This window comes from Zingiber officinale, chromosome 3A, assembly GCF_018446385.1.
Source record: "Zingiber officinale cultivar Zhangliang chromosome 3A, Zo_v1.1, whole genome shotgun sequence".
Lineage (NCBI taxonomy): Eukaryota > Viridiplantae > Streptophyta > Magnoliopsida > Zingiberales > Zingiberaceae > Zingiber > Zingiber officinale.
The window spans coordinates 119,237,808-119,309,896 of NC_055990.1; the positions used below are offsets into that span (position 1 = coordinate 119,237,808).

Below are 72,089 nucleotides of genomic sequence, written 5' to 3' on the forward strand. Positions count from 1 at the left end.
GGAGCCCAAGGAGAAGGGCTCATTGGTCCAAGAGGAGAAGAACCAATCAGATGTTAATACGTGTTCAACATCCGAGGAGGAGAAGGAAGATGAGGAGGTATCATCCACATCTTCAAGCGAGGAAGAAATGGAACCATCCACATCTTCAAGTGAAGAGGAAGAAGAGCAATCGAAGGAAGAGGAGATCTTGGAAGCTCAACCCTCCACCTCAACTACCAAGAAGAGCACAAAGAACCACATCAAATGCTTTGAGTGTGGTAAGATGGGGCACTACAAGAGTAGGTGTCCAATGCTCCAAAAGGTAAGAGAGGTAAAGCCAAAACTCAACAAGGTTGATTTAACTAATGTGAGTTGTAGGGAGGAGAAGAAGCACATTAGATGTTTCACGTGTGGTGAGTGGGGATACTATCACACAAAGTGCCCAAGGAGAGGAGAGCTCAAGAAATTGGAGCACTTGAAGAAGTGGGAGAAAAAGAGAGCTTCAAGGGTAAGGGAGGTAAACCCTAATTTGAATTCATGTTCAAATTTAAATTCTTCCATGCATTCTAGAAATAATTTTTATTATTTACCCAAGGATAATCATGGATTTAGATATAATGATAGAAATAGGGTTAATGTAGGAGATAACCCTAGGAGACCTATTCATGCTAAATCTAGTAAGAGTAGATCTAATAAGACCCAAACCACTTTGCCAAAGGGAAGGAAAGTAGGTGAAAACCTAAGCATTACTCCCAAGAAAGGGAGACATATGCCTAGAAAGGTAGGTAGGTCTAGGGATGTCCAAGGTGGACATGTTGACTTTAAGGTTAAAACCCTAGAATTGGAAAATCAAGCCTTGAAGGCAAAGCTTGAGGATATGGAGAAAGTCCTAGAGAGGTTCATTATTGGACCTAAAGGACTTGACATGTATTTGGGTGATCAAAGATTCAAAAATGTCAAATTGGATCCTTCCAAGACGAAAAGGAGGTCAAGTGCTAAGGTGACACATGACATTGGTAAGGGAGAAGTGACCAAGGATAAGGGAAAGTCATCCAAGGCCAATAAGAAGGAATATGCTAGGGTGACATATAATTATGGCAAGGATGAGGTGTCCAAGGTGAAGGACAAGAAGAAACTAACCGAAGACAAGGTGTCTAAGGTTAAGAAGGTAAGTTTTGTTGGTCAAGTGTCACCCGAGGCGCACCGAAGTGGCCTAGCCATAGTAAATGAGTCACCTAGGGAGGTGGCTAAGATTAAGAGCTCAAGGGGGAGCTCAAAGAGTCTTTGGGACATATGGTAAATGATCTCAAGTGAACCAAGATGTGCCAAAGGGATTAGAGATGGATTTGAGTCTCTATTGTAGTTGGTTGGCATAATTGGGTTAAGTTTCATGCATGAAAATATGACATTGGGGTCATATTACATGAAAATTAGTTTTTGATGTATAGATGTCATATAAACCAATGCTAGAGATGCATTATGGTTTAGTATGGGTAGATACATCAAGAGGAAGCCAAAACTTGAACTTTAGGTCAAGGTTCAATTGAACCATTTAGTTAGTTTTGAATTTTATATCAATCTTGGGATCTGTGATAAATATATTTTTTCCAAGTAGACATAGATAAAATAGACCTCTCCACAAAATTTGAGATTTTTTGGAGGTCTGTGAAATTTTTGGCGCATTTCTGAAAGTGGGTCAAAAAGGTTGATTTTTGCCAACATAGAGTACTAGTCGACTGGTAACAGTAATTTTGAGCACAGAAGACCTCTATAAGCTCATTTTGACAATGGTAGTCGACTGGGGTTTATACCAGTCGATTGGTAATAATGTTTATGAGCACAAAATGTCTCTGTAAGCTCATTTTGACGATGGCAGTCGACTGAGACTTATAACAGTCGACTGATACAGTCTGAAAATATTTTTTTAGCATTAGAAAATGACCAAAAAGAGTGGTGAACATGTATGTAATCTTATGGGTGATTAATACATGATGTTTATGGTCATTAAATGTCAAAGAGTCCAATAATTGGGATATTATTGGAGCTCTTTTTGATGTATGGCAAAGGGGGAGAAATCTAGGTTTAAGTGGAAAACCTACACACCTTTGAAAGAAATCCTAGCTCAAGGGGGAGCTTAGGTGAAGGGGGAGCGATTTCTCACTTATTAGCAAAGGGGGAGAAGTTTACTTTTATAAGAAATCCTAGCTCAAAGGAGAGCTTAGGTGAAGGGGGAGCATAGGATTAGGTCCCATGATTTATGCATATGTAGATTGCATGTTTATTTACATTATTATTGCTATATTGTTTCCCTAACTTAAACGGGTTGCCAAACATCAAAAAGGAGGAGATTGTTGGAGCAATTTGGGTACCCTAGGTTTTGATGTTTGGGCAAAGGTTTAAGTTAGGTTTATTGTTGTATTTGATATGCATTGTGAGTGTGCAGGATACAGGTACAATAAGGAAATTCCAAGCGTGATATTGGTAAAGGAGGAAAGTCCAAGGATGAGTCTTGGCGGTGTAAGTCCAAGCATGTAGTCTTGGCAACGTAAGTCCAAGTGTGACTTGACAATGGATGAAGTCCCGGAGGCGCGATCTCTTGGCAAAGAAGACCCGACAATAATGACAAGGCTGATGGAAGCTCCAGAAGGCAAGACGTGAAGGATGGGCAGACATCTGAGGGATGTAAGGTTGATGGAGGAGGCTAGAAGGCTAGGTCTAGGTTGATCGGGTGAGGACGAGTGCTGAGTGAATGTACTCAGGGGCTAAATCTTAGGATCAGGGTTTATTGTAGCAGAAATGTAGTATTACTGTAGCGTTACTATAACAGTCAACTGATGGTTTCATAAGTCGACTGGTGCAGTCAACTGGGAGCGAACAGAGGGCTGGTATCGAGCCGTTGAGCTGCAACGGTCGAATTTCCACAGAGGGCAGTCGACTGATGGTTTTGGCAGTCGATTGGCAGGCGGGATTTTCCAACCCGTGGCCTATATAACCAAGACTTGGGAGCTTGGTTGAGGTTGACGAAATAGAGGTGGTTAACCCCTATTAGTAGTCTACCTGTGCCCTAACGTCTCAAGTGTTCTTGTGAGAGTTGTGGTGAGGTTTCTCCACCAGCAAGGAGCTACGTGAGCTAGCCGGAGTTTGCTGGGGAGTCATCCACCGATGGATCGGGATCGTCCAACTTACGGACAGCCGTGGAGTAGGAGCCCTAATCTCCGAAACACGTTACATAAACGTGTTAGAGGTTTGATTGTCTTGGATATTGCCTCTAGGTTTAGCTTTCTATTTGTTAGATTTGTTTTGTATTTCCGTTGTGCACTAACAAGCGTAGGAAGCGACGATTTGGGTGAAACGCTATTCACCCCCCTCTAGCGGACGTCAAGATCCCAACACTAGCTACGATTAGGCAAGTGGAAAACCCTAGGGGGCGGTAACCCTAGGTCATAGGGGCGGTAACCCTATGCGGAAAGCCTTGGCGGGTCAAGATCTTCGGGCAAAAATCCTAGGGGACGGTAACCCTAGGTTAAAATCCTGGTGTCGCGAACCGGGTAGAAAACTGGACGGGTCGTGGACCGGACGTCCAGCATGAAAATCGGAAGACTCAAGCGTCGAACAAAAGTCTAGTCGGTCTGGAGGACCGAACTGGCATCAGGTATGATCTCTTGAGTGGAGTAGGTGAGGATGCGTTCCCCGGAAGAGGGAACAGTAGGCGTCGGTTCGACCTAGGGTTTTCGATAGGAAATCCGAAGTCAGAATTGGACAATCTGGAGACTGTCGAACAATTCATTTAATAAATTTATATGTGCTAACTTTGTTTTGCAGGACATGTTTGTGTTTTGGGACTAACATGTCTTGCAAGTACAAAAGAACAAGGTTTTCCCTCGGATGAACAGTATCCGAGGCGCCTCCATAGAGCTTGGAGGCGCCTCGAGTGCAAAGGGGTAAGTAGGCTGCGAAGTGGAGCTGGAGGCGCCTCAAGGGAGTCTGAGGCGCCTTGGACACTGCCTTTGAGGTGCCTCAGATGATTGATTGAGGCGCCTCCAGGCTGGATAAGCAGCAGGCAGTGAAGGTTTTGTTGGACCCCGTGGTAGTTTTGATGTGATCAACCAAGTTAGTTAGGTCCTGCTGTGTTTGATCCCTGTGTCTGAGTGTGCAGGAGCTTAGGAACATAGGAAGTCGAGCGGAAGACGCAGCTAACGAGAAGGACAGCACGGGAAGGGAGCCGACGGGCTCGGTGCGTCCGAAGGACCAGAGAGCTGCGGAAGAGTACTCCGGTGGGCGTGAAGAGCGTGCGCGGTGTTCGAGGGACGTTAAGCCGGGACGGAAGGCTGCTTGAGGAGAAGGCCGGGAATTGGGTTCGGGTGAGCCCTATTCCGGTTGGCCGCAATCACCCAAAACAATGGAGCGTCGGAAGCTGAAGAAACCAAGCTGGAAACTGTGCTGCCAGCTTGAAGGCGCCTCCAGCTTGAAGGCGCCTTCAACCCTGTTGAAGGCGCCTTCAACAGGTCAATGTGACCGTTTCATGCCGTGGATAAAGTTTTATCCACTCATCTCTTGGAGGCGCCTTAGACCCCTATTGGAGGCGCCTTGGACCCTCGAGATAGACTTTCCAGGAGCTATAAAAAGGCCCCTGGAGCTAGGAATTCAACAACTTCGACATTCAACTCTGTACTTAATTCCTAGCAATAGTTCTGAGTCGTTAGTGTGTAAAAGACTTCTCCGCCTTCAGCAAAGGAGATTCTTCTAGTGCGCTTTTTCATCGCCCTGGATTAACAACCTCCTTGGTTGTAACCAGGTTAATTGCTGAGTCTCTTTTTATTTCTGTTGATTTAATTGTTATTATTTTACTATTGCTTTTCTGAGTTGAAATCCGAGGAGGGTATAGTTTATTTTTTATTTCAGCAATTCACCCCCCTCTTGCCGGCCTCCGCTGCACCAACAAGTGGTATCAGAGCCAGACCGCTCAGAAGGACTAACCGCCGACTGACGCACAACGATCAAAACGATGGCCGGAGATAGTGACTACCCACCTACATTCGAGGGGGAGTTTACTTCATGGAAGCAAAAGATGGAGGTATACCTTAACTCTGATTTTTCTATTTATTTAATAATGAAATCTGGTTATGAAGCACCAAAGAAAGCAAACGGAGAAGAGCTCGAGAAATACCTCTGGAACGAGAAGCAACGTGACGAGTTTATGGCAAATGCGCGGGCTGAATTTCATCTTCTGACCACAATACCAATTGAAGATCTCGACAAAGTCGGAGAGTACGATAGCGCAAAAGAACTTTGGGAAAAGTTCTTAAAACTCCACGAAGAACAAATTGAAGTTGAATCCGACTCCTCGATGGACACTGATCCGACGTCAGAAGAGTCCGAAATTGAGGTAAGTGCTGAGAAAGAACCAGTAACCGAACTCCAACTTGAAGACCTAGAATTCTCATCACAAATGAGCATCGATGAAGGGGGAGAAACATCAGAAGACGAAAACAACTCAATAGGGGGAGAATCAACCGCCGACAAGGTAAGTCAGGTATGGTTTCCACCTCTTGACAAATTAATTGCTTCAATTGAAATATTGCCGAAAGGTTTTCGTGAATTACAAATTATTTCGTCGAAAGAATATTTTAAATTAAAAACTAAAAAACGATTAAAGAATATTGAGTTAAAAGACACAATTTGTCAAGTAAAAGATTTTGACAAACTAACAATAGACAATGTACAATTTTTTGCATGCTCAATATTTTTTACGATAATTCTAAAATTTTGTGAATTAAGAACTTATGATAAATTAAAATGAAAATTTAAAAATCATAATATTTGATCTTAGTTGAAATATTAGATTTAGCGCTTTCAGAGAAGAAAATTAAACAGTAAATTTCTTTATAAAGCTTTGTCAAGGAAGTGGTTGTTGCTCTAATAACCAAGAAGGTCTAGTGCCTCGCCACGACCTGGAAGCTGAAATATTGAAATGAAAAGTTTAATTAACTTTCTGAAAAAACATTTAAAAATTAGAATTAAATAATGCTTTGAAAGTTTAATCAAACATTTTTGAAAATTTTGTTTATAAATTCATTGGTAGGAATATTTTTTTCTGAAAAGTTCTGTTTGAAAATTCATTTACTTAGAATTTTTTTTTTTAGTTCCCTCTATTTATGACCCCATTTTGCTGTGATCAAAGGGGGAGAGAAAAGTACAAGTTTAGGGGGAGTTAGAAAAATTGAAATTTAATATTTTTTTTCTAAAATGTGTTGCAATTTTTATTTATTGCAAATCTATGCTTACAAATGTTAGTTTAGTAATTTCCTTTAAAATTACTATTTATGTCTATTTTAACCCTAACTTGAACTTGGGTTGATGCACATCAAAAAGGGAGAGATTGTTGGACCCCGTGGTAGTTTTGATGTGATCAACCAAGTTGATTAGGTCCTGCTGTGTTTGATCCCAGTGTCTGAGTGTGCAGGAGCTTAGGAACACAGGAAGTCGAGCAGAAGACGCAGCTAGCGAGAAGGACGGCACGGGAAGGGAGCCGACGGGCTCGGTGTGTCCGAAGGACGAGAGAGCTGCAGAAGAGTACTCCGGTGGGCGTGAAGAGCGTGTGTGGCGTTCGAGAGGGACGTTAAGCTGGGACAGAAGGTTGCTCGAGGAGAAGACCGGGAATTGAGTTCGGGTGAGCCCTATTCTGGTTGGCCGCAATCATCCAAAAGAACGGAGCATCGGAAGCTGAAGAAACCAAGCTGGAAACTGTGCTGCCAACTTGGAGGCGCCTTCAACCCTGTTGAAGGCGCCTTCAACAGGTCAATGTGACCGTTTCATGCCGTGAATAAAGTTTTATCCACTCATCTCTTGGATGCGCCTTGGACCCCTATTGGAGGCGCCTTGGACCCTCGAGATAGACTTTCTAGGAGCTATAAAAAGGCCCCTGGAGCTAGGAATTCAACAACTTCTACATTCAACTCTGTACTTAATTCCTAGCAATAGTTCTGAGTCGTTTGTGTGTAAAAGGCTTCTCCGCCTTCAGCAAAGGAGATTCTTCTAGTGCGCTTTTTCATCGCCCTGGATTAACAACCTTCTTGGTTGTAACCAGGTTAATTGCTGAGTCTCTTTTTATTTCTGTTGATTTAATTGTTATTATTTTACTATTGCTTTTCTGAGTTGAAATCCGAGGAGGGTATAGTTTATTTTTTATTTCAGCAATTCACCCCCGTCTTGCCGGCCTCCGCTGCACCAACAGGTTTTTCGCAGCGCAGGAAGAGGGATAGACTTTTGTGTTTGAGGCGCCTCCATGGGGCATTGGAGGCGCCTCCAACAGCCTATTTAAGGCTTCTTCGACCAGCAGCTAGGATCATTACCTGAACAAGCAATCCTTCTGCATCCAGCTGCTAACGAGAAAATTCCGACAAAGCTACAGCAAGTTCCCGACAACCTGGCACTCCGATTTTGTCAAATTTCTTATCGTTAGTATATTTTATTACAGTTAATTATGCACTTAATTGTAATCCTCTATTGTATCAAATTTGTGATATTATAGTTGTTGCCCACCGAAAGCGATCAACGATCGCGGACCTTGGAATAGGAGTTGCCCTAGGCTCCGAACCAAGTAACTCCTTGTGTCTTTCTGTATTGCATTTATTTTTCCGCTGTGTTACTCGTTGTTTTACGAATCCGAAACACATGAAAGCCACGAGCGCTATTCACCTCCCCCTTTAGTGCGGTCTCGATCCAACACCGCCGACACCGGACATGGATAGCCAGAATATCGTACGACCGAAACTTCCACTGTCAGTTCAGAGATATGCTCGGCCCATTAAGATACTGTGTCAGGGACACTTTACTGACAAGTCTTTTCAAGGAAAACTTTGAGAAACGTGCTTACCTTGGGAAGCGTGCGCATGCGCTACCGGAGCTCTATATAAAGGGGGGTTCAAGCATCGGCGGAAGTATGTGAGTTGTTGCTATTCATTGTTCTTGTTGCTCTACCTTCTACTTCATCATCGGTGACTGACTTGAGCGTCAGAGGGCCAACGCCGAGGATCCCTTCCCTGGTTCAGCATTGACGTAGTTTGTGTTGTAGATCGGAGTGAAGTTCACAAGAGGTCAGTGAGAGCACCACATCTCTAGCTTACCATCTCATCAACTTTCGGATAGAATCATATGCTATCAACTCAACCCACTTTGATACCAATTTGTAGAATTTGTTTTACGCTAAGGGGTTGAATGGCGTATATGAATTTTAAGAGTTGATAGATAAAAATTCTAATCCAATACATAGAGTATGCATCGAAAAAATTCAAGTAAAATAAATTCTAACTGGATTAAATAGAATCAATACACAAAACTAATTAAGTTATAAAGTAAGCATGAAATAGCTAGCAGAACACGTAACAAGATTATTATGCAAATTTAATGACACTTAACACAATTGTCATATGTAAGGTCTAAAACGAGACTAAGAACGATTAATATGCACAGTCTAATTAAATAAAAATTAGGATTCTTATTAATTAAATCTCTCCTTTCTAGAAAGATTTTGAAGATGGAGAAAACCTTTAACAAATATCACAACGTAAAGTACAAAAATAAATAATGTGCAACAACAAAAAGAGAAAGAAGTTACAAGCCCTAGTCGTCAGCGTGCCACCAGGAGCAGGATTTCTTTAGAAGAGAATGATAGAGTTTTGAGTATGGAAACAAGCATCCTTTTTATAGAACCCAAGTCGAACGTTGAATTGACATTATTCTGGTTGATTAAAACCCTTTCGGTCATCTAGAGCATGTTGATGTGGTTGGAAGCTCTATCTGTGTCGATAATGATTCAACGGACTTCAGTTGCCCAGACCCCTTTCGATGCCTGGAGCTTGGTCAAATGTCTATCTTGACTATCTCATCCGAATCATTGGATCATGCCTACCTTGGTCACTTGGAAGTTGCTTTAGTTGCTCAGACCATCGAGGTCGCCCGTACCTCACTCTGGTTGCCTGAAAGTTCTTGACTCTGTCAGTCAAAACTTATCTCCAACCAATTGCCCTGATCTCATCCAGTCGCCTGGAATCGTCAAGTAGCTCCCTGCAACATAGAGATAATAAGAAATAGTAGTAGTATTCTAAGTAAATTTTGAACAATGCTCATTGCTCGAAACCTTACTTAGACTTCTACCTAATTTCTAACTATATGTTTGTCTAGTTCTCAACTAGATTTTTCATCACCTGGTCTCCAACCAGGTCTTCCACTACTTCCTAGTCCCACTAGGACTTTGTCATTTCCTAGTTCCCAATCAAGTCTTTGCATCCGGTCAAGTTACTTACACCTATAAATTAATTTGACAATTTTGTTAGATCATAACTAAATATAATTTTAAATTTAATCATACATCAAAATATATGTTTAATATGGTGCTCCCAATACCAACAATTGTAAGACTATTGAACTCATCGATCATGGATACCCTTTAAGAGGTTTCTCCACCTAATGTCTAATCCTGAATAAAGTATAAAGGTCGGCTGCAACTTATTTTCTTCTTCAGGAACTGACGACCTGGGGTTTACCCCACCATGCGTCTATGGCCTGTGTACCTGCATGAACCTCCCTCCATATCCATGAGGCCGGCACTAGGGGGGCCGCTAAGGTAGCGGATCTGCCCTGAATAAAGTATAAAGGATTATGGAAGTGATCCACCAAAACAATCATTGGGTATATGTAATAGGAACCTAATGGCTATTGAATCACATAAACTCTTGTGTTTGCATCATGGTATATTTGTGTTTGATTCATAAATTATTTTTAATTTGCTACTAACATTGTTTGTGATTTTGTTAGAATTGGAGCAAGAATAGTAGTTTTACATTCACATGCATGAATGTTATTCACTCCACTCCCTCCTCTACCGCTCATCCTTTTGAACCATGTTCTCCAACTCAAAATTTATCTAGACATAACTTGCTATTGAAATTGCATGAAATAAGTTATTGTATGTCATTATTGTCTGTATTATGAGTTAAATTTTTCTATATGAGTTTCTAATAAAATTGCATTTCGTATTTGCTGTAAAACCCTTGGTACAAATTAGAAACCTCGGTGTAGCATGAATATGATATATGTGATTGTTAACCGATGGAATAATATTGAGCCTTTTCACTTTTCTAACATTTTTGAAAATTATAATGATTTTCTATAAAAAATAATTTTATCCATTGATTTTGATTTTAAAAATATATGTTTGTAAATTTTGATAATTTTTAAACTTTCTATGTTTTTCTATATAAATTTTCATGCCTAGACAACTAAAATTACGACATTTAATTCACTATAATAGTTCAATCAAGTAGTGATCGAGTCAACTAGAATCAAAATAGAAACTAAAAAATCTTTCTTTGCGCCATCTTTGTTAATATACTTCTTTTCAAATTTAAATGATTTCATTCAAATTATTATGATGCAGAACATGCTTAGACTTATTCTCATGATTGCATAGCATGATTAACTTGACTATCTAGATGTTTGCTTGAAATGCATACTTTGTGGATACGTGTTTTATGGCCATGCCTACTTTTCTATTTATGTAGTAATTACATGTGTTTACTACTTTTAAACCAAATCGTTTTTTATGTGTGTTAGAGGGGAAGAAAGGGCAGATTTAAGTTAGTAAACTTCATCCTCTAAGAATGAGTGAAATCTTAGCTCAAAGGTGAGCTTAGTAGAAGGGGAGGGGAGCCACATAATTTCAATATTTATTTATTTTATCCTAACATAAATGGATTATCAAGTATCATAAGAGAAAGACTCTTGCTGCAAAAATGCTCCCAAGTTATTTGGAGGAGATTGTTGGCACAACAATACTCATAACTAGTTGGGTTCAATAGTATTGTTGCTCTATAGATATTTGGATGTGTTTAGAAGGATTTAAGTCAGGTTTTTCTTTGTTATTGATATGTGTGCATCAAATTTGCAGGGCCTTAATAGGTTTCACATGGAGTTTGTGTCTTAATGAGATCGATATGAGATGGTTAATTTTCCACATCCAAATTGTTGTGGTTTGGCTCAATGACTAAAGTTGACAAAAGATGACTACGCTTGTCCCCAGTGCCCCCGTCAATCTATTCCAGAGCAAACACGGAGGAGGTAAATCACGAATAACTGTTAACCCTTGGAATAGTGACTAACGCATGAGAGAGACATTTACATTGGTTATTCCGAGATTCAATGATTCAAGTTGACAAAAGACGAATGTGCTTGCTGTTGGGACCGAAAAGTAGCTAGAGGGGGGTGAATAGCTCTTCGCGTTCTTCGTGCTTGACGTTACTTGTTTCTTCAAAGATGTGCAACGGAAAATACAAAGAAACAAACTACAACGCTAACAAATGGATTTTACTTGGTATCGACCTCACAAGAGGTGACTAATCCAAGGATCCACACACTCACGCACCCTCCACTATGAAAACCCTCCTTTATGGTAACTACCAAAGGCGGAGAAGCCCTACAAGTTCACACTACAAGAAGAAAAGGAAAGGGAAACAAAATACAGCACAAGCTTACAATAAAACCCTAACCCTAGCTTTCTTCTTCCGCTGTAGATTCGCCTCTTGACTTGGAAAACCTCCAAGAACCTTCAAGAACTGGCGATCTGAACTTTTTGGAGAAGTTGTGGGAGCACTGTGATGATCGGAGATGAATCGGTAAAGTTCTGCCGAAGGAAATGAACGCCTGCGGCTTAAATCGACGCCAACGGTCAGATCCCGATCGATTCGAAAGCTCCCGATCGATTGGGGAGACTTTGGATCGATCCACGGATCGATCCAGAGCGCCTTTGTGCTCTGGGAAAACACTTGGATCGATCCACGGATCGATCCAGCGCTTATCGCGCGAACCAGCAGCGTCCCAATCGATCGGTTGATTGATTGGGACCTCTGGATCGATCCACTAATCGATCCAGAGGCTCTCTGTTCGCTGGGAAAGGCCTGGATCGATCTACTGATCGATCCAGAGGCTTTCTATTCGCTGGGGAAAAGTCTGGATCGATCCACTGATCGATCCAGCTCTTGGTTTTTGCCCAAAACCAAGTCCTAAGCCTCTCAAACCAACATTCGGTCAACCTTGACCTGTTGGTACATCATGCCTAGCATCTGGTCACTCCCTTGATCTGCTAGGACTCCCTCACCAAGTGTCCGGTCAATCTCTTTGACCCACTTGGACTTTTCTCCTCTTGCCAAGTATCCTATCAAATCCTTTGACCTACTTGGACTTTCCTTCATCATGCCAAGTATCCGGTCACTCCCTTGACCTACTTGGACTTTCACCAGATGTCTGGTCAATCTTGACCCATCTGGATTTCCCCGTGACTGGCTTCACTCACCAGGACTTCCAATATGCCTAACTTCACTCACTAGGACTTCTCTTCTGCCTGGCTTCACTCACCAGGTCTTTCACCTGGCTTCACTCACCAGGATTTTCTTCTGCCTGGCTTCACTCACCAGGTCTTTCACCTGGCTTCACTCACCAGGATTTTCTTCTGCCTGGCTTCACTCACCAGGACTTTCACCTAGCTTCACTCACTAGGATTTTCACCTGGTTTCACTCACCAGGATTTTCTTCTGCCTGGCTTCACTCACCAGGACTTTCACCTAGCTTCACTTACTAGGATTTTCCTCACTGCCTAGCTTCACTCACTAGGTCTTTCCTTCTGCCTAACATCACAGTTAGGACTTCCCAGTCAAGTATCCGGTCATCCTTGACCTACTTGACTCTTCTTCAATCAACCTTGCATTGTCAAACATCGAAACCCAAACCAAGACTCAAACTTGGTCAACCAGGTCAACCTTGACCTGAGGCATGTTGCACCAACAATCTCCCCCTTTTTGATGTTTGACAATACCAACACTATCACTTACAATACCACATGTAAGTTAGGCTAATCCCATAGTCTAAACCTTCTTCATGTCACTAGGTAATGAATACATAAGTTAAGCCCTTCATTCTCCCCCTAAGAGGGCAAACTCCCTCTAGGTAATAAAAGCCTAACTTACTCCCTTTCATTCTCCCCCTATTGGCACACATCAAACCATGCCCCATTTTTGGGCACACATCAACAAATTCCCTTGTTAAAAACTCTCCCCCTGAAAAGTTGCTCATCGTTGTTCACAACTTCACTCGTTGTGATCAACACGATAAGGAAGGTCCCATACCCTTCATTATCCTTAACCCTACATTCTCCCCCAATGTAGGCAAATGCTCATCCTTGAGCATTATCCACTTGAAACCACTTGAACAATGAGGATATCCACTCCCCATTAAAGTTCAAACGCTCAACCTTGAGCATGTTCTTAACGGAAGGTTAACCACCTTCCAAGGTTCATGAAAAATAATTTTTATGTCTTTAAAGAGTCCCTCCCCCTAAAGACATTGTGGTAACTTCTGTCATTGCACCAACAATGACTTGGAATCCCTAAAACTTTAGGAAACCCAATTTTAGAAGTTTTGAGGTTCAAATATTCAAAATTTGAAACAAACCTCAACCTAAACTTCAACTTAGCCTTCCATAACCAATCCATCCTTGTTTTCCACACGAAAATACCCGTTTTATGTATACAAATGTATTTTCAGGGGTTTGGAATGGTTACCTAGACTAAAATAGGTTCAAAATGCTGAAAATAAACTTTCCCAGCCAAAATCAGCATCTTCAATCGATTGGAGTTGGGTTCCAATCGATTGAACCCTGCTGAATCGATCCACCGATCGATTCAGTCTTCTTGGATCGATCGGCTGATCGATCCAGCGAGCTTCTGCTCGCGAGAAATGCCTTCTCAATCGATCGGCTGATCGATTGAGACACTCCAATCGATCCACTGATCGATTGAAGGCCTGAAATTGCTGAAATTCAATTTCAGCCAATTTCAGAAACCCCTAGAAAATTCTACAAAATTCCAAAAATCGTAAAAATTTGTGTAGACATTATTTAGGGTATTATTTATCATGGAAAAATAGTTTTCTATGAAAATACATCATATTTTCAAAGATTGACACAAACTTGAGAACTTACAAAAACTTTAGTGTTTTCTTCAAGTTTGTGTCTAACTATTCAATGGTGATTACTATCAAAAGATAGCCTTCACCAAGGTTTTCCAAAATCATTTTAAACAACATTTTCAAAACCAATATCCCACCATGTTCCTCGGGCTTAATGCACATGACTTGTACATTAGCTTTCCCAATGATGGGAAAACACATAACTATGTGTTTTGATGAACTTAAAACTCAAAGAAATGCACTAAATCAAAATGCTGAGTTTTGTTCATCATCTCACTTGTATCTATTATGGACAAAACACATACAAGTCATCTTATAGGTCTTTGTGAGATGTAAAATTTGGTTTTGCCCTATTCTAGGGATCGTGCATATCTATCTAGGCATTTTTATAGATATTAGACATCCACCTAGGATGACACTTGTTAATAAGTGTTGTTAAATGTCATTTGTCCTTAATTACAAGGAATTAAATTTAATGCATGATTATGTTATGGCATACATCAAAAGGAAATATTTTTCAAAAGAAAATATCCTATAATTACATGATGTATAAATGTCATGACATGGTATTTTTGAATTTTTCATAATAAAACATGAATGCAAAAATAGACATGATGTCATGACATATGATGGGCAAACAATCATGGCAAGCTTTAGCATTAATAAAATACCTAGATTTCCTATCTAAGTATCCTTAACCACTTAGCTAAACTCAAAGTATGCAACTTGTTTTATCTTAAAACGTTAAACCTAGATTGCCCTAAATGCTTCAAAGAAATGCCAAAACCTAAATTGACATTTCTATTTCTCTTGATTTATTTATGCCAATTAAAAATTTAGCATACCCTCAAATGTTGGCATATTCCATTTTTCCTCAAGAGTAATCACATAAATCAAGGCCCGGATTGCCTTAAATTTCTAAGAGAATACTAAAGTCCCAACTTGGTATTTTCTTATGTTTCCTAAATTGTGCCAATTAAGATTAAAATCAATACTTCTCAAATTTGGCACATTTCACTCTTCCAAAGAGTAAACAATAATCCTTCTCATTCTCAAAGATTAATAATAACCTTGAAAATGCTCCTTGAGTGTCAATTTCTTCAAAGTTGGGTTAACTACCCTTCTTCTTAGAGTTGACACTCTTTAACCCATCTATGGGGTAGAGAAGATGCTCCTAGGAACCCAACACCTATTGGTGCTCCTTGGATGCTCTAGGTATTCCTTAGGGATAACTTCCCTAGATACCTTCCTAGAGACCTTGTTTGGCTTCTTGGAAGCCTTGGTCACTTTTTCTAGGTCAACTCTAGGGATAGCCTCCCTTGTGACCTTGTTTGTGACTTTCTTAGACTTCTTAGAAGCCTTAGTCACATTTATTGCAAAAATGCTCTTAGAGATGACTTCCCTAGTATTCTTGACTTGACCACTAGACCTAGAGTTAGTTCCATAACTATATGGAACCCTATGGTGCGAAATTTCATCCTTCTTAGCCTTAGGTTTATATCCCAAACCTCTATGGCCATTGGATGACTTTGATACTCCTAGACCTATATTTTTACCCTTAGACCCTTGTGTCATATTTGTGATTTTTCTAAGGGTCTTTTCTAATTTATCAAGTCTTGACCTTAAGACTTGATTTTCCTTCCATAATCCCTCAACCATAGATTTTTCACTAAAATCATGATTTTTCTTCTTCTTAGGTACATACCTAGAATCCTTAGGGTTCTTACCTAAGTTTCTATCTACCTTTCTAACCCTAGATTGAGAGGTTTTGGCATGATAAGCTACATGATTTTCCTTAATGCTATCATGCTTCATATTTTCATGGTAAATAGCATTAAAATTATATAAATTTGACCTAGCATGCTTTTTACCATTTTGCAAGGGAATAGACTCAATAAAAGATACCTTCTTTTTTACCTTGGAGGCTCCCCCTTGAGTTGAGCTTCCTTCATGAGCCTTGGCCACCTTCTTCCCATTAGGGCATTGACTTCGGTAATGCCCCTTTTGATTGCAAGAGAAGCACACAATGTGCTCCTTGCTCTTCTTTGTTCCGGGAATGGTCTCCTTGAGCTTCTCCTTGCCCTTTTGTGCCACTTGGCCCTTCTTCTTAGCCAATTTAGGGCATTTACTTTTGTAATGCCCATGTTCCCTACATTCAAAGCATATGATATGATTTTTATCATTAATTGAAATGTTTATACCTTTGCTTGTAGGGGTGGCATCTTCTCCTTTTGATCCGGAGGTAGAAGCTTCCTCTTCCTCATCTTCTCTTGACTCGGATGTGGAGGATTCTTCTTGCTCTTGATCCGGTGTCAATGAAGATTGCTCCCCCTCAATCCTAGAGGTGGAGGCTTCACCTTCTTCTTCATCCTCTTGTACATGAAACAAGGAATATGCTCCTTCTTTGCTCTTTTGATTGCACTCCTTTGAGGATGAAGCTTCTTCGACTTCCTCTTCTTCGGAAGTTGAGCATCTCTCAACTTCGGAGTCCTCCTCTTGATCTTGCTCCAATGAGTCGCCCTCTTTGGATTCCTCTTGATTCGGTACAGTGGAGGGTTCTTCATGGATTGTTGCCAATTTGCTCCAAAGCTCCTTGGCATCGTTGAATTCTCCGATTTGAACCAAAATGTGGCTAGGCAATAAGTTGACCAAAAGCTTGGTCACTTTATCATTTGCCTCACTCCTTTGAATTTGCTCCAAGCTCCATTTGCTTTTCTTGAGAAGTTTGCCCTTGGAGTTTGTTGGAGCTCTGAAGCCTTCCATTAGAGCAAACCATTGCTCTATTTCCATCATAAGAAAATTTTCGATTCTTGATTTTCAAGAATCGAAGCTTGTGGATGTGTACGGTGGAGCCACCCTTGTGTCAAATCCAAGTCCATCTTGGAATTGCATCTTGAAGTTGAGCTTCTTGAATCTTTGACTTTGATGAATTTGCTCCAACTTCTTCACCCTCTAGCTTTGCTTGTTTTGTTTGCCCCTTCCGGTGATGATTCCGGTGAAGAGCAACCTTGCTCTGATACCACTTGTTGGGACCGAAAAGTAGCTAGAGGGGAGGGTGAATAGCTCTTCGCGTTCTTCGTGCTTGACGTTACTTGTTTCTTCAAAGATGTGCAACGGAAAATACAAAGAAACAAACTACAACGCTAACAAATGGATTTTACTTGGTATCCACCTCACAAGAGGTGACTAATCCAAGGATCCACACACTCACACACCCTCTACTATAAAAACTCTCCTTTATGGTAACTACCAAAGGCGGAGAAGCCATACAAGTTCACACTATAAGAAGAAAAGGAAAGGGAAACAAAATATAGCACAAGCTTACAATAAAACCCTAACCCTAGCTTTCTTCTTCCGCTGTAGATTCGCCTTTTGACTTGGAAAACCTCTAAGAACCTTCAAGAACTGGCGATCTGAACTTTTTGGAGAAGCTGTGAGAGCACTGTGATGATCGGAGATGAATCGGTAAAGTTTTGCCGAAGGAAATGAACGCCTGCGGCTTAAATCGACGCCAACGGTCGGATCCCGATCGATTCGAAAGCTCCCAATCGATCGGGGAGACTTTGGATCGATCCACGGATCGATCCAGAGCGCCTCTGTGCTCTGGGAAAACGTCTGGATCGATCCACGGATCGATCCAGCGCTTATCGCCCGAACCAGCAGCGCCCCAATCGATCGGTTGATCGATTGGGACCTCTGGATCGATCCACTGATCGATCCAGAGGCTCTCTGTTCGCTGGGAAAGGCCTGGATCGATCCACTGATCGATCCAGAGGCTTTCTGTTCACTACGGAAAAGCCTGGATCGATCCAGCTCCTGGTTTTTGCCCAAAACCAAGTCCTAAGCCTCTCAAACCAACATTCGGTCAACCTTGACCTATTGGTACATCATGCCTAGCATCTGGTCACTCCCTTGATCTGCTAGGACTCCCTCACCAAGTGTCCGGTCAATCCCTTTGACCCACTTGGACTTTTCTCCTCTTGCCAAGTATCCTGTCAAATCCTTTGACCTACTTGGACTTTCCTTCATCATGCCAAGTATCCGGTCACTCCCTTGACCTACTTGGACTTTCACCAGATGTCTGGTCAATCTTGACCCATCTGGATTTCCCCGTGCCTGGCTTCACTCACCAGGACTTCCAATATGCCTAACTTCACTCACTAGGACTTCTCTTCTGCCTGGCTTTACTCACCAGGTCTTTCACCTGGCTTCACTCACCAGGATTTTCTTCTGCCTGGCTTCACTCACCAGGTCTTTCACCTGGCTTCACTCACCAGGATTTTCTTCTGCCTGGCTTCACTTACCAGGACTTTCACCTAGCTTCACTCACTAGGATTTTCACCTGGCTTCACTCACCAGGATTTTCTTCTGCCTGGCTTCACTCACCAGGACTTTCACCTAGCTTCACTTACTAGGATTTTCCTCACTGCCTAGCTTCACTCACTAGGTCTTTCCTTCTACCTAACATCCCAGTTAGGACTTCCCAGTCAAATATCCGGTCATCCTTGACCTACTTGACTCTTCTTCAATCAACCTTGCATTGTCAAACATCGAAACCCAAATCAAGACTCAAACTTGGTCAACCAGGTCAACCTTGACCTGAGGGATGTTGCACCAACACTTGCCCCCAACACCTCTCATCAATTTGTTCCAGAGTCAACAAGGAGAAGATAAATCACAAGTGACTACAAGCTCTTGGAATAATGACTGACATAAGAAGGAGATATTTATCTCTGCTGTGCCGATATTCAATAACTCAATTAGCTTAGTACAAGGTGGACTCAAAGGTGATCAATGAAAGATGGTGTGAGGCATACGAGAGATTGAGAAAATCCTAGTGAGGTGGACTTTGGATGAGGAGAATGAAGCGATTGATGGTTTGATTGATTTGAAAACCTAGAACAAGAGAGCCCCATAGGTGACTTAGAGAAGGATGGCATGTGGGAGATCTTGATGCATCCAAGGATTAGGTTTTGACAGAGTAGACTATACAGGGGCTTTAGTGAAGGATGGTGGGTGGAGCAAACTTGTAATGCTTAACGCATTCAAAGGATTAAAGACCTAGTGATAGGTGGATTTGTAATTGTGACCAACATAAAGTTGCGACAAATGAAGATCTATAAGATGACGAGATGTAAGTGTTGGTCGAGTTACAAATCTCTATTTGTGAACAACATATTTTATATTGGGATTGATTTGACTAGACTACCGTGCCAATAGGTAGAATGAAAAGGAATTTAGTCGACTATAGATTTTTTTTTTTTTTGAGTCAATTGACTTGTTGACCATTGGTTCACAAAAGATAGTTGATTAATGTACGATTTCAGTCAAGTGAATCTATTTGAAAACTAGCCAATGACTAACCATTGGAAGCCACTATGTAAATATCAAGTTTGTCAATTTTATGGCATAACATTGATTCTGTCAATTTTATGGCATAAGATCTTTTCTGATTTTATTAGAAAATAACATATATATATTCCTTTCGACTGTATAAAATCAATTTTCAAACAAAATATTATATTCTATACAAAATTGATCAATCAATACAAATATTTCCCATCAATATTTTACAGGAATCTTTGTCACCTAAAAAATTTATAACTTGCATGATAGAATGTAAAGGTTCCTTTGTGTTTAGTTGCAGCAACTTCTTACTACTATATTACAGAAAATGAGAGAGGGATATTTACATAAACTTTCCTTATATATATATATAATCGCAACACATATGTATAAAACGTTGGCATGTATAATAGGGGCACACTGTATATATATATATATCATGACTTTCATACATATGTGGGCAAGGGACATGCATCATATACACGATGAAGCCTCATCCATTATTCCATTATATGTAAGCATATATAAAGTAGTTAATAAAGTTTCACCTTGGCCATTTTATATAGATTTGGTGTTCACGGTTTGCAGATATTCCTGGCGTCGCATTTAGGTCCGACGCGGAACGAATCTATTGGAGCTGGATAAATTAACCCGGAGTTCTCTAAGTTTTGCATCGTCCCATGGCCCAGAGGATTGGCCGCTTCATCCTGGTGGGCAGCCATGACTACTTCCTCATATGGACCCTCTCTTGCAGCTGCCATCACAATTACTGATGAGCTCGTCATTAGAAGCATGGCTACTATCAGAGAGGAGGTGATCACCATCAACTTCATTCCTACTCATGTAACACACCACACTGGTTTAATTAATTAAGCAATAAGACGATAATATAATCGACTATATATGTTAAGTATCTCTAGATAACCAACCTTCAGTTAATCTAAAGAAGCTCCGAGTATATGATATATCAACTCAAGCGAAATATAAAGGGGTATATATAGCTAGTCAGCTTCAGAAGAGTGGTGGAAGAACATGACCGTTTATTCTTAGCTAATTAACAAGTGATTAATGGACGAAGAAGGATGTGATGCACACTTATTGATTTCCTTTCTTGTTATTATTGAGTTGAATTAAGTCAATTCTAATTAGTGCCGTAAAACAAGCCTAAGGACAATATTTATCCGGCCACTTCCGGAATGGTGACAGTGGTGTTCATTCAGGTGGCAGTACTATTTAGATGTGATTCTCTGGAAGTAGAGGATAATGGAATAAATATTATTATAATATCCTGTGGATAATATGCGTATTTAGAATGAATGAATGAATTTATAACGATTGTATTATTAGTTACAGTACGATGCTTTCCATGGATAATCACAATATGGAGCATGCACTTGGATTCAATCCTTGAATTATTGAGCTTAAGGAATAAGGATGCACTTACAACAGAAAAGAAGCGTGCAAAGAGTTTGAAGTGATCACTGGCTACGTCTAGGAATTGTAGTTAGAGCTAATAATGTGCTTTTTGAATTCAAAAAGAAAATTGGAAAGTTGATGTCTAATCATCCAAATACATGGTGATACTGTTATAGCAATGCTTGTCATATATTTCTAAGCGTACATTTTTGTAGGGATGCATAGCTAGGGTTTCCAAATTATCTTGATTACCCCTAACTAAAAACAAATATAGTTACTAATCATATGCAATATGTAAACAACAAATCCTACCTATAATTAATCAATATATGTTGCTTCCAGGGTAATGATGCAACAATGGATGTTTTCTCAATTTCTTAGGCATCTAATTACAATTGAATCTCAGTTTTAGTGAATTAACGGATGAACCATATTAAATAACATATCTTCTAATATGTTTTATTCTATTTTCTTGTTATTCCCATGAAGGCATGTATACAATTTTTGTGATTAAAAAACTCATGCATGTGTAGAGATTTTTTCTCCGAATTAAATGGGACTCGTAATTCCAAGAGATGTTGGGCTTCGGGCCGTCCACCGTGAGCACTTTCTAATTTGCCCTTGACAGTTAGTGAGAAATTTTTATAAGGCTAGATCAATAATCTCAAGTTCAATGTTAGCTGACTTGATTAATTATTTTTTTAATTGTTGAAAATAATTAAAAGTCAAAGTAAAAAAAGAAACGTATTGTAAGGGATTTTTTTAAAAAAAAAACTAATGAAGAAACATTGCTAAATGGAGTAATTGAAGCAATTTTTTTATATTTGAAAAAGAAAATCTAAAAAAAGAAGTTGGCAAATTCGAGTCAAGTTTTTGTTAGTGGGATAATAATACAAATAAGGAAAAGAATAATGCAATAAGGAAATAGTATTGTGGGGAAGAAAATAATTCTGAAGGAAATAAATTAAAAATAAAATTTAAATTGGTTCATCTACATTAAAGAAAGAAAATAAAAAATATTCTTGGCACAAAATATTTAAAATTGATGCATCTATAATAAATTAGAGATTTAGTTTTTATTAATTGATATATTTTTTAATTTTTTATATTTACTATTAAATGAATCCTATAAACTTAGAATTCTATATTTTAATTATCTTTGAATTAATTTTAATCTTTAATTTTATTTCGTTTTTCTATGTATAAAATTATTTTCTTTCACTTTATCTTAGGAATCCTAAGTGATTTAATTAATGGTTTGGTTTTCATGTTGCGTGGGGCGTTCGTCTATCATTAATTTACAATTAGAATTTACATCGTTAAGCATTTTAATTTTATAATGTAATTGGAGAAATTCTAATTCATTAGTCAAATCAGTGGTCAATTAGAAAATGAATTAATTTTTGATTTGTTTCCTTTTATATCATTTACCGCGAATATCACCCGCCAAGATTTTTACTGAGTCGGCAATGAACTCCCACTCAACCGCGCCATTACCATCACCATCACCCGCGAAACAAAAGCCAGTTCTTTTTTCTCCCGCCAAATTTCACCCAGTAGAAAGCACAATAAGACCGCAACTCTCTGCTTCCTCCTGCCTCTTATCTCTTCTCCCATCTCCCTCTTCTCCACTTTTTTTGCTCGTGTAGTCATGGAAGTCGAAACGCCGGCACCCGAAATCCTACTCATGGAAGAGATTGCGGACATCCGATCATTCATGGGCTCTGAAATCTCAGATCGAGATATCCTCCGAGCCCTCTCGCTTGCCGGAAACAACACAAACCGCGCCATCAACATCCTCCTTGACGCGCTCCAGTCGTCGGATTCGGCAGACCTCGCACTCAATCCCGTATGTCCTCCGAAATCTAATGATTATGCTTATGCTACTACTACACAGGAACCAAATGCTACTGTTCTGAACTTGGCGGGAGATGGGAACGGTAGGGGGCAAGAAACGGAAGTGAATGAAGAAAATAACAAGGAAAATCCTAAATCCAAAGTTAATTTGGGCTGTAGAATAGAAAATGATGTGGCATCTGAAGGTCGGAACCAAAGGGTGGACATTGATATAGACTCCGAAGAAGATGTGACTTCGAAGCCGAAGAGAAAGCGTGAAAGTGTGAAAGAATTGGATGAAAAGTTCAAGAGACAGCAGACCACTGAACAATTAGAAGGCCATTCAAATACAAAGAAAGATGGGCACTTGACAAAGGAGTCTTTGGTCACGGTCACGACAACCGTAGAGGAGTCAGCAGTTGACAATTTCTCCAGCCTTGCGAGGGCTCGTTTGGCTCCGCATCTCAATCCACGCCCAATATCTGCTATCAGACCACCTGGTGTAGTCACTGATCGGAATCTTCTGCTGTACTCCAATCCGAAGGAGCCAGAGTTCGGAGAGTTTCCTGATGAGTACGATTGGTTACTTGTAGGGAAGGCTTATGTCAATGGCCTCTCCACATGCAGAGGGAGAAAACACATCGATGATGGGGAAATTGTTCACTTCTCATTTCCATCCTCCGAGAAGAAAAAATTGATTGGTAAGAAATTCCAGAGACCAAAAGCTGCAATGGCAGCTGCGGAGATTGTTCGCTTCTCAACCAAGCGGAGTGGCGAGGTCTGTTTGCATTATCGGCTACCAATGTGCTTCTAGATGTTGTTTCATTTTTATGGAGAAATAATTGTTCAACATGTGTTCATAAACATACATGATAATGAACGGATTAAAAATCATATTTTTGATGCTTAACAGATTGGAAAACTTCCACCAGAGTGGACTAGATGCCTCATTCCACTCGTAGCATCCTCAAAAGTGAAGATTCTGGGGAAGTCTCTAATTTCAGCCGTGCAGCTTAGCTTAATGCAAGAGATTGTTTTGCATGTCAGGTGAAAAAGTGGTCCTTACTTTCCTGGTGGTTGGCATAAGCTTCTTTTTAAGAGTTTCTTTTTTGCCAGCTTAATTTCTAAGTTCATGTTTCTTCCATTCCAGCTTTTACATTCACAGATCAATCTTCACTGAAGGTTGCAATTTCACATTCAAGCTATCAGTTCCTTCAAACTCTGCTTCTAATGTCCATCCTCTTCTTAGCCTGTTCAAGCGTCTAAGAATGAAGCCAGTTCAAAGGGTTTCTACCTTAAACTCCAATAAGATTTTATATATTGATTGGTTTTGTGGGAATGCAACTTGACCTTCTGAATTTCTTCAACTTATAGGCTGAATTTACTCCAGAAGAACTCGATACCCGAAAGAAGTCACTAAGCCTAAACGTAAACTTTCAGACATTTGCCTCCTGAGTTTACTCCATCGTTTTCTATGTATATAATAGACATTCTTGATGCTGTTTTTGCAAAACGGAAGAAAGGTTATTAACCTGTCTTAGCGGTCTTAGTCTCGTGACGTATTCTATGAAATGTTTCAGGCTGGTGAGGGAGATGCGTCCGTTGAAATGATAGTCCATGCAAAGCGAGTAACCGGGGACCCTGGGCAAAGCAGTGACGAGCAAGCAATCTCAGAGTCATCTTTGAATAAAATTGTTGGAACTTCCGATGAGTACGATTTAGAGGTAAAGCAAACGTGAACGTAATCAACAAAGAAGTAGCACACGAATCCTCTATGATAATTATCAGCTTCAACATTTTTGTCAAATTTCTATAGGAAGCAATGCCGCCTTCTACGCTCTGCTGTGCTCTACATCCATACCAGAAGCAAGCCCTTTACTGGATGTGCGAATTAGAGAAAGGAACTGATTTTGATAAAGCAACCAAATCTCTTCATCCCTGTTGGGCTGCTTACAGAATTTATGACAAGTAAGCAAGTGAAGCTTTCTAGAGGAAAACAGTATCAGATTCAATGCTCAGTCAACAATACTTGCTTATGCTTTTCTGATGACCATTTGGTTTGTATCAGGCGAGCCTCTGAAATCTATGTAAATGTTTTTACTGGGGAATCTACCACTCAGTTTCCAAGTGCTATGCAGATGGCAAGAGGCGGAGTAAGCATGCTTATTGTTTATATTCTTAAATACTGAAGGAACCCGTCAAAAGCCTTAAAATGACATGTTATGTCCAGTAATGAGAAAATTTCATGTACATGAGACCATAATTTGTTGATAACCTGATTCTTAACAATATTTTTTTTTAGTTGTATCAAACATCCATATTTATGTGGCAATTATTCTCACAGATCTTGGCAGATGCAATGGGCCTAGGAAAGACTGTCATGACAATTGCTTTAATACTTGCAAGAATTAATGGAGAAAGGCCATATGATAATGGTTATTCCCATGAACATGGATCAAATACAAAGGGAGGCACCCTTATTGTATGCCCAATGGCATTGCTGGGTCAGTGGAAGGTGAGAATTTATATTATCATCTCTTAGTATTAGTGATTTTCAAAATATAATTAATTTAATGTCCTCAAATAGTTCAACTAGAATTGATCTGAACATAAGTACTAAAAAGAAAAACAATGCAGGATGAGCTTGAAACTCATTCAAAGCCAGGTTCATTTTCTGTTTATGTGTATTATGGTGGTTCAAGAATGAAGGCCAGTGATATTGAGATGCTTGCTAGATATGATGTGGTTTTGACAACATATGGAGTTCTATCATCAGCTTATAGATCTGTATGTATGCATTATTTGTCTTTTTTCTTCTTTTACTTGAAATATTCCCTCATTTTGATAGACTGGTGAAATACAATTTACAATTTTGGTTATGCAGGATTCCGTGAATGCTAGCATCTTCAACAATATAAATTGGTACAGAGTAGTACTAGATGAAGCTCATAACATCAAATGCTCAAAAACAAAAGTTGCTCAGTCAGCATTTGCCTTGAACGCGTACTGTAGGTGGTGTCTAACTGGTACCCCACTTCAGGTAACCAGGCTTCTTTCCCTATTCAACTTTTCGTCTTCTGCAGATAGATCAGATGTCTTAAATTTCATTCATTGATCACAGAATTTTGTAAATATTTGGTGTGCAATTCCCCTCTTTTTGTAGAACATCTTTCAGGATTAGTCGTGTTACCTCATGATTCAATCATTAAATATATTTTTGCACTTGGAATTTTAGAATTATCTTTGCCCACAGATTATTTCAATGATATGAATGTGAATTCTGGATTATGTTAGACTAACACAATCATCTTTCATGCTGCAGAATAAGTTGGAAGATCTTTACAGTCTTCTTTGCTTCTTACATGTTGAACCATGGTGCAATTGGGTCTGGTATGTACTTCAGCATAAAAATCCAATGAAAATTACTTTATTGTAGGCCTAGGAATTCAACCTTATCTAGGCTGGTACTGTTAGATTTTCACGGCGTTGATTCCTTCAGGCATTACTTGGAGTAAAAAAAAGTGTAACATCCAAATAAATTCTCCGTAAAGAAATGTGAGCTGAAGGAAAAAATGTATAAATTTAGATTTGTGAAGTACTAGTATATTATGGATTAGTCATTCGGCTTAACAAACTGGATTTCTCTTGTAATATTTATATTTAAGTGGGCGAGTATCAGAAAAGAGAAGCCTTTATGAAGCTGAGCAACAATTGGAACTGAGATGTCTATTAGTTGTCATTTTGGAAATTAGATGAAAACATTAATCTAGAATAGGGGGTCGTTATGATGCCCTAGTTTAGTATGATACCTCAGATGAACTAATTATGCTTATGAGTGAATTATTATTAATTTGAACTTACTTTTTTGTGAAGTGGTGACCTAATGAAGTTAATGAGCTATTCACACAAATAACATTAATCCATGCATGCACTAACTGAACTATAAAAAGAAACTTGTTTTAGAGAATAATTTTTCATATCACATGAAAAAGTAAACTCATGTTACATATCCTATATTATACATGATTCTTCTAAATGGTTAATTTAAATCACAATTTTGAGAGGATTATTGTTGTCTCTTATTCAGTTTAGGTTCGAGCATCTATAGAATTAATAAGCTTGGCTATTATAGAATTCCTACAAGTTTGATTTCCAACAGGTGGAACAGTCTGATTCAAACTCCGTATGATATGGGAGATGTAAGAGGGTTGAAATTGGTAAAAGCCATCCTACGCTCACTAATGCTAAGGAGAACGAAAGATACAAGAGACAAAGAGGGGAGGTTGGTTTATATTCTTCTTTTTTTGCTTTTTTTCTTTTTCTTTTGCATAATGATGCCTTGAGAACATAAATGTCAATCTCATTTACATGATTCAGGCCTATTCTTGTTCTACCTCCAGCCCACATCCAAGTTGTGGAATGTGAACAATCTGAAGCTGAACGAGATTTTTATGAAGCCCTTTTCACGCGATCGAAGGTTTGTGACAAATCTGTTTCAGTTTCTTTTAGGCACAATTGCTTACTTTCATCTGAATCAGTATTTTTGTTTTAAGATATCACTTGCAAATATTTAGGCGATTGATCATGTACTGTGGTATGAAATCGGAAACAAACTACAGCTAATTGCATTTGTTGCAAGTTAATTCATTTTGTTGCCTATATCACTTTGTTATAACTGATGGTAATTAATTGAAAACTAAAACAGGTCAAGTTTGATAAATTTGTTGAACAAGGTAAAGTTCTTCACAATTATGCCTCCATTTTAGAGCTTCTACTCCGTCTACGACAGTGTTGCAATCACCCTTATCTTGTTATGAGGTTAGTGAATAGTCGCATTTCATTACCATTCTCCTTCAAGAGGAAACTCAAACTTTACATGTATGCTTATCGTGCTTTATAATATCTTCAGTCGTGGACAGAATCAAGAGAATACTGATCTCAACAAGCTTGTCCACCGATTTCTTGGAGGTCCTCAGTCGAACCAGGCCCCAACACGAGCCTACGTTGAGGAAGTTGTGGAGGGCCTCCGTAGAGGTGAGGTCACTGAGTGCCCAATCTGTCTTGAATCAGCATCTGATGATCCAGTGCTCACTCCATGTGCCCACCGGATGTGTCGTGAGTGCTTGCTCGCAAGCTGGTCTACTCCGGTCGGTGGGCCATGCCCAATCTGCCGGAGGGCCCTGACTAAAGAAGACTTGATAACATGCCCAAATGAGTGTCGGTTTCAGATCGATATTGAGGAGAATTGGACAGAGTCATCCAAGGTGAAAAAACTGATGGAATGCCTTGAGAACATTAAGAGGACAGGGGAGAAGAGCATCATCTTCAGCCAGTGGACTGGCTTCTTGGATTTGCTGGAGATTGCTTTAAGGGGCGAATTTGGTTTCCTCAGGTTTGATGGCAAGCTAAATCAACAGAGGAGAGAATACATACTGAAGGAGTTCAATGAGAGCAAAGATAAGACGGTAAGCCCAGCACTGATTGCTAAGTTGCTCCAGTTTGTCAAAAGAAAGACGTTGATAACTGTTCCTGTCTATAATCCAGGTGCTACTCATGTCACTCAAAGCAGGAGGTGTAGGCTTGAATCTCACAGCAGCATCTAATGTTTTCATCATGGTAATTGTCTAAGATTGCTTGTAACTTGCTTTTCCTTATTTTCATTTCACCAAACAGTGAAACTGGTTTCTGTTTTTTCAAAATAGGATCCATGGTGGAATCCGGCAGTGGAGGAGCAAGCAATAATGAGGATTCATAGAATTGGACAGAAGAGGCAGGTTCGAGTAACACGTTTCATTGTGAAGGTAAAGATGAATTATCAATTAAAAGTAAAACATACATAGGAATGCATGGCATTGTAGTGGATGATGGCGATTGTTGTGGCAGGACACTGTTGAAGAGAGAATGCAACAAGTGCAGGCAAGGAAGCAGAGGATGATTTCTGGAGCCTTGACAGATGAGGAAGTTAGGAGTGCTCGCATCGAGGAGCTCAAGATGCTATTTCGATAGATGGTGAATGTTTCATGTTTTGAAGGAAAGATGGCCGATGCTTCTCCCTTTTGTTTCACAAGTTTTGTGCATGATACTGATCCTTCCCTTGTCTGAAAAGAATAGTTCTTGGGCATTCGTTTTGTAAATCGGCTTTAGAATGCCAATTCTGTAAGTCTGATGTGTATTCCAAGATCGAACCATAAACTAGCAACTTTTGTAGTTAGTCTTCTCATTATTGCATCTAAACTGAATCCTTGTAATTAGATGGTATTAATTCACAAGATATATTTCCTGTCGAATTGCTGAATGACTGTTGCGAGGAACAAAGGTTAGTTGTTTCTGTTTCAGTTTCAGTTTCTTATTATGAAATCTCCTATTTGAAGCAGAGATTTAGAAAATGCAAAGAAATTTATAAAACGGTTGATATGGAAAGTGCTAAGGACTTGTTAACTACTACTAATACTAACATTGTAATAGATTATGATCTACAAGAAAAATAAATAGGCTTTAAATATTTTAAGTGTCATAGGTGGTCTATTTTATTATTAGTAGAGCACTACAAAAATATTGTCACTTAGGGACAAAATTTGCAACAAATTTTAGAAAAAAATTCGTTGGAAATTGGATTTGGGACGAAAATTGCGACAAAAAAAATTCGTTGGAAATCTGCCGTCCCAAAAATTTGCGACGAAAAATTATAATTTTGTTGGAATTTTCGCAATGAAAATAATATTCGTTGCAAAATTCGTTAGAAACTTTGCGACAAAACCAAAATCCGTTGCAAAATTCGTTGGAAATACTGCAACGAAAATAAATATTTGTTGGAAATGTCAGCAGGAAAAATCTCCGACGAATCCCAAATTTGTCGCGAATTAACAACGAAAAAACGTATTCGTTGCAAACAGATTTGTGACGAATAATTATTTGTTGGAAAAGTTACAAAATACAATATTACCAACGAAAATATGGATTCGTTGGAAAATTCCAACGACAATGCAATTTCGTTGGAAATTTCAACGAATCAATATTTTCGTTGGAAATTTCCAACAAAATTCATATTCGTTGGAAATTTCCAACGAAATATAAATTCGTTGGCAATTTTCAACAAAATTCATATTCGTTGGAAATTTCCAACGAATTTATATTTCGTTGGAAACTTCCAATGAATTTATATTTCGTTGGAAACTTCCAACGAAAATATGAATTCGTTGAAAATTTCCAACGAAAAGACATTTTTCGTTGCAGTATTTCGATAAAATATGATATTTTCAACGAATTCAATTTCGTTGCAAAATTCGTCCCAAAATTAAAAAAAAATATCCAGCCCCATCTTATTTCAATATTTTTTTCTATTACAATTTTTTTCAAACAGATTCAACATATATATAATACACCACTAAACACAATAACATAAATATAAATAAAAAATCAACTAACATATTAGTGTACAACAAAATAAATACAAACATCAATAATATAAACCCAAATACATGCACCATTAAAACATGTTGTTCCATATACAACTTAAACTAAGAGCATAAAACTAACAATACAACACATCATCATCCAACAATATAAACTACAACAATATACAACTACAACTAACACCCTAAACCAAACACTACAATAAAGTTACAACAAACATGTCATAGTATCCAAATTCCAATATCATACAAGAATATGAAAAAGATAGAGTAGAAGATAATCTTATGGAGATCCTTCTCAGTCCAAATCCTTCTTCTACCTATATCAAAAGATAAATAAAGAAAAAGAAAATCTTATAAACCAACACAAAAGTAAATAGGTAAAGACTTACATATTTTTACGTCAATACCACCATCATCTTCATCTACCAACCCTGTTTGGAACAAAAATAACAATACTAATCAAAATACAAAAATTAAGAATTTATAAAATCGATAAAATAAAAGAAGTAAAAAATTCTAATTACAAACACTCATGCATCATCATCAACATCATCGGCGGCATCATCATCGTCGTTAGCATCATCACCAATACCAGGAGGAATATAGCTTGGACCTGATCTAAATTGTTGTAAAAGAAAGGCTTGTTGTTTACGCATTTCAACCATATCTAGATCTCTTTGTGAATTTTGTTTTTGAATTTCTAAAATTTCCTGATCCCTTTGAGATATTATGCCTTTCAAATTGTCAACCTCTTTAGTTAAGCTATGAATCTGTGCCGTTACTGCGGGTGGGGTAGAAGAAGATAAAGATCTTCAAGGAACATTATGGATTATACTCATAGAACTCATACCTATTATCCTTCCCCCTTTGATTCCCCCACTGGTCTCTAACCATCAATCTAAATTATTAGTAACAGACGGCTCAGATCCCTCAATATTATCGCCATCACTAGAACTTCTATGTGATAATGATAGCTCATCATATCTCTCCTATGAAATATTAAAACCTTAATTAGAGCAAATAGATAAGTAATAAAATCTAAGTTTAAATTAAGATTAAAGATTAAATCAAACCTTAATTATTCTAGCTCTATCTCCACTCCAAGTCTTGTCTTTTTTTTTTTGAAAAGTGCGCACGAAAGTGTCTATAAAATCGGGCTCTTTTCCCAAATCCCTAGACTAAAAATAATATGGTTAGAAATAATATAATAACTTCAAATATATTAAAAATCTAATTGTAGAGTTGAAAATTTACCAATCTACGTAAATGCTCCTCGATATTTATAGATCCTCCTGCATATATTGCACGTGAGTCTCCAGAATTAGAAGCTTGATTTATTTTATTCCGCAAACTCCTTTCTTTGCACTCATCAGTTTGCCAAAAATTGCAGATCTTAACCCAATTGTCCATCGTGATAAAGGAAGGCTTTTTTCCAGTACTTTTGGCATGGTTTAATACATGGCGAATGTGATCACCACATTTCTTTTTGAAAATTCTTTTAACTTCCATCTCAAAATAAGGGTCCCAACTAAATAATCGCTGAAATGAAAAAAAAAACAATAGATTATACATTAACGTAATTATTTTATATATAAAATAGATTAGTTATACCTTAAACTCGCACCGGCGCCAGAGTTCTTTTGTAGGTGCTGGAGTGCTTGAGTATGACATTGAGTCTCCTTTCCAAAAGTTATTCACAATTTGATTAATCTCGCGAACAACAGTTACTGAATTTTCAAATCTATCGTAAAATTACAATAAACAACGTTAAATAATTAAGATAGTTAAAATATAATAATTTTAATACTTACGAGTCTCCAAGAGGGACTATATGCAGTTGAGCGTCAGCAATATCAACGGCTGAGTGTCTGGCAGGTATCAGGGACCCAAGTGGGGAAGGTGAATGGCCATGTGAAGGTCCTGCCAGTGACTGGCCACATGAAGGTCCTGCCGACGACTGGCCACGTGAAGGTCCTGCCGGGGACGGTCCATGTGAGGGTCCTGCCGGTGACTGGCCATGAGAAGGTTCTGCTGGTGACTGCCCACGAGAAGGTCCTGACGGCGACTGACCATGTGAAGGTCCTCCCTGAGGGGAGGGCGTAGGTACCATCCTATCAGATGGTAAATCAGTCTGGCCAATGCTTGAACGGTGTCGTCTATGGCGTGCCCGTCGAAACTGCCAACCAAAAATCAAAATTAGAATAAAAGAAATAAAAACTTAATGCTTGCTGAAGAAATATGAAAAACTTACAATATCCATAATATAAAAGTCAGAGAGCAAGAATCTGCAGTGATAATGTCTCACCTCTAATGACCTATAGAAAAAAAATAGCACACATATAACATATATAAATTTAACAATGAGATATTATATAGACAACTAATTAAACTATGAATTTTATAAATTTACAGATTAAAATTAAATATAAAAAAAACTTATCGTACATGTTAAAAATCAAAGTTGTCGTCGTCCTCCTCGTCCTCGTCCTCGTCCTCGTCGTCGTCGTCGTCCTCCTCCTCATCATCATCAACCTCATGAAATTCACTGGCATCCACATTTATCACTACTCTACTGGGATCTTGTAATGTTGGAATAATATATTCCTCGGTCTGAAATGTATTTACAACCTCCTCTTGTTGATATGCAATGTCTTCCCAATGTTCCTCTATTTTTTTCCGTGCTTTAGTTTTACAAACAACCCACCAATCAATTTTATCACATTTCAAGCAAGGATATGAAGCATAGAACACTTGAATCACTTGTTGTGCCAAAACAAAAGGTTCATATCTCTTATATAATCTTTTATGATTTATTTCAACCAAATTATAACGTGGATGCACCTTCATCCCTTTGATAGGATCAAACCAGCGACACATAGATAAGATAACTCGCATTTCAGGACCAGGGTATTCTATCTCTATAATTTCATCCAGTAGACCATAAAAATCATTGCCTACACCACTATTCATAATCAATCATCATTGGATGACTGAACACATACCCCACTATTCATTGTAGTCTTCCCTTTTCCATATTCTTGAGTATGAAAATTATATTCATTTATGAAATATGCTGGCCAAGTGCGTACCATTCCTTTTGGACCCCAAGATAGATGAAATAACATTTGATGTTCGAGGTGATCTTGATTATCATAAACCTAAACTCAAATGAATATGTTATTCATTTAAAAGTTAAAATATACTATACCAATATGGTAAATTAGAATACAAGGTAAAAATTACTTACATATGATTTGAACCAAGGTGCAAATTCTTGATCGCAAAAACGATCAAACTCTAGTGTTGGCATATTAGAATACAAGTTTGAAAAATCCTATCATAAAAAATTGAATTATAACACCAAAAAGTTATGATAAAAAAAATAGAAAAGATATACTAACTCGAAATTTAGTGATACTTCTGGACAATTAAGTAAAACATATGTCTGGGCTGCTCGCCATTCTTGATCAGTTAAATATCTTTGCTTACATTGTCCACTCGGTCGACCAAGATAATTAAAAATTGAGAATATGTTCGTATTGGGATCAATAGGACCTTCATCATTTCTTCCAGGTCTCCATCTTTTGGTCTGAATGTGAGGCTCAAAATAATACGATGCAAAAGTTGTTACTTCCTCCACAATGTATGCATTAACAATAGAGGCTTCAACATGCGCCTTATTTTTTTACTTTTTTTCTTCAAATGATATAAAAATCTGATTGAAATATAACAATTTGTATTAGATGAATATATATAAAAAAGTTATAAATTTACAACACATTAATAACAAAGTATATAAGATAAAACAAAATATACCTTTCAAATGGATACATCCATCGAAAATGGACTGGTCCTCTAACTTTGGTCTCATATGGCAAGTGAACCAAAAGATGTTCCATTGAATCAAAAAATGAAGGTGGAAAGATTCTTTCTAAATTACAAAAAATAATTGGAATGTCTCTTTCTAACTTCTCCATCTGTGAATATCTCAAAATTGTTGAGCAAATATCATGAAGGAAAATGCTTAACTCCGTAATTGTACCCCATACAAAATTTGGTAAGAGTTCCTTAAAAGCAATTGGAATAAGTCTTTCCATAAATATATGACAATCGTGACTTTTCAAACCAATCAATTTGAATTCCTTCATATCGATGCATCTCCCAAGATTAGAGACATACCCATCAGGAAATCTCAATGATTTCAACCATTCACAAACAACACGTCTCTGTTCTTTATTCAATGTATAAATTGCCTTTGGCTTTGGTCCCCTACTACTTTCATCCACATCAAGAGTGGGTCGTTTACAAATTAGTCGCATATCTTTTCTTGCATTCAAATTATCTTTTGTTTTTCCGGCGATATCCATCACTGTATTTTCTCAATATGCATTACATCCAGATTATGATGAATTAAATTACTATACCAATAAGGTAAATCCCAAAATATACTCCGTTTAGTCTATTTATGAGTGGTTCCATATTCATATGTTGTACCATGTGGTTCTTCAATAACAGATGGAAAGTGACACACTCTATACCAAATATCTTGACTTGTCAATCTTAATGGCGGAGGTGTTCTTTCAATTATATTCCTAGTGAACTCATCTTTATTCCTTCTGAAATTATAATTTAATGGTAAAAATTGTCTATGACAATCAAAATAACTCGGTTTTTTCCCATATTTCAATTTGATCGACTTTGATCTCTCCATACATATTGGACAACCTAAGATTCCCGCAGTACTGCAACCAGATAGCATACCATAAGCTGGAAAGTCATTAATGGTCCAAAGAAGAGCAGCCTTCATAACAAACATCTGATTAGTATGAACGTCATATGTAGGAAACCCTTCATCCCATAATTGTTTTAGCTCTACAATCAGTGGTTGCATATAAACATCTATTAACTTCTTTAGATTTTGCGAGCCAAGCACAACTAATGTTAAAAACATATATGGTGTTTTCATGCACATCCCAGGCGAAAGATTATATGGAGTTAATATAACTGGCCAACAAGAATACTGTCTTCTTGATTTACCAAATGGAGCAAAACCATCAGCACAAAGACCTAACCGAATGTTTCGAGTCTCCTTCGCAAATTCAGGATATGTTCTATCAAAATTTTTCCATGCCTCTACATCTGATGGATGACATATTAATCCCTCCTCTATTCGATGATTTGCATGCCAAGTCATGTGTTCAGCAGTGATCTTTGATGCATAAAGCCTTTGTAACCTAGGAGTTAATGGCTGTAACGGCCCACCTTCTACACTACTACTACTACTCTCTAAAGGTGGACGCTATTTAACTACTAACTCCACTTAATTGCCCCGTGAGGAGTCCTTATCGAAAAATTTCGGCAGCATCTCCCTTGTACACATGACAATATCTTAGATACAAACACTATATACATCAGCCACAGGCGGCTGGGACATACATCAAACAACTCACGCAGTAAATAATCCGAACCAAAGGAAAACTATACCAGAAGTCATCTCACAATATCACAATTCATCTACTATGTCCCAATAACATCAAGATAACATATACCATCCCAAATACTTCTAACATAGCAAAAGGAAAAGAAAACTAAAAGAAACTCCTTTCTGGTCCCAAGGCTTCCATAGTCCAGGCATCGCACATCCACCACACATCTCCTTGTCGCCTTCCTTCTGACTATAGCTTCCCTTTACCTTTATCTGCAGTAGGAGGAAATGCAACTATAAGCGAAATGCTTAGTAAGCGCTATCTAACTCACAAAAACACTCGATAAGCATGTATATAACAAATGGAAACATGCTAAAACTGAATAAAACTGCATGCTAGAAATAAGACTAATCATGCTCAATAAACTAATAAGGAAAGAAATACAACTAATACTGCATGCTAGAAATAAAAGAACTAAACTTCCTAATTCTAGGCATATATGAAACTTGTTTCATTTACTTATAATCTTCTACTTGAAATTAATATTTAATTTAATTTCATTTCTCTTTCTCTTGTCTTTTCTTGGTCCCAGGCTTAGTACCAAATGCGCGCTCTCTAATAGAGACTGAGGTAGCGAGCCTCCAGTCCTATGAGGGTAAAGACCTTGGAATTGGTCACCTGGATTTGTTTAACGACAACCTTGGAAGTCGGGTACTACCCTCTTTGAAAGATTTACTTATCTTTTCTTCTCTAGATCTTGGTCTTTTCTTACTTATAGATACTCATAATCCTCAAAGGGTTTGTTGGATCACATAAACACTCCAACAAAATTCATGGCTATTCCTACTCATCTAATAGCAAGTAAAATACAAACCCCATGCTGAAATAACAAAGATTGTTCATGTTTAGAAACATGGAAATCCAAGGCTAAAATGCCAAACTTAGAACTAATCATGTGCATGGAATTAGCAAGGAAGAACTAAGCTACAATGTAAAATTCTGCATTCAATGAAAAAACTAGAAACTGCACTTAAAAAGAATGCATTGTTCTAAGCTCCAATGGAGCTGTTTGTTGCTCTTATAAAAAATCTGTATTTGCTAGGGTAAAAGACACATCTAAATCTGCACCTATCAATGAAACTATTCATGTATTTTGTCTAGCAACAAAACTAGAACCACAAGGCTAATTGTAATCCAATCCTGCTCATTGGGTAACAAAGCAAGTCTAAACCCGAAATACCCATTGTTATCACAAAAATATAAGTGACGCAATTAAATCTATTAGTAAAAGAAACCATTCATCTATCAGGGGAAACCATTCTTCACTAATAAACGCTTCTGTAATATTCCAGTTGGTACCAAAAATATAGTAAACCGGTAATTTCCTTTTCATAAAACCTAAACTATCATTCAAGTGGAATAACATCTAGTTATACTATCATATATCTCCCGAGCAGCACAACCCATAATCCATACATGTTCTACTTCAGAAATTAAACTAAATCTCCAAATCACAGTTAACTGCCAAACACTGAAAATCCTATAGCAAATCTCCTATATCCCTAGCAACAATACTTTAAGCATGCTACTGTCGAACTAAAAAAAAGAGAATCTTTGGGGTTCACGGCAGCAAACACAACCCTATATACTCAATGAAATCAAAGATCTGTTCTAGCCTACTAAGTATTACCAATTGATTCTAAAAGAAGGTGCAGGAAGTTGCATATCACGACAGCAACCTTCATAGCAAGGAAAATCACAAGCTACTAATCTTATCCACCAAATCCAAACTACAATGGAAGCTAAAGGGAGGAACAAAAGAGATTCGGAGCTATCCTACCGCAGGTGAGAAGCAACTTACAGTGTGTTCTTGGATTCAAACCGAGAAGGAAGGGGGTTCTAGGATTCGGAGACGGTGAAGATCTCGGCGGCTTCTTGGTGTTTCCGAGCTCCCCTTGTCGAGGTGGTCACGCACGGGTGGAGACCGGCCGAAAAAACCCTTCACCGGCACCGGAGATCGAGCCCTAACGCGCTGCTGCGTTTTCGCCCGAGAACAGGGAACGACGTCGGGAGAGAAAGAAAGGGCAGATAGGTTTTTTGGCGAGAAAGGGAAAACTTAATCCCTTTATAACTAGGTTTAATTCTATTCCAATTACAACTTAAATATATTTCATTGTAGGTTTAATTAAGAAACATTCGGCTGGTCTGTTGGTTAAGCGAATCTCTGCTTAACCCGAGGTTTTCGGTTCAAACCTCGGCTTGGACATTTTTTGTCAAAACTTCTTTCGTTTAGTAAAAATACCAAACGACCTCCAAAAATTGCATAAAAATACTCTAAAAATTTCTAAAAATCTCTAGAATATTTTAAAAGCATTTCCAAATATTTTTAAGGACATTTAAAACTCGAAATAAGGAAAATTGGGTCGTTACAATCCCCCATACCTTATAAAAAGTTCGTCCTCGAACTTAGAATAACTCTGGATATTTTTGTCTCATGCTGTCCTCACGCTCCCAAGTGACTTCCTGCTTCTGGTTCTACCAGATGACCTTCATTAGTGGCACTTCTTTATTTCTTAGTCTCTTGACTGCTCTGTCCACTATCCGTGTAGGTCTGCTCTCGTAGCTAAAATCCTCTTGGATCTGCACTGACTGAGGCTCAATCACTTGGCTAGGGTCATGGAGACACTTCTTTAGCATGGAGACATGAAATACGTTATGTATCGCCGACATGCCTTGTGGTAAGTCCAGCTTATAAGCTACTTTCCCAATCCTCTCTATGATCAGGTAAGGTCCTATATAGCGGGGACTTAATTTGCCCTTCTTGCCAAATCTCATCACTCCCTTCATATGAGCAACCTTGAGAAAGACTGAATCCCCTACTTGGAATTCAAGGGGCCTACGACGTGTGTCAGCATAACTCTTCTGTCTACTCTGGGCAGTTTCAATCCTCTGTTTGATCTTCTGGATAGTCTGAGTGGTTTCTTCTATCATCTCAGTCTGAATGCCCAGCTCTTCTTCCATTTCTCTTCTTTCACCTGCTTCTTGCCAGCAAATGGGTGATCTGCACTTCCTACCATACAACGCCTCATAAGGTACCATCTTGATGGTGGCCTGATAGCTATTGTTGTAGGCAAACTCAGCTAAGTATAGATACTTGCACCAACTTCCCTTGAAATCTAGCGCACAAGCTCTGAGCATATCTTCTAAGATCTGATTTACTCGCTCTGTCTGTCCATCAGTTTAAGGATGGAAGGTTGTGCTGAACTTGAGTTTGGTGCCTAATGCATTTTGAACACACTCCCAAAAGTGTGAGGTGAAGCGCCCATCTCTATCAGACACAATAGATTTAGGAACTCCATGAAGTCTGATCACTTCCTTGACGTACAGTTGTGCCAACTGCTCTATGGAGTGGGACACTTTGATGGCTAGAAAATGAGCAGACTTAGTCAATTTGTCCACTACTACCCATATAGCATCATATCCACTTGTAGTTCTTGGAAGACCTGTTATGAAGTCCATGGATATGTCTTCCCACTTCCACTCTGGTATCGGAAGAGGCTGTAGAACTCCTCCTGGTCTCTGGTGCTCCGCTTTGACTCTCTGACATGTCAGGCAGGTACTGACATATTTAGCTACATCTCTTTTGAGTCCGGACCACCAGAACCTCTGTTTCAAGTCTTGGTATATCTTGGTAGAACTAGGATGCATGAAGTAAGGTGTACTATGTGCTTCTTCTAGAATCTTCCTCCGTAATTCCTCATCATTGGGAACACAAAGACGGTTCCCCTGATAAAGAACTTCATTGTCTGATACTCGAAACTCTGTATCTTCTTCTTTTTGTATCCCTTGCTTGATCTTCTGGATACCTGGTTCTTCCCTTTGCTTTCTCTGTATATCCTCAAGCAGGGTAGACTCTATGGTCAATGCAGAGAGTTGCCCATAAATAATTTCCATTTCGAAGTCTATCAACTCCTTTTGCAGTGGCAGGACTAATGATGACAAGGACATCAGGGATGCATTGGATTTTCTGCTTAGTGCATCTGCCACTTTGTTAGCTTTACCTGGGTGGTAGAGGATTTCACAGTCATAGTCTTTGACCAACTCTAGCCACCTACGCTGTCTCATGTTTAAGTCTTTCTGGGTAAGGAAATACTTCAAGCTCTGATGGTCTGTGAAGATTCTGCACTGAACTCCATACAAGTGGTGTCGCCAGAGTTTTAGTGCAAAGACTACAACTGCCAGCTCAAGATCATGAGTGGGGTAGTTCTTCCCGTAGTCTTTGAGTTGCCTGGAAGCATAATCTATAACTTTTCATTCTTGCATGAGTACAGCTCCTAGGCCCATCTTGGAAGCATCACTGTAGATGTCAAAACTCTGGTCACTCTCTGGGACTGTTAGAATGGGAGCATTGGTCAGTCTCTTCTTTAGCTCTTGGAAACTCTGCTCACATTTGTCTGACCATTCAAACTTCTTGTTCTTCCTAGTGAGGGATGTTAGTGGAGAGGCTATCCTGGAAAAGTCCTCCACAAATTTTCTGTAGTACCCAGCTAAACCAAGGAAGCTTCTGATCTCCCTGGCGTTCTTGGGTCTACTCCAGTTGTTGACCGCTTCTATTTTGGTTGGATCCACTTGGATACCTTCTTTAGAAATTATGTGACCAAGGAACGCCACCTGCTCCAACCAGAACTCGCACTTTGAGAATTTAGCATACAGCTGCTTTTGCTGAAGGGTCTGCAATACTATCCTCAAGTGCGTGTCATGCTCCTCTGGGGTTCTTGAATAGACTAGAATGTCGTCGATGAACACGATGACAAATTTGTCAAGGTATTCTCTGAACACTCTGTTCATCAGGTCCATGAAGACCGTTGGTGCATTAGTCACACCAAAAGGCATGACTACAAACTCGTAGTGTCCGTATCTAGTCCTGAAAGTTGTTCTGGGTATATCTCTTTCTTTCACCTTCAGCTGATGGTACCCAGAGCGCAGGTCTATCTTTAAGAACACTGTTGCCCCTTTCAGCTGATCAAATAAGTCGTCGATCCTGGGAAGGGGGTACTTGTTCTTGATTGTTACTTGATTCAGAGCTCTATAATCTATGCACATCCGCATAGATCCATCCTTCTTCTTGACAAACAACACAGGAGCTCCCCATGGTGAATGACTAGGGAGGATGAAGCCTTTGTCAAGCAGCTCCGGAAGTTGTTCTTATAACTCTTTCAGCTCTGCTAGAGACATGCGATACGGAGCTTTTGAAATTGGCCCGGTACCAGGTACCAACTCAATTTCAAACTCCACTTCTCTGTCGGGAGGCAGTCCAGGTAGCTCTTCTGGAAATACTTCTGGATACTTGCATACTACCCGAACGTCCTCCTGCTTGAGTCTTTTCTGTTCTTCTGCATTTACTATATATGCAAGAAAACCAGCACACCCTTTAGCTAACATCTGGTGAGCAGCTAGGGAAGAGAGAAGTTTCTGGGTCTTCTTCCTTGGCACTCCCATGAATTTAAAGGATGGTTCACCTTCTGGACTAAAGATCACTTTCCTTCTGCGGCAGCCCACTGAAGCACTGTACTTGCTGAGGAAATCCATACCCAAAATGATATCGAAATCCTGCATGGCGAGGACTACCAGATCTACATATAGCTCACGGTCTGAAATTCTGACTAGTACAGCCCGAAGCCACTGGTTGGACTCCATGACTTCCCCAGAAGGTAGGGTCGTCAAGAACTTGGAGTTCATACCCTCTGTAGGCACCTGTAATTTACTGGAAAAGGGTACTGATACGAAAGAATGGGTCGCCCCAGTATCAAATAGTACAGTAGCTAAATGTTGGAAAATAACTACTTGACCTGATACAACCGTGGAGGCACAAGCAGCTTCTTCTTTGGTGAGGGAGAATACTCTAGCGCTGTCAAAGGCTAGAACTGGTGGAGCTTCCAACCACCCCTGACTGATATAGGGTCCGTCTAATGCTTCTTCCATGTGGTGCAACTGTGGGGGCTGACCTCCATATTGCAATGGCTGTGGCTGAGGTGCTTTGAGCTTGTTAGGACATTCTTTAGCCATGTGTCCTTCCTGACCACAGGTGTCACGCCCCAGAGGAGTCCCTGTCCGAAGAAATTTCGGTAACATCTCCCCTGTACGGCGGACAGTCTGAAACTTTACTACATCATCATATACCTCAGCCACATGCGGCTGGAATAACAACAATAATAAATAGATAACAACACAGACAACCACGCAGTTTATATAAATTTCAGCCTCTGGCTGACACAACCACGCAGTTTAATAATAACCAAACTGAACAGTAGTACGATGACTCGAAAACAACCCTACTCAACTACACCCATAAAGCTCAAAACATATTCCTACTCCACTACACTCGTAAAGCTCAAATCCGACGATAAAACCAATTTACCTCTTCTGCCATCTAGGCAGGCATGTAGTAAAAGCAAATCCAAAACCAAATCCATCGACATCACAAAATCTATACAATGTCCATACCATCAAACAGAACAAGTTTAGCATAATCTAAATAAGAAAACCAAAAGACCAATATCCTCGTGGTTTGTAGGGGAACTAGCAACTGGAACTCTCTCCTGACAGCATCAACCTGAAATAGCAACGGAGGAGGGTGTGAGTCCAACACTCAGCAGGTACAACTGATATGCAAAATAAGGAATATAACAACTAGCACTAATCATGCGTACAGTCTATGTAAGATTAAATCTATGTTGTGAAATGTGCACATGTGTTTAAGTGTTTTATTGGAGATATCTTAACGATTTAATCTGAGTTGTGATATGTGCAGATGTGTTCGGTGTAATATTCGAGGTATCTTGTTGATTATGTTTGTTTTGTGTGTACACTCGTGTCTATTATGATTTGTTGGAAGTATCACATTGATTTATACCTGTGTTATGAGTGTGTTGGGTGTGTACTAATTAGAGGATCATGTTGATCATACCCTAGTTGTGTGTGCACGTGTGTCAGGTGCATTATTGGTAGTCTCATGATGATTCTACCTATGTTGAGTGTTCATCATTATGTCTTTGGTTGTACACCTTGTCAACTACTTCTTTTACTAGTGAGTGACCCACTATGACGTGGAGAGAGTTGACAAGGGATTTGATATTTTTACTAGGTTGTTATACCCTTGGCTGCCCACAATAATATGGGGTAGAGTGATCTCGTGCAGTCTCTAGTTGGATAGTCAGGTGTCTTGGTCACTTGTGGGATGTTTGTGGTGGAGTGTTGCTCCCACCTATTGTGGATTGCTTGTAGCGGAGTATTGTCCCTATGTATATATTGTAGATACATATTACGGATTTGGTTGTGGTGGAGCGTTGCTCCCACATATTGAGGATTTCTGGTGGTAGAGCGTTGCTCCCACATATGTTGTATTTTCTGTGATGGAGCGTTGCTCTCACATTGGTGGATTTATTCTTTGGTGATTTATATTATTGGTGATTGGATTTCATATTTATTGTCAGGGATCTTATGGTTAGGAATGTCTTTAGTACGGACATTGTGAGTTCTTGATTTTTACTATTAGAGCTTGCGAAGCTTTAGATGTTTTCAGGGACTCGATGATTTCTGGTATTTCTAGGATGTTTGGATCGGTTTCCATTGTCTTTGTTGACGATGTGGTGATCTATTACGGAGACGAGGAGAGTCTTGTACACCATCTTCACATAGTTCTAAGGATGTTTCGACGGACACGTCTATATGTGAAGATCAGTAGAGCGTATTTTGGTTGTCTTCTGTGGGATGTTTGAGACACACGGTCACCAGTAGGAGTATACCGTGGTTCCACAGGAGATAGAGGTTGTTACCGTTGGGAGCAGCCGAAATCAGTGGAGGAGATCTGCAGTCCTTGAGACTGGCAGGATATTACAGACCTTTCGTCGAGGGTTTCTCCCGCATAATTATGTCACTGACATGCCTGACCAGAAAAGGCGTGAAGTTCACGTGGTCCGAGGATTGCGAGACCAGCTTTTAGGAGCTGAAGCGGAGATTTGTGTCGACTCTGATTTTTGGTTTTACCTTCTGGAGAGGATTGGAGTAGTAGCTTACCGGCTGGCACTACCACCGTCCTTGGCAGGCGTGCACTATGTATTCCACGTATCTATGCTGAGAAGATACGTACTTGACCCGACGCATGTGCTGACAGATGTCTCAGTTCCAGTTCAGCCTGACGTCACTTATGAGGAGGTTTCGGTACGGATTTTGGACCGGAAGGAGCATCAGTTGCAGAACAAGACTATCCGGCTGGTTAAAGTCGGATGGCAGCATCATTCAGACGAGAAGGCTACTTGGGAGCTCGAGGATACTATCCGAGTTCGATACCCCCATCTTTTCACTTGAGGTATGTGATTTATTTACCGTTCAGCATTTATACGCTTTACCTGTTGTTAGTATTTGCTGATGGTTGATAACGAAATTTGGGGACCAAATTTTTATTAGTGGGGGAGAATGTAAAATACCGAAAAATAGGCGAATATTAATAAGGGAATTTTTCGAAATTTTTGAAAAATTTTCGGGAATTTTTCGGAGCTCGTATGGACGAGTTTGTGGGGATAAAAATATGCCTCGGGAAAGCCTGTTTAGGCTACCCATTTAAGCGAGGAAATGTTGATTTTCTTTTTATTTCCTATTTCTTTTTCCTTTTCTTTATTTTTGCCGTTTCCTCTTTGCCGCGAGCCCTAACCTCCTTCCCCGAGCAGTTTCCTCCCCCTCTCGCGACAAAATCCCTCGGTTTCCTCTCGTCTCTGCCCTAGCCACAGCCGACGCTGCTCTCGCTCCTCTCTTGCGCCGAGTGGCCGATTCCTCCTTGCGCTCACGAGACACCGCCGATCACTGGAAACCAGCGCCGACGCCGTGCCCTAGCCAGCGGCGACGCCCCCACAGTCGACGCGACCGAGACTCCTCTTTGCCCTAGCTGACTTCACCCTCGCCCCTCTCAGCCAATTGCCAGCCGCAACCCACAGTGCGCCTCCGACCCTCGTCGGCCATCAGGTTCTGCCGAGCACTTCTCATCGTTTCCCTTTCCCTTCTCCACACCAGCGACGCCGACTCCACAGCCCTAGCGCCAGCCACCGTGAGACCTAGCCGCCGGAGAGGGGACCCTTGAAGGTAAGTCTGCTGGTTCGATTGGTTCTCCGGCAGAGAGGAGGTTGTCGGCACTGAGTTAGGGTAAGCTATGGTTGAGATCAGTGAGATCATATTGGTTGGTAGTGTATGCAATTTCTGTATAGGTCTGTAGTGATTAGGTATTGTTTGATTTGTGATCTTCTTGCTGGATCTCATCTTGTTCCGTTCAGTGAAGGAATCCAACAGAAAACGGTTGTTCTATGGATTTTCTAGTGTCGGCAGCAATCTCATTTCCAACAACAACATCCATTTCGTTCCAGCATCTCGTTCGGTTGTGAATTGAGGTAAGAATAGGGATTTGATTTATGCTGTTGATCATGTATAGGTTGAATTAGGTATGAGTTGGAATTAAGAAATAGATTGTTATGTGGTTGATTAGGGTTTTAACCTAATTTAGAGTTAGAGATTTTATTTAGCTATTTATGAGAATTTTAGCTAAATAAAAATATCTATATTGGTGACACAGGATTTTGATGCGAGCGAGTATCTCGATTATCTGATTGGACCTTTTCGATTGGAGGCGGGTACTTTGACTTATGTCTTTTGATATGCATAATAATGTGTTTAACATATAGCAATGATTGTGTTTTCCATTTGTTTCGGTTGGTCACTACATGATCTGTTACATGTTGCTTGTTTACTTATTATGCACTGCATGTTATTATTTACCTGATCATACATGCTTTAGAGGTAGTGACACAACCATATTATACATTATGTTCAGGACCTAGGGTTTATTTGATACCCTATCTGATCGGTGTGCCTTCCATTTGATACATTGTCTTGTGGTACACACTTTGTATTTATTTATATGGTTATTGTTATGCTGTTCATGATATTGCCATGTTTAGTGTCATGCATCATCTTGCATGATTGCATGTTGTGCGATTGTCTGCTCCATTATTGTCGAGCACATCGCCAGTTACATGTATCTGTACACACCACCACTCATGGGTTAGTGGTATATCAGACAGGTGTGTGGCAGTTCTGCGGTTTGGCTCCGTTGGTCTGGTGACTCAGCGTGGTAGCCAACAGACAGTTCCGCTCTGTTTCGCTCCGTTGGTTTAGTGTAGCAGCGTGGTAGCTGACAAGCAGTTGGACTTTGTTTGGCTCCGTTGGTCCGCTCATGGGTAGTGTGACGCAGCGTGGTAGCCAGTAGAGATTCCTCCCCGTCATCGTGTACCGGGAGATGAGAGCATTGCGCTCCCCCATTTATGATTTGGGGTAGGAGTATGTGTGTACTTCGACAGCATCCCGTCCACTCGGTCACTCATCAGGAGCAGTGATGTCAGAGTGCATGGTTGTCACAGCCTTACCCACTCGGACTCACCATTGTGTGTGAGATGACTGACTGGCGTCAGGGGTGACCATGTCATTGACATCATATACATGATGCAATTATTGCTTGTGTTTGCTGCATTTACTTGCTGCATTTATATGGATGCATATGATTGACATGCATACAAGATTATGACACTTTTGGTCTGACGACCTGCTATCATTATACCTTGGTCCTGGTTAGTACAGTTTTCTCCTGTATTCTTCAGTTGCATTTTATCTTTCTTGTATCAGGAGACTGTACGCATGATTAGTGCTAGTTGTTATATTCCTTATTTTGCATATCAGTTGTACCTGCTGAGTGTTGGACTCACACCCTCCTCCGTTGCTATTTCAGGTTGATGCTGTCAGGAGAGAGTTCCAGTTGCTAGTTCCCCTACAAACCACGAGGATATTGGTCTTTTGGTTTTCTTATTTAGATTATGCTAAACTTGTTCTGTTTGATGGTATGGACATTGTATGGATTTTGTGATGTCGATGGATTTGGTTTTGGATTTGCTTTTACTACATGCCTGCCTAGATGGCAGAAGAGGTAAATTGGTTTTATCGTCGGATTTGAGCTTTACGAGTGTAGTGGAGTAGGGATATGTTTTGAGCTTTATGGGTGTAGTTGAGTAGGGTTGTTTTCGAGTCATCGTACTACTGTTCAGTTTGGTTATTATTAAACTGCGTGGTTGTGTCAGCCAGAGGCTGAATTTATATAAACTGTGTGGTTGTCTGTGTTGTTGTCTATTTATTATTGTTGTTATTCCAGCCGCATGTGGCTGAGGTATATGATGATGTAGTAAAGTTTCAGACTGTCCGCCGTACAGGGGAGATGTTGCCGAAATTTCTTCGGACAGGGACTCCTCTGGGGCGTGACAATTTAGTGGTATCAGAGCTTAAGTTTTACGATCTTTGTTTTCATATTTTGGATATTTGGGATAACTTGATACTAATTTATATGGTATCAGAGCGCCAAAGTTTGACGATACTTGTTTGATTTCCGTGTGTTGGATTTTCGAGATTTATCTTATACCAATTTATTGGTATCAGAGCAGGGTGTGATACCTGCTTTTGGTATTCTGGATATTTTGTGCTAGCCCAAGTTTGCGAGTTAAACTGGGTAGTTATTTTGGATTGCACGGATTTTCCATTATGTATTTGTTATGGATTTCCGTTTCGGATTTATATGGATTTCCGGTGATTTTCATGTTCGGAATTTTGAGGTCAGAAGTTGGGAACTGGACAGCGATGGAACATCTCCAAACGGCATATAGGTATGATGTTTAATTTTATAGTTTATGACATGTATTAGCATTCTTTATTTAGTACCTGTCTGGTTGTTGTAACACATATTACATGTGATGGGTTAGCCATTGAGCATGATTGACTTTAATAGAGATCAAGGATTATAGTCTCTGGTGATTTTTCATATCATACCATCAGTAGTTTTAGCTTCTGTTACTACTAGTAGGAGATGGAGGCACGTACCAGCCTCTGCTATTGTTAGCTGGGTAATGGATGATACCTACATATTCCTGTTGACTTAGCCAGTAGAGTTTTTATACTCATATCTTTTGGATATTAGGGTACCCGATACGATGAAAATTGGTCATTTGGGGAGTTATCATGCTTGATCATTGTTGAGAATGGTTTGAGGTTGAGGGATATTGTGAGATCAGATATTGTGATGTGTTGATTTCTAATGATTTATGAGAGTAAATGTTATGTGGTTGTCTGATGATCTATTACTAGATATTTGTTTTGATGATCTATTAGTGGATAACTATTTTGATGATCTATTATTTGGGTTGCCATTGATGGTGACATAGTGAGTGTCATGTATGATATTCACAGGTTTGATGATTATAGTTGGTGATCAGATTATAAATCCGGTGCTAGAGAGTTTACGGTTGAGTGTGCCTATGAGATTTTAATAAATCTGGTTAGTTGTGGTTAGTTAACAGGATGACAAAATTGATATTTGCTTCCTCTGATATTGGACTATGTGGATAAATAATGATTTGATGTTTTGAATGCTAACTTGCTCTCATGGGGAGTAAAGACTTATTCATCTGATATTATGTGGGTTGATATTTTTGAGGATAAAAATGAGAGTGTCTTGATGTTCTTGAATTCTGACTTTTTCTTTTGGGTCGTACACATTTATACATATGATATTATGTGGGTTGGCATTTTCTAGTTTGAGTTGATGTAATTAGTGTTGAATTGACCCATGAACTGATTTAGTTATTTGACAATTTATTTGGGGGTCAAGTTGTTACTTGCTCTGGTGTCTATAAAGATGGATCCCTTCGGATAGTTCTGTATGGATTATGGATCAATGAACTGGTAGGATTTTTGTTGTACTGCCTTTGGTTGTCATAGTTGAAAATTTTTCTGGGTCTGCTGAGTGGATACGTTGACCGTTGTGTTTGTTTATACAAGAAATTCATTTCTCTTCTCAAATATATATAATCTTATTAAAATTTCCATGAAGCAAAATGACTCTAAACAGTGTATGAGTCGGGAAAACTGAGCAGTATTCTAAAGATGTACTAAACCTATGTTTAGTATAAGATGGTTTCGAATTTGCATGGATTTCTTTCAAGTATTACAATTATAATGGATACATGTATGGAACATGATATCCGGTTGATTATGATTGGATTGGTTTGTGAATCCTGGCAAAATTTTTGATCAAATAACTCCGTATGAATGATTAGTAATGATTTCAGATATTGAGGATATAAATTTTATTGAAGTGTTAAATGTAACCAATTTTTCATCAATGTCAAGGCTGGATGAAAATGGTTGAGTATTGTGTCGGATTTGGATAACATAGAAGGTAAAATAGGGAATGTCAGGTTGATTGGATTAAGTATGTTGATTTTTGCATATCTATGAGGTGTGTACATATGATTGTTATGTGTGGTAGGAGTTCTTGATAGACGGTTTAAATTGCAGGTAGTGAGTGTATACTTGTCCAGTTATGATTATTGTGGGTTTCTAGTAGATTATACCCGAGTGGTTAGGCATACATGTCTGATTGTTTATTGGAGGTATTTCGTCGATTAAATCTATGTTGTGAAATGTGCACATGTGTTTGAGTGTTTTATTGGAGATATCTTATCGATTTAATCTGAGTTGTGATATGTGCAGATGTGTTCGGTGTAATATTCGAGGTATCTTGTTGATAATGTTTGTTCTGTGTGTACACTCGTGTCTATTATGATTTGTTGGAAGTATCACACTGATTTATACCTATGTTATGAGTGTGTTGGGTGTGTACTAATTAGAGGATCATGTTGATCATACCCTAGTTGTGTGTGCACGTGTGTCAGGTGCATTATTGGTAGTCTCATGATGATTCTACCTATGTTGAGTGTTCATCATTATGTCTTTGGTTGTACACCTTGTCAACTACTTCTTCTACTAGTGAGTGACCCACTATGACGTGGAGAGAGTTGATAAGGGATTTGATATTCTTACTAGGTTGTTATACCCTTGGCTGCCCACAATAATATGGGGTAGAGCGATCTCGTGCAGTCTCTAGTTGGATAGTTAGGTGTCTTGGTCACTTGTGGGATGTTTGTGGTGGAGCGTTGCTCCCACCTATTGTGGATTGCTTGTAGCGGAGTATTGCCCCTATGTATATATTGTAGATACATATTACGGATTTGGTTGTGGTGGAGCGTTGCTCCCATATATTGAGGATTTCTGGTGGTAGAGCGTTGCTCTCACATTGGTGGATTTATTCTTTAGTGATTTATGTTATTGGTGATTGGATTTCAGATTTATTGTCAGAGATCTTATGGTTAGGAATGTCTTTAGTACGGACATTGTGAGTTCTTGATTTTTACCATTAGAGCTTGCGAAGCTTTAGATGTTTTCAGGCACTCGATGATTTCTGGTATTTCTAGGATGTTTGGATCGGTTTCCATTGTCTTTGTTGACGATGTGGTGATTACGGAGCCGAGGAGAGTCTTGTACACCATCTTCACATAGTTCTAGGGATGTTTCGACGGACACGTCTATATGTGAAGATCAGTAGGGCGTATTTTTGCTGTCTTCTGTGCGATGTTTGAGACACACGGTCACCAGTAGGAGTATACCGTGGTTCCACAGGAGATAGAGGTTGTTACCGTTGGGAGCAGCCGAAATCAGTGGAGGAGATCTGCAGTCCTTGAGACTGGTAGGATATTACATGTTGGTGCAACCTTAGGTCAAGGTTGACCTGGGTGACCCGACTTGAGTTGACCTGACTCGAGGTATATTTTGATGTTTGACAAGAATAGAGAAGTTATATTTTGATGTTTGACAAGAATAGGAACTTGGGGGATTGTGGGTGCAACCTTTAGTCAAGGTTGACCTGACTTGAGTTGACCTGATTCGGGAAAAGTCCAAGTATGGAGACTTGGCACGGAAAAGTCCAAGTATGGAGACTTGGCATGGGAAAAGTCCAAGGATGGAGGCTTGGCACGGGAAAAGTCCAAGCAGGGAGCTTGGCACGGGGAAAAGTCCAAGTATGGAAGCTTGGCATGGGAAGTCGGAGAGGACTCGGTAGCTCGTTCTCCGGATTAGGTCAGAGAGGGCTCGGTAGCTCGTTCTCTGGACTGGATGGAGTCGGAGAGGGCTCGGTAGCTCGTTCTCCGGACTAGGTCAGAGAGGGCTCGGTAGCTCGTTCTCTGGACCGGACGTGGAAGTCGGAGAGGGCTCGGTAGCTCGTTCTCCGGACTAGGTCAGAGAGGGCTCGGTAGCTCGTTCTCTAGATCAGGAAGGCTTTAGGTTTAAGGCTGGGAAATTGGATCGGTCTGCTGACCGATCCAGTGATACACTGGGTCATCTGATCGATCTGGTGACCGATCAGTAACCAAACAGATTGGGAGAAGGAATGGCCTGATCGGTCCACAGACCGATCAGGGCTCTGGCAACCAACTCTCTGTGAGAGTTGGGATCGGTCTGGGGACCGATCAGCCTAGGGCCTGATCGGTCCACAGACCGATCAGGGATCGCAACCAACTCTCTGTGAGAGTTGGGATCAGTCTGGGGACCGATCAGCGTAGGCCCTGATCGGTCCACTGACCGATCAGATCCGCCCTGGACCGATCAGGGTGGAGCCTGATCGGTCCAGACCTAGCCGTTGAGTCACAACGGCTAGATTTCTGCTTCTTCTTTGTCTTCTTCACAGGTTCATATAAGAGGGCCACTACAGGGAAGCAGACGATTCTCTTCCTCCTTGATATCTGAGCTTTGCTGAGCTTTTCATCGCTGAAGCTTCGTGTGAGCTTCCCTCGGCTGAGTTTCCAACTGAACAGCTGCTGCTGTTGTTGGCATCCATGAAGTTGCTGCTTCATCAACAGTCGACGAGAAGGCAAGCAAACTAGTGTTTTACATTCATATTGTTCTTGACTTCTTGCTATATTTCTTGTACTCTGATCTTGCTGTTGCAAGAGAGATTGTGGCGAGGTTTCTCCACCCAGAAGGAGTATTTATTAGCCGGTTTCCCGGGGTCTCATCCACCGACGGATTGATAGGATTCGTCCACCTTACGGACACGCCGAGGAGTAGGAGTATCATCTCCGAACCTCGTTATATCGTCGCGTTTGAGGTTTGATCTTCTCCATTTTCGTTTCTATCTTTTATTTCCGCTGCGCTAACTCGAATTGTAGGAAGAAACGTGAATTTGGGGTCGGCTATTCACACCCCCCCTCTCTAGCCGCATCCGAAGGTCCTAACAAGTGGTATCAGAGCAAGGTTGCTCTTCGTCGGATTAACACCCGGGGGAGCACGAGCTAGAGAATGGATCAACTTGGAGAAGACGTCACAATTCCACCCTTCTATAATCGCGATGACTTTGCGTATTGGAGGGTAAGAATGAAGTATTTTCTTATGACTAACCTAGTAAATTGGAATTGTGTACAAGTAGGTTTTATTCCTCCGGTGGATAAAGAAGGAGAACCTCTCGAGAAGAAGAAGTGGACGAAGGAACAAATCTACCAATCCATAATCAATGACGAGGTAACGAAAATCTTTGAAGTTTCATTACCTAATAATATCTTGTGTAAGATAGGTAAATACAACAATGCCAAGGAGTTGTGGAATCTATGTTGTGAAATGTGCACATGTGTTTAAGATTAAATCCCTTATTAATATTCCAAAAAATTCTCAAAAATTTTTCAAAAATTCCAAAAAATTCCCTTATTAATATTCGCCTATTTTTCGATATTTTACAACAGGAATAACACCTAGTCTTTCCCAAAAGACAGGCTCCTGGATGCATTCTCCCACATTTGGGACAAGGAGGGAACTTGGTCTGCTTGTTGGCTGGTCCTCCCTTCTGGTTACCTCCTGAGTTCCACTGCTTTCTTTTACTACTCTTGCCCTTCCTGTTCTGTTTACTTGATTGCGATTTCTAGCTCCCCACTGACTTGTCCTCTATCTTCACTGGCTTGTGCTGTGCTCATTGCGCTTTTGATGTCGTTCAGGTAGTGCTCAGCAACTAATGCCCTACTGATCAGCTCTTCACCAGTCTGGGGCCGATGAGCTCCACTACTCACATTCAGTGCTATCTGTGGTCTCAGCATTCTGAGCATCAGTCTGACTCGCTCCTTCTCTGTACTTACCAGCTCTGGGCAGAGGCGAGCTAGCATGTTGAACTCCTTGGCTGCTTCTTCCACTGACAGGTCATCCTGTTTGAACTCTATAAATTCCTCATAGTGCTTGTTGGTGATTTGTAGGTGGAAGAACTCTTCATAAAACTCTGACTGAAAATCAGCCCAGCTCATCTGATTGACTGCCCTCTTGGTCTTTATCCTCTCCCACCACATACGAGTATCTCCTGACAGGCAGAAAGAGGCGCACTTGACCTTCTCGACTTCTGGCCAGTCTAGAAGTTTCATGTTGCTCTCTAGTGTTTTGAACCAAGCCTGGGCATCCCAGGGTTTAGTAGTGCCTAAGAAGCTCTCTGGTTTCAATTTCAGCCACTGTATGAGGTAAGCTTCTTGTCTCTGAGATTCTGTGACGACTCTCTGGGCAGCTGGCGGAACCTCAGTTACCACTAGAGTCTCCGCAGTGACAGCTGGGGGAGGGGGCGGGGACTGATTGCTGATTTACCATCAGATTGGCAATTACTTGCTGCTGGTCTGCTACTTGTTCTGGAGTTGAGCCACAAGTTCAGAAAGATTGGGCTCAGTTGCTCTGGGAACTTCGTTCTCTTGAGCTGGTTCTTCAGTATGGGCAGTACGGGGACATCCTCTTCTTGCCATCTAATTATGCAAAGGAAAATGCTTGATATCTTCTCTAACCCTTCTAACATACATATATATATGGATCAAGAAAGGAGAAACAATAACTTCTATCTTACTTAAGTACTCATAAGCAATTACTTTGTACTGTAGTTAATAATAAAGAAAGCAATAAAAGAAAGAATTTAAATACTTTCTTACTTGAAGACGACAAGGTTGATGCTGATGTGTGTGTGATGCTGGAGAATGGGAACTGCTCTGATACCAACTGTAACGACCCACCTTCTACACTACTACTACTACTCTCTAAAGGTGGACGCTACTTAACTACTAACTCCACTTAATTACCCCGTGAGGAGTCCTTACCGAAAAATTTTGACAGCATCTCCCCTGTACAGGTGACAATATCTTAGATACAAACACTATATACATCAGCCACAGGCGGTTGGGACATATATCAAACAACTCACGCAGTAAATAATCCGAACCAAAGGAAAACTATACCAGAAGTCATCTCACAAGTGTTGGTGCAACATCCCTCAGGTCAAGGTTGACCTGGTTGACCAAGCTTGAGTCTTGGTTTGGGTTTCGATGTTTGACAATGCAAGGTTGATTGAAGAAGAGTCAAGTAGGTCAAGGATGACCGGATACTTGACTGGGAAGTCCTAGTGAGTGAAGCTAGGCAGGAGGAAAATCCTAGTGAGTGAAGCCAGGTGAAAGACCTAGTGAGTGAAGCTAGGCAATTGGGAAGTCCTAGTGAGTGAAGCTAGGCAGGAGGAAAATCCTGGTGAGTGAAGCCAGGTGAAAGACCTAGTGAGTGAAGCTAGGCAATTGGGAAAGACCTAGTGAGTGAAGCTAGGCAATTGGGAAAGTCCTGGTGAGTGAAGCCAGGTAAGAGGAATCCAAATGGGTCAAGGTTGACCAGACATTTGGTGAGAGTCCAAGTAGGTCAAAGGGATTGACCGGATACTTGGCACGAGAAAGAAAAGTCCAAGTAGGTCAGAGGGACTGACCGGATACTTGGCAAGAAGAGAAAAGTCCAAGTGGGTCAAAGGGATTGACCAGACACTTGGTGAGAGAGTCCTAGCTGGTCAAGGGTGACCGGATGCTAGGTCTTATGTACCAACAAGTCATGGTTGACTAGATGTTGGTTTAGGGGGCTTTAGATTTGGTTTTGGACAAAAACCAAGGTTTGGATTGATCCGTGGATTGATCCAGCAGGTTTGGATTGATCCGTGGATTGATCCAGCAGATTTGGATCGATCCGTGGATCGATCCAGAATATCTGGATCGATCCGCCGATCGATCTGGTGAGTCCCCGCGAACAGAACCCCTCTGGATCGATCCGTGGATCGATCCAGAGGTCCCAATCGATCAGTGGATCGATTGGGATGCTGCTGTTTCGCGTGATAAGCACTGGATCGATCAGTGGATCGATCCAGGCATTTTTCCAGAGCACAGAGGCGCTCTGGATCGATCCGTGGATCGATCCAAAGCCTCCCCGATCGATTGGGAGTAATCCAATCGATTGGGATTCGACCGTTGGTGTCGTTTATAGCTGTTGGCGTGCGATTCCTTCAGCAGAACTTCACCGATTCATTCCAGATTCATCACAGCTCCTCCCCAGCACTCTCTAAGCTCCTCACCGCCAGTTCTTGAAGGTTCTTGGAGGTTCATCCAAGTCAAGAGGCGAGTTGCAACGAGAAGAAGAAGAAGCTAGGGTTTTTACTGCATCTCTTGTAAGTTTTTGCTTATTCTTTACTACCCTTTCTTCTACTTGTATTGTGAGTCTTGTAGGGCTTCTCCGCCTTCGGTAGTTACCGAAAAGGAGTGTTTATTAGTGGAGGTGTGTGTGTGTGTGCGTGGATCCTTGGACTAGTCACCTCTTGTGAGGTGGATACCAAGTAAAATCCTATTGTTAGCATTGTTGTAGTTTGTTTCTTTGTATTCCGCTGCGCATCACTTTGAAGAAACAAGCAACGAAGCACGACGAGCACACGCGAAGCTATTCACCCCCCCTCTAGCTACTTTTGGTCCTAACAAGTGGTATAAGAGCGAGGCCGCTCTTCACCGGAATCATCGCCGGAAGGGTCAAGCATATCAAGAAAAGCTAGAGGGTGAAGAAGTTGGAGCAATTCTACAAGTCGAAGACTTCATCACAAGAAGCTCAACTTCAAATGGAATTCCGAGATGGACTCGGATTCGACACGAGGGTGCCTCCACCATACACATCTACAAGCTTCGATCTTTGGAAATCAAGGATCGAAAACTTCTTAATGGTGGAGATAGAGCAATGGTTTGCTCTCATGGAAGGTTTTGAAGCTCCCACAAACTCAAAGGGCAAAGTTCTCAAGAGGAGCAAGTGGAGCCAAGAGCAAGTTCAAAGGTGCGAGGCCAATGACAAAGTGACCAAGCTCTTGGTCAATCTATTGCCAAGCACCATCCTTTGCAAAATTGGAGAATTTGAAGATGCAAAGGAATTGTGGAACAAATTGATCAAGCTCCATGAAGAGATCCCCTTCACTGTACAAGATCAAGAAAAATCCAAAGAGGGCGACTCATTGGAGCAAGATCAAGAGGAGGACTCCGAGGTTGAGAGATGCTCAACCTCCGAAGATGAAGTCCAAGAAGAAGCCTCATCTTCAAGGGAAAGCAATGAAGAGAACAAGGAGGGAGCATACTCCTTGTTCCATGAACAAGATGAAGATGAGGAAGCCTCCGCCTCTAGGATTGAGGGGGAGAGATCTTCTTTGACCCCGGAGCAAGAAGAAGTATCCACATCCGTTTCAAGAGAAGAAGAGGATGAAGAAGTTTCCACCTCCAAAATTCAAGAAATATCAAATGGAGGAGCAAGTGCCATCCCTACACAAGAAGGTATAAATGCCTCAATTAAAAATAAAAATCATATAATATGTTTTGAGTGTAGGGAAAGTGGGCACTACAAGAGCAAGTGTCCCAACTTGGCCAAGAAGAAGGGTCAAGTGACACAAAAGGGCAAGGAGAAGCCCAAGGAGACCACCCCCGGGACAAAGAAGAGCAAGGAGCACATTGTGTGCTTCTTGTGTCAACAAAAAGGGCATTACCGAAGTCAATGCCCCAAGGGGAAGAAGATGGTCAAGGCTCAAGGAGGCACTAGTCAAGGGGGAGCCTCAAAGGTAAAGAAGAAGGTAACATTTATTGAGCCTACCCCTTTACGTTATGGTAAAAAGCATGATAGTTCAAATTTTTATCATTTTAATGCAATTTACCATAAGAATAGAAAGCATGAGGGCATTAAGGAAAAGCATGTGGCCCTACATGCCAAGACTACCCAACCTAAGGTTAGGAAGGTAGATAGACATTTGGGCAAAAACACTAAGGATAATAGATACAAGCCCAAGAATAAAAATGCTCATGGATCAAATGAAAAATCAAATACTAAGGACTTAGTAAGGGAAAATCAAGTCTTGAGGTCAAGACTTGATAAATTAGAAAAGACCCTAAAAAGATTGGAAAATATCCTATTAGGGCAAAATGAGCATAACCTAGGTTTAGGGGTACAAAAGCCATCCAATGACCATAGAGGTTTGGGATACAAACCCAAAGCTAAAAAGGATGTGCCTAGTTATCATAGGGTTCCATATAGTTATGGAACAAACCCTAAGTCTAGAGGTCAAGTCAAGAATACAAGGGAAGATATCCCTAGAAGTATCTTTGCAACCAAAGTGACTAAGACTTCTAAGAAGTCTAAGAAAGTCACCAACAAGGTCACAAGGGAGGCTATCCCTAGAGTTGACCTAGAAAAGGTGACCAAGGCTTCTAAGAAGCCAAACAAGGTCACTAGGAAGGTATCTAGGGAAGTTATCCCTAGTGAATACCTAGAGCATCCAAGGAGCACCAATAGGTGTTGGGTTCCTAGGAGCATTTTCTCTACCCCATAAATGGGTTAGAGAGTGTCAACTCTAAGTGAAAGGGTAGTTAACCCAATCATGAAGAAATTGACACTCAAGGAGTATTTTCAAGGTTTTTGTTAACCTTTGAAAATGAAATTGAATTATTATTTACTCCTTGAAAGAGTAAAATGTGCCTAATGGTGAAAAATTGATTTTATCTTAAAATGGCATAAATTGGGAAAACCTAGAGAAATACCAAGTTGGGATTTTGGTATTCTCTTAGAAATTTAAGGCAATCCGGGCCTTGATTTATGTGATTATTCTTGAGGAAAAATGGAATATGCCAACATTTGAGGATATGCTTAATTTTTAAGTGGCATAAACAAATCAAGAGAAATAGAAATGTCAATTTAGGTTTTGGCATTTCTTTGAAGCATTTAGGGCAATCTAGGTTTAACATTTTAAGTTAAAACAAGTGATATATTTTGGGTTAGCTAAGTGGTTAAGGATACTTAGATAGGTAATCTAGGTATATTTTATTTATGCTAAACCTTGCCATGATTATTTTCCCATCATATGTCATGACATCATGTCTATTTTTACATTTATGTTTTATTATGAAAAATCCAAAAATACCATGTCATGACATTCATACATCAAGTAGTTATAGGATATTTTCTTTTGAAAATTATTTCATCTTGATGTATGCCATAACATAATCATGCATTAAGTTTAAATTCCTTGAAATTAAGGACAAATGACATTTAACATCACTTATTAACAAGTGACATCCTAGGTGGATGTTTAATATCTTTAAAATGCCTAGATAGATATGCATGATCCCTAGAATAGGGTAAAACCAAAAATCTCACATCTCACAAGGACTATAAGGTGACTTGTATGTGTTTAAGTGCACATTAGATACAAGTGAGATGTTAGGAAGATGAACAAAACTCAAGATGTTGATTTAGTGCATTCTTCTGAGTTTTAGGTTCATCAAAACACATAGTTATGTGTTTTCCCATCATTGGGAAAGCTAATGTACAAGTCATGTGCATTAAGCCCAAGGAACATGGTGGGATATTGGTTTGAAAATGTTTTCAAAATGATTTTGGAAAACCTTGGTGAAGGCTATCTTTTGATAGTAATCACCATTGAATAGTTAGACACAATCTTGAAGAAAACACTAAAGTTTTTGCAAGTTTTCAAGTTTGTGTCAATCTTTGAAAATATGAAGTATTTTCATAGAAAACTATTTTTCCTTGATAGTATATGCCCTAAATAATGCCTACACGAAATTTCATGATTTTTGTAGAATTTTCTAAGGGTTTCTGAAGTTGGCTGATTTTGAAATTCAGCTACTATCAGAGCTCCGATCGATCCATGGATCGATTGGAGTGCCTGAATCGATCCGTGGATCGATTCAGAAGGCAAGTCTCCCGCGAGCAGAAGCTCGCTGGATCGATCAGCCGATCGATCCAGGAAGTCTGAATCGATCAGTGGATCGATTCAGAAAGGTTCAATCGATTGGAACCCAACTCCAATCGATCCAAGTTGCTGATTTTGGCTGGGAAAGCCTGATTTCAGCATCTTTAAACCTAATTTAGTCTAGATAATCTTTCCAAACCCCTGAAAATACATTTGTATACATAAAAAGGGTGTTTTCGTGTGGAAAACAAGGATGGATTGGTTAAGGAAGGCTAAGTTGAAGTTTAGGTTGAGGTTTGTTTCAAATTTTGAATATTTGAACCTCAAAACTTCTAAAATTGGGTTTCCTAAAGTTTTGGGGATTCCAAGTCATTGTTGGTGCAATGACAGAAGTTACCACCATGTCTTTAGGGGGAGGGACTCTTTAAAGACATGAAAATTATTTTTCATGAACCTTGAAAGGTGGTCAACCTTCCGTTAAGAACATGCTCAAGGTTGAGCGTTTGAACTTTAATGGGGAGTGGATATCCTCATTGTTCAAGTGGCTTCAAGTGGATAATGCTCAAGGATGGGCATTTGCCTACATTGGGGGAGAATGTAAGGTTAAGGATAATGAAGGGTATGGGACCTTCATTATCGTGTTGACCACAACGAGTGAAGTTGTGAACAACGATGAGCAACTCTTCAGGGGGAGAGTTTTCAACAATGGGGCATTTGTTGAAGAGTGCCCAAAATTGAGGCACGGGTTGATGTGTGCTCAAAGATGGTTTGATGTGTGCCAATAGGGGGAGAATGAAAGGGAGTAAGTTAGACTTTCATTACCTAGAGGGAGTTTGCCCTCTTAGGGGGAGAATGAAGGGCTTAACTTATGTATTCATTACCTAGTGGCATGAAGAAGGTTTAGGCTATGGGATTAGCCTAACTTACATGTGGTATTGTAAGTGATAGTGTTGGTATTGTCAAACATCAAAAAGGGGGAGATTGTTGGTGCAACATCCCTCAGGTTAAGGTTAACCTGGTTGACCAAGCTTGAGTCTTGGTTTGGGTTTCGATGTTTGACAATGCAAGATTGATTGAAGAAGAGTCAAGTAGGTCAAGGATGACCGGATACTTGACTGGGAAGTCCTAGTGAGTGAAGCTAGGCAGGAGGAAAATCCTGGTGAGTGAAGCCAGGTGAAAGACCTAGTGAGTGAAGCTAGGCAGGAGGAAAATCCTGGTGAGTGAAGCCAGGTGAAAGACCTAGTGAGTGAAGCTAGGCAATTGGGAAAGACCTAGTGAGTGAAGCTAGACAATTGGGAAAGTCCTGGTGAGTGAAGCCAGGCAAGAGGAATCCAAATGGGTCAAGGTTGACCAGACATTTGGTGAGAGTCCAAGTAGGTCAAAGGGATTGACCGGATACTTGGCACGAGAAAGAAAAGTCCAAGTAGGTCAGAGGGACTGACCGGATACTTGGCAAGAAGAGAAAAGTCCAAGTGGGTCAAAGGGATTGACCAGACACTTGGTGAGAGAGTCCTAGCTGGTCAAGGGTGAACGGATGCTAGGTCTTATGTACCAACAAGTCATGGTTGACTAGATGTTGGTTTAGGGGGCTTTAGATTTGGTTTTGGACAAAAACCAAGGTTTGGATTGATCCGTGGATTGATCCAGCAGGTTTAGATTGATCCGTGGATTGATCCAGCAGATTTGGATCGATCCGTGGATCGATCCAGAATATCTGGATCGATCCGCCGATCGATCCGGTGAGTCCCCGCGAACAGAACCCCTTTGGATCGATCCGTGGATCGATCCAGAGGTCCCAATCGATCAGTGGATCGATTGGGATGCTGCTGTTTCGCGCGATAAGCACTGGATCGATCAGTGGATCGATCCAGGCATTTTTCCAGAGCACAGAGGCGCTCTGGATCGATCCGTGGATCGATCCAAAGCCTCCCCGATCGATTGGGAGCAATCCAATCGATTGGGATTCGACCGTTGGCGTCGTTTATAGCTGTTGGCGTGCGATTCCTTCAGCAGAACTTCACCGATTCATTCCAGATTCATCACAGCTCCTCCCCAGCACTCTCTAAGCTCCTCACCGCCAGTTCTTGAAGATTCTTGGAGGTTCATCCAAGTCAAGAGGCGAGTTGCAACGAGAAGAAGAAGAAGCTAGGGTTTTTACTGCATCTCTTGTAAGTTTTTGCTTATTCTTTACTACCCTTTCTTCTACTTGTATTGAGAGTCTTGTAGGGCTTCTCCGCTTTCGGTAGTTACCGAAAAGGAGTGTTTATTAGTGGAGGTGTGTGTGTGTGTGCGTGGATCCTTGGACTAGTCACCTCTTGTGAGGTGGATACCAAGTAAAATCCTATTGTTAGCATTGTTGTAGTTTGTTTCTTTGTATTCCGCTGCGCATCACTTTGAAGAAACAAGCAACGAAGCACGACGAGCACACGCGAAGCTATTCACCCCCCCCCCCCCTCTAGCTACTTTTGGTCCTAACAACAAGATCACAATTCATCTACTATGTCCTAATAACATCAAGATAACATATACCATCCCAAATACTTCTAACATAGCAAAAGGAAAAGAAAATTAAAAGAAACTCCTTTCTGGCCCCAAGGCTTCCATAGTACAGGCATCGCACATCCACCACACATCTCCTTGTCGCCTTCCTTTTGACTATAGCTTCCCTTTACCTTTATCTGCAGTAGGAGGAAATGCAACTATAAGAGAAATGTTTAGTAAGCGCTATCTAACTCACAAAAACACTCGATAAGCATGTATATAACAAATGGAAACATGCTAAAACTGAATAAAACTGCATGCTAGAAATAAGACTAATCATGCTCAATAAACTAATAAGGAAAGAATACAACTAATACTGCATGCTGGAAATAAAAGAACTAAACTTCCCAATTCTAGGCATATATGAAACTTGTTTCATTTACTTATAATCTTCTACTTGAAATTAATATTTAATTTAATTTCATTTCTCTTTCTCTTGTCTTTTCTTGGGCCCAGGCTTAGTACCAAATGCGTGCTCTCTAATAGAGACTGAGGTAGCGAGCCTCCAGTCCTATGAGGGTAAAGACCTTGGTCTTACCAGGGCCAAGACCTTGGAATTGGTCACCTGAATTTGTTTAACAATAACCTTGGAAGTCGGGTACTAGCCTCTTTGAAAGATTTACTGCTTAACCCGAGGTTTCTGGTTCAAACCTCGGCTTGGACATTTTTTGTCAAAACTTCTTTCGTTTAGTAAAAATACCAAACAACCTCCAAAAATTACATAAAAATACTCTAAACATTTCTAAAAATCTCTAGAATATTTTAAAAGCATTTCCAAATATTTTTAAGGACATTTAGAACTCGAAATAGGGAAAGTTATGTCATTATAATGGCAAATAAAATAACTGACTGTATGATTTACGTCGTTGTTGACTCCTTCTAGAGATCTTGTACCTATCTTGATTACAGAATCTACAAACATTTGCATCTGCATCATCACCCCAATATAGCATACAACCGTCTCTGCAAACATCAATTCTTTCCACCGGAAGATCTAATTCTTTCATAAGTTTTTTCATACTGTAAAAATCATTAGGCAGTATATTATCTCGGGGCAATGCCTCTTCAACAGCTTGAACAAACTTATTGAAATTATCTTTCGACAAATTAGACTCTACCTTGATATTCAACAGTCTTGCGGTGAATGATAATTTAGTATGATTGTCACAACCAGTCCATAAAGGTATATCTGCAGCACTTAACACTTCCTGAAATTTAAGATATGTTTCATTATTCACAATTTCATCAACACCTAGTACTTGTACCTCTTCTAATGGTGATGCATATGTTGTAAACATTTTCTCAACTGTTGGAGGGTAGCTAGAACTGGCACCATGTGGTTCAGGAATTAGATTCGGAGCCGCTGTATCAAATATCATTCTTTGATATGGATTTAATTGATTATAATAATTTTGATCCCTAGAGACTTGTATGTTGTGTCCATAATAATCCTCATCAGATATGAATGGTTCACCATGACATGTCCAATTATAGTAATTCGGAGTAAAACCAAATCTACAAAGATGTTCTGAAACTTTATTAGATGGTAAAAATTTTCCATTATGACACTTTCTGCATGGACATCGTATCTGATTACCATCCATACACTCAACATTACTAGATGTAAAATTTAAAAACTATCTCAACCCAGTGATAAACTCATCAGTTAAACCCCCACGGTCAGGTAAATTTTTATTATACATCCAACTTCTTTCATTCTGCATGTTGCCTGTTTCAAATAAAATATAGTAATAAAAACTCCTAGAACACAAATACTAATGGTCAATATTACTTAGCTCACATACAACTGCAAATAACATATAATAGAGGAAAATAAAAACATGCAATCATTATTAAAATATCATGTATAAAAAAATATACCTAACAAAGGTAAATAAAACCGAACGTCTCTCCCAGCTACGTCAAATCCAAACCTGCACAAACAATAATATTAAATTTACAATAAAATAAAAAAAGTCTAGAAATTATCAAATATAATCTTGGCCCTAACGGCAAGGCATTGACCCCCGGACAACTGTGCTGCTGTAAGGCACAGACAGCCCACGACCAATTACCAAGGTCGAGAACAACTAGTCGACATCAAACAATGACCTGCCGATTTACAAACAGAGGTCACCCAATGTTGTCAGCGGCCAGCCTACGTTGCCAGCGGCCAGCATCAGTCGCCAGTGGCCAGCCTTTGCCACTAGCGGGATCACCAACGCCAAACAGCAGCTAGGCGAGGCCACCATCAGCCATCCTATGCCGACAGTGGACAGGGGAGGCTGCTAGTGGCCAACCTCGGCGCCAGTGGCCAACCTTGGTGTCGTTGAGAGCAGACAGGAAGCTACGAGAGCGGCCAGGCGTCAGCGCTAAGGCCAGGCGTCGACGTGAGGGGATAGACACTGACGCGAGCGACCAGGCGCCGTCACGAGCGACCAAGGGCCGCTGCGAGCTGTCATGCGTCACCGCTCGCGGCCACTCGCGGATGGTCGTGGCCACTCGCGGTTAGGCGCAGCCGCTCGTGGCTAGGCGAGGCCGCGACCACCCAGGCATGACCACGAGCGGCCAGGCAACGCCGCGAGCGGCCAGGCGACGCCGCAAGATAGGGGGAAAAAAGGACATGAGTTAGATCGACGGAGAGAGGCGGCTTACCAGTCTAGAGAAGGGCGAAAAAATCACCGCAGCCACCACCACACAAGGAAAAATTAGGTCAAGAGAAGAGGTGAGGAGAAGAGATCGGGCCGGGTCCGGATAAATAATTAGGGTTCTTCCAACAAATTTCCAACAAAAATATTATTTGTTGGATATTTGCAACGAATCTTCAATTCGTTGGAAATTTCCAATGAATTCGCAGATTCGTTGGAAATTTCCAACGAATTGGCAGATTCGTTGGAAATGTTTCCAACAAATCTGCCAGTTCATTGGAAATTTCCAACGAATTTTAGATTCGTTGGAAACCCTACATATTCTTAAAATCACGGTTGACTGACCTAGAGACCTCCGAATTGGATGAAACCGGTGTTCGAACCCCAAGGTTGTTTTGGTGTGATCAACAAGTTAAGTTAGGTTCTGCGTTATTTCTAACATTGTGTCTAAGTGTGTAGGAGCTTAGGAGCATAGGTAGTCGAGCGAAAGACGCAGCTAGCGAGAAGAACGGCACGCTGTGCGTCCGAGGGACGAGGCGCTGCGGAATAGTACACCGGCGGACGAGAAGGAAGCGCGCGGTGGTTCCGAGGGACGAAAGTTGGAGCGGAAGATTGCTCGGAGAGCAAGAGATGCAGCTAGCGAGAAGGTTGACGACCGAGGGACGAAGACTGCGGATGAGTACGCTGGCGGACGAGAAGGAAACACGCAGTAATTCCGAGGGACGAGAAGCCGGAGGGAAGCACGCTCGAGAAGACCGGAAGTTGGGTTCGGGTGAGCCCTTTTCCGGATTGCCGAGATCACCCAAGTGACCTGGTCCGGAGCGAAAGAACCGGACCGAGGCGGGACTGAACTAGAGAAGAGGTCCCGGACGAAAAAATCAAACGCCTATTGACTTTGGGCTCCGGGGCGCCTGGAGCAGTCCGGGGCGCCCGGAGCCCTCCGGGGCGCCCGGAACCCTTCCGAGCGCCCGGACCCTGAATATTGACCAGATCGAGCTTTGACTCGATCTAAACGTTGGGGGATAAAATTTATCCCCCCCAGGGCGCCCGGAACCCTTCCAGGCGCCCCGACCAAGGCTATAAATATAGCCTTGGTCCAGAAGCTTCAAATACAACTGAGAACTCAAGCATTCTTTCAACACTTGTACGCTTTTCTGTTTTAAGCTTCTGTTGTGCGCTTCATTGCTGTAAAAGGCTTCTCCGCCTGAAGGAGATACTAGTGCTACGCTTTCTTGGATTAACAACCTTCCCGGTTGTAACCAAGTAAATCTCGGTGTACCTTTTACTTTTCTGCTTTTATTTATTTCTCTTATTTTATGCAAGTGTCAGTCTAAGAGTTCGAGAATGGCTGGTTTGTTTTTGAGTTTTACAGGCTATCCAACCCCCCCTTCTAGCCAACCGCAACGTTCCTACAAGTGGTATCAGAGCCAAGATGCTTCAGGAGGACTAACCGCCAATCGAAGCAAAGATAATGGTCGGACCAAGCATCCACCCGCCGAAATATAGAGGGGATTTCGCTACGTGGAAGAATCTGATGCAGGTATTTTTTACCATAGACTTTGAATTAACTCTAACAATGGAATCCGGTTTTGTAGCTCCAGAAGGTAAGGAAAAATGTCAATGGACAAAAAAGGAGCAGGCTGAATTCGTGGCGAACGGCAAAGCAGAATACCATCTGCTAAGCATTCTTCCACCTCAAGAAGTCAATAGAATCGGACACTACCACTCGGCAAAGGAACTTTGGGAAAAGTTCCTCGAGCTGCACGAAGGGACGTCCGAAGCCAAGCTCACCAGAAGAGATCTGCTTCGGAATCAACTCACCAGCCTGCAACTTGGGGAAGACGAGACAGTCGCGCACCTGCACTCGAGAATCAAAGAGATCATCACCGAACTGTCGAATCTCGGAGAAACGGTAAGTAATCGAGATTCGCTAAGGTACGCACTAAATTCATTTCCTAGAAATTCAAAATGGGCATCACTAGTAGATGCCTTTTATATTTCTAAAGATTTAGAAAAGATCCCGTTAGAAGAATTTTTTTCTACTTTTGAAGTGCATGAGTCAAGATGTGTAGGAATGAAGGAGCCCAAGAACAACGTCACCCTCAAAGCTTCGAGAGACGAACCAGAGTCGGAATCTTCTCTCGATGATGAGGAAATGGTAATGATGGTAAGAAGATTCAAGAAGCTTTGTAAATCCAGATCTACTAACCATCCGCAGGGGAAGAAGAAAAGGACGATCCGCTGCTACCACTGCGACGAAGAAGGGCACGTCAAGGACAATTGCCCCAAGCTGACGAACAAGAACAAGGAAAAGGGTAAGAAGCCTATCCAAAAGTGAAAAGCCCTAAAAGCGACTTGGGACGATACGTCGTCGGAGTCGGAAGTCGAGGCATTCTCCGGACTTGCTCTAATGGCAAGTCATCAAGACGACGACTGCGATTCAAGCTCTTCTGAAATGAGCATCGAGAGCATCGATGAAGGGGGACCTTTGTCAGAAGAAAGCAGCAGTTCAAGGGGAGACACGAAAAATGAACTCGACAAGGTAAGTTAGGTACGTTCTCTTCCTCCCGATAAACTTTATAAATTTGTTAAGTTATTAACTAAAGACTGCTGTAAATTAGAAAAAGAAATAAAAGATTTAAAAATAATTTTAGCTAAATCCTGCCCTCTAGAAGAATTAGATAAATCAAAATTGGAAAATGAGAAATTGAAACTTGAAAATAATGATTTGAAAATTCAAGTAGATAATTTGAAAAACCATGCATGCTCATCTAATTCTAGAAAATTTAAAAATTTAAATTGGTATTATAGATATCACCCGGGACAAATTAAGAATATCTCTAGAAAATATGTCCCTAAGAAATTTTTAATCAATCCAGTAGGCTGGAACCTTTATTGAGTTCCTAAATCTTGCTTAGTCTAAGTTTTAAAATTAAAATTAGCGCTTTTCAGTGAGAAAGTTAAACAATGAGTTTCTCTATGAGGCTTTGTCTAAGGAAGTGGTTGTTGCTCCAATAACCAAGAAGGCCTAGTGCCTCGCCACGACCTGGAAGTCAAAATATTGAAATAAATGTTTAATTAACTTTCTGTCAAAGCATTAAAATTAGAATTAATTAATTCTTTCAAAGTTTTTTTTAAACATTCTTTTTCAAAGTATTTTTATACTTAGAAAAATACTTCTTGTCGAAGTGAAATTTTTACTTAGGATTTTTTCTAAGTTCTAAAAAATTATTTCAAAAATATTTTTACTTAGGATTTTTTTTTTCTTCTTAGAAAAATTCTCAAAAATCAATCTCTTAAGTTTGAAAAACTTTTTCCTGAAACTAAAAGCCGTTTTGAAGTTGAAAATTTCTGCTTAAAGCTTTTAGAATTTTTTTTTAAGAATCTTAATATTTTCTAAGTCTTTAAACCTTATATTTTTTTTGAAACCCCTTTTTTTTTGTGATCAAAGGGGGAGAAGAATTAGTATAAGCCTAGGGGAGGTAGAAATTGAAAATTTTCGAAATTTAATTTTGTTGCACATTATTGCAATAACTTGTTTTAATTTTATGTCTAGTTTTGACCCTAGCTTAATTTGGGTTGATCACACCAAAAAGGGGGAGATTGTTGGAACTCCAAGGTTGTTTTGGTGTGATCAACAAGTTAAGTTAGGTCTTGCGTTGTTTCTAACCTTATGTCTAAGTGTGCAGGAGCTTAGGAGCACAGGTAGTCGAGCGGAAGACGCAGCTAGCGAGAAGGACGGCACGCTGTGCGTCCGAGGGATGAGGCGCTGCGGAAGAGTACACTGGCGGACAAGAAGGAAGCGCGCGGTGGTTCCGAGGGACGAAAGTCGGAGCGGAAGATTGCTCGGGGAGTAAGAGACGCAGCTAGCGAGAAGGATGACGACCGAGGGACGAAGACTGCGGATGAGTACGCTGGCGGACGAGAAGGAAACACGCGACAATTTCGAGGGACGAGAAGCCGGAGGGAAGCACGCTCGAGAAGACCGGAAGTTGGGTTCGGGTGAGCCCTTTTCCGGATTGCCGAGATCACCCAAGAACCGGACCGAGACGGGACTGAACCAGAGAAGAGGTCCCGGACGAAAAAGTCAAACGCCTGTTGATTTTGGGCTCTGGGGCGCCCAGAACCCTTCCGGGCGCCCGGACCCTGAATATTGACCAGATCGAGCTTTGACTCGATCTGAACGTTGGGAGATAAAATTTATCCCCCCTAGGGCGCCCGGAACCCTTCCAGGCGCCCCAACCAAGGCTATAAATATAGCCTTGGTTCAGAAGCTTCAAATACAACTGAGAACTCAAGCATTCTTTCTACACTTGTACGCTTTTCTGTTTTAAGCTTCTGTTGTGCGCTTCATTGCTGTAAAAGGCTTCTCCACCTGAAGGAGATACTAGTGCTACGCTTTCTTGGATTAACAAACTTTCCGGTTGTAACCAAGTAAATCTCGGTGTACCTTTTACTTTTCTGCTTTTATTTATTTCTCTTATTTTATGCAAGTGTCAGTCTAAGAGTTCGAGAAGGGTTGGTTTGTTTTTGAGTTTTACAGGCTATCCAACCCCCCCTTCTAGCCGACCGCAACGTTCCTACAACCGATTCCTATGTGCTCCTCTATTTATCCTTACTTCATATGTGTCCTCAAATATTTTTTTTTTCACTTCATATATTTTTTTCCTTTATTTTTTCAATCACCAATGTGTTGGAAAAATTAAATTCAAGTTTAAAAATTCACAAATCAAAATAAATTAGCTCCGTAATTACTTTTAATTCATGGATATAATCACGAGAACCTTATGCACGCCAACAAACTGATTTCCCCTCGTTCTGAGTACTCGAACATCATTTTTTTAAATCTAGCAAGTTCAACTATACTCCAATTTGATTTAAAACTCTAACACTTTCATGCTCAAATTCAAATTCATTCAATTGACCTAGATGTTAAAAATTCATCTTATTTCAAAAAAAAAATATTTGAGCTCATTTATAGAATCAGGAGACCAAGAGGAGCACATAGGAACTTATTTCATCCGATTCCGAGGTCTCTAGGTCGTTCAAACGGGTTTTTAAGCCACATCATACTTTCCAACAAATCTGCAATTTGTTGGAAACCCTACATATTCTTAAAATCACGGTTGACCGACCTAAAGACCTCCGAATGGGATGAAACAGGTTCCTGTGTGCTCCTCTATTTATCCTGACTTCATATGTGTCCTCAAATTTTTTTTTTTTTACTTCATATATTTTTTTCCTTTATTTTTTCAATCCCCAATGTGTTGGAAAAATTAAATTCAAATTTAAAAATTCACAAATCAAAATAAATTAGCTCCGTAATTATTTTTAATTCATGGATATAATCACGAGAACCTTACGCATGCCAACAAACTGATTTCCCCTCGTTCTGAGCACTCGAACATCATTTTTTAAATCTAGCAATTCAACTATACTCCAATTTGATCTAAAACTCTAACACTTTCATGCTCAAATTCAAATTTATCCAATTGACCTTGATGTTAAAAATTCATCTTATTTCAAAAAAAATATTTGAGCTCATCTATAGAATCAGGAGATCAAGAGGAGCACATAGGAACTTGTTTCATCCGATTCTGAGGTCTCTAGGTCGGTCAAACGAGTTTTTAAGCCACAACATACTTTGCAACGAATATGCAATTCGTTGGAAACCCTACATATTCTTAAAATCATGGTTGACCGACCTAGAGACCTCCGAATTGGATGAAACTGGTTCCTGTGTGCTCCTCTATTTATCCTGACTTCATATATGTCCTCAAATATTTTTTTACTTCATATATTTTTTTTCCTTTATTTTTTCAATCCCCAATGTGTTGTTAAAATTAAATTCAAGTTTAAAAATTCACAAATCAAAATAAATTAGCTCCGTAATTATTTTTAATTCATGGATATAATCACGAGAACCTTACGCACGCCAACAAACTGATTTCCCCTCGTTCTGAGCACTCGAACATCATTTTTTAAATCTAGCAAGTTCAACTATACTCCAATTTGATTTAAAACTCTAACACTTTCATGCTCAAATTCAAATTCATCCAATTGACCTTGATGTTAAAAATTCATCTTATTTCAAAAAAAAATATTTGAGCTCATCTATAGAATCAGGAGACCAAGAGGAGCACATAGGAACTTGTTTCATCCGATTCCGAGGTCTCTAAGTCGGTCAAACAGACTTTTAAGCCATAGCATACTTTGCAATGAATCTGTAATTCGTTGGAAATTTTCGACGAATTTCAGATTCGTTGGAAACTATCCTGCAATTTTTTTCCTGTAAAATTGTGATAAATTATATATTTGTTGGGAAGTTCCAACAAATAATAATTTCGTTGCAATATTTGCGACAAAAATACTATTCGTTGCAAAAATTTGCAACGAACAAAATATTTGTTGCAAAATTTGCAATGAACAAATTATTCGTTGCAAAATTTGCAACAAATTTTATTTTTTGTCGCTAACTTGCAACAATATTAGCGACAAAATATCTTTTGTTGCTAATTTGCAATGAATTTATTTTGTTGCTAAATTTGTTGCTAATTCCGAACAATTTATTATTTTGTTGTAAATTTTGTTGGAATGTTTGGAACAAAATTTAAATTCGTTGTAAACTATCGTCCCTAATAGACTGTTTTTTTGTAGTGGAGATGGTATTTTAAAAGAATTTATAGGTATGTTAAGGGTATTATTAATATAAATCTCTAGTATCCAATGATGGAAATACTCAATTTGGTTGGTTACTTCAATTTGATTATGAGTGTTGCACTTCAATTTGATTATTAGTGTTGCAAACTTGATGGGAAAAGTAATCAATCGTTGTGTTACGTAAACTATTTAGATGATTTTCACCTTAAAGGTTTATGGACTTAATCATGAGAATATTAAAGTTCTATGTGATAAATGTGAATACTAATTACTTAAAATCTAAGTCTTAACTTTCCCAACATTTTTATCCAACCTCTTTCTAAATTCGAGTTTAGTAATTTTAGAAGGGAGAATGATATCTACTTTATGGACTAGGATAGATATTCTAGCTTTGCATGATGACATAGGGAGTTATGTCTTCATTACATGTCATAAAATATTTAGGAGAAAATAATTTATGTTTTGAGAAACATAAACATCAAGTTATGTGAAGTGCATACTTTTAATGAAAGATGTTAGTTACCATACATCGCTTTAAGTCAAAATGTCTTTATACACATGAATAATCAAAATGACAAATGTACAATAAATATGCACATAATTTTAAAAAATATGATTGAAAATTTCAATTCCAAATATAAAATATTTTGAAGAATTTTAGGAAAATAATTTTGATATAAAGTATTTAGATAATACAAAGTTGAAAGTGAAACATCAAATTTTTTTTTTACAGTGCCTAGTTTTATATCCATCTTAAGAAATAAAATTTATTTTTACAAAAAATAATTTTTTTATGATGTATAATTGTTGTTGTAGTAGACTCCAAGTCAAGATTAAGCATAATTTAAAGTTTTAATTTTTGTTAGAGCAATATGTTTGATATTGAAGATGATGTATTAAGTAGGTTCAAGTTGACTATATACTTGATAATAGAAGTCAAAATGGGTTAAGATCGACTAAATATTAGACATTGATTGAAGTTCAATGGATATTGACAAACATTGAAAGTCTAATAAGAGTTGGCAAGGGGAAAAATCAAGTTGACTTAATACTTGGCAATAATGACAGCTAACAAGGGTTGGAAGAGGAAATTCTAAGAGATCAAATTGGATTGGATGTTAGACAAGTGACGATGTTAGACAAGTGATGAAAGACTAGGCAGGCCATAAAAGACTAGATGCTTCATAGTAATGAAGTCCCTATATCAAGGGTGATTAGGTGTTAGGCAAGGTTAAAATTTTAAAGGAGTAAACTCTATATATTAGAAGTCCTAACGAGTTAAAAGTGATCAAAGACTAAGCAAGTGAAAGTTCTAGTGAGTCAATGGACAATTTTCGCATTCGTTGAAAATATTGTTTCCAATCGATTGGTAATAGTACTAGTTGACTTAACATATAAGTTTTTTTCTAGTCTAAATTTAGTGATAAGTTGATTTCCTAATTAACTATAGCCACCAATTGAGTCAATTGATAATTGTATTCATCAACAAATATTTTAATTTCAGTCTCTCTAAGACTAAAATTTTCTAGTGCCAAGAAGCTTATGCCTTCATAACCTTCTCTTATGCCTAATACAAGTTGACTTTGATTTACTAAGACTTCATATTTTACTTGGATACCTATTCTCCAAGACTTTTCTTATCTAGAGATTCCTCATCTATGAGAATTTGTCAATTGCATAGTATCTAATTGACTTATGTCTACTAAGACCTCCATTTCCATATCCTTAAGTTAACCTTTTACCTACTTATCTAATCCAAATATATTACTAAATAATCAAATAT

At 39.8% G+C, this 72,089-nt stretch overlaps 1 protein-coding gene and 1 long non-coding RNA gene across 2 annotated transcripts; one reads left to right on the forward strand and one right to left on the reverse strand.

Annotated features, from left to right (window-relative positions):
• Nucleotides 1–19,747: 19,747 nt before the first annotated feature.
• Nucleotides 19,748–20,439, reverse strand: LOC122053984. Its single transcript, XR_006132487.1, has 2 exons — nucleotides 20,274–20,439; nucleotides 19,748–20,179 (listed from the first exon to the last, which is right to left on the reverse strand). It is a non-coding gene; the product is annotated as an uncharacterized LOC122053984 (long non-coding RNA).
• Nucleotides 20,440–22,317: 1,878 nt separating this feature from the next.
• LOC122052362 (DNA repair protein RAD5B-like) lies at nucleotides 22,318–28,883 on the forward strand. Its single transcript, XM_042613846.1, has 18 exons — nucleotides 22,318–23,374; nucleotides 23,510–23,643; nucleotides 23,747–23,882; nucleotides 23,971–24,024; nucleotides 24,177–24,320; nucleotides 24,413–24,564; nucleotides 24,665–24,749; nucleotides 24,941–25,111; nucleotides 25,234–25,383; nucleotides 25,481–25,636; nucleotides 25,919–25,986; nucleotides 26,756–26,878; nucleotides 26,974–27,073; nucleotides 27,302–27,414; nucleotides 27,506–28,061; nucleotides 28,141–28,212; nucleotides 28,299–28,397; nucleotides 28,480–28,883. The coding sequence occupies exons 1-18, from the start codon at nucleotides 22,412–22,414 to the stop codon at nucleotides 28,600–28,602; spliced, it is 3,399 nt and encodes a 1,132-aa protein (XP_042469780.1). The 5' UTR covers nucleotides 22,318–22,411; the 3' UTR covers nucleotides 28,603–28,883.
• The last annotated feature ends 43,206 nt before the right edge of the window (nucleotides 28,884–72,089 follow it).

What these genes read in the sequence shown, in the direction of transcription:
- LOC122052362 (XM_042613846.1), top strand. Translation starts at nt 22,412, where the DNA reads ATGGAAGTCGAAACGCCGGCACCCGAAATCCTACTCATGGAAGAGATT. An exon ending in TAACTGGTACCCCACTTCAG is followed by an intron (nt 25,637 to 25,918) that starts GTAACCAGGCTT and finishes TTCATGCTGCAG; the next exon opens with AATAAGTTGGAAGATCTTTA. An exon ending in CCCTTTTCACGCGATCGAAG is followed by an intron (nt 27,074 to 27,301) that starts GTTTGTGACAAA and finishes AAACTAAAACAG; the next exon opens with GTCAAGTTTGATAAATTTGT.